Raw genomic sequence first — 72,089 nt, forward strand, 5'->3', positions numbered from 1 at the left:
TGTATATATTCTTGATGTTGATATTTGTAATTCCCTAGTTTGAAATGCAAGGAACCAAATTCATTAGTTGTGGGGCCTACAATTCCCTATTATGCTAGAAATGGGATTCCCTATTTACATGACCTACAAATACCTAGTTTAAGGTGTGGGGAATAAAATTCCCTAGTTATATATAAGGAAATCATAAATGCATGCCTAGGATTCCCTACCATGAGATGTGGGGAATGTAATTCCCTAGTTCTACATAAGGAATCCATGTATACATACCTAGGAAAAATGAGAGAATTTCCTACATTTCATGAGTTTTCCTACATAGGAATTATTCAAAAGCTTGTTATGTTTCCCTCTGTAAGCATCGACCTTGCTCTTAACCTCTAAGATCATCTAGTTTGGGCTTTGCCTCATAGAGATACCAACCCCCAAAGGGTATCCTAAGTACTTAAATAGTTGTCCCTACTTGATTATCTTGGAGCCAAGATCCAATATCCACTTGGGAGGCTCATCAAAGCTCAAGGGCACTATTTCTATTTTGGTAGTGTTTATAAAATACTTGGATAATTCACAAAAATTATCGTATACATTTAGGAATTCCTTCATTGACCAATCTTTTGTTTTCACCAAATTAGAATTGTCATCTGCAAAGAATTGAGTGATAAAATGATTCCTCCTATGGATAGGGAGGCCTTTGATAAGCCCTTGTCTAATCTTCAAGTTCAAATTCCTTAAGATCAGTGATAATTGCAAATAACAAGGGGCCAAGGGGACACCCTTGCCTACTAATAGATCTCCTTATTAGAAAGAGATTTGAGAAAACCCCACACCCGCAGAAGAATAGAAGCATTTGTAAATATACGTCTCACCATCTTTATGAATCCTAGACCAAATCCCAGATTCCATCACCTCCACAATGAACTATCATTTGATCCTATCATATGCTTTATAAAAGTCTATATTTATTTGGATGAGAACTCCAACTTGGATGACAGTGTAAAATCAATGGATGGCATCAAGTTTAGTACATCATCATGGATCTTGTGACCCTATGCAAAACTATGATGTTGAGCATGCAACACTATGCTATTGATCATGCAACACTCTAGAAAGATTGAACTTGATCCTCTTAGCAAGTGCCTTGACATTAATCTTATAAGCCACATTGAGCATAGTTAGGGATCTTGAGCTATCCAGCATGACTGTGTCAAGTAACTTGGAAATGAGTTTTAAAAGTCCCTAATTGAGCTCTATAGCACAAATTCACCAACCCTTGTAATATGATTGAAAGGAAAGTACATTCCATTTGCATATTCATTCCATAGAGCCTGAAAAACTTCAGCTTGTATTCCAAAAATCTCAAGCGACTTGGCTTTAGGCATTTTATTTAACGTGAACTTCAACTCCTCCTCTCAAAATGGAATACTCATAAGAGTAGCTTCAGGAATGCTAATTAAATTATCACTTTCCTTCAAAAACTCTCTTAGCTTTTCTTGATCATTCTTAGGCCACTCATGCTTTACACCAACAATAGCAAGACTATATCTGGTGAATAATCTTGCAATGCCCATGTCATCTTTCAGTCTTTGTCCTTTACCATCATCAATCCTAGTGGATCTCTCTTTATATTTCTTGACTCTCAAAGCCTAAGTTAGGAAACGCACTAGTTCATGCATCCCCAACAAGATATGAGGAGACCCTCAGCTAAAGCTTGGTAGCCTCTGCAAGTGATAGTGGAGGAGGCCTTCCAAGAAGGCTTCGACAACTTTAAGTAGCTACTGTGGTATGGTGTCTTAAGGGGCAACTTTGAGTGCCTATATAGGATTGCATCTTTAAGTGAATTTGAAGCATTACCATTACCCCTTATCTCTTGTGCTTGAGAGTGGTCAAAGATTTTTGCTACATCAATAATAGCATTCATGCAGTCAAGCCAATACCTAATTGGGTGAAGTGATGCTTTGTTTCACCTTGACCATGCCTCCTTCAATATTGAGCATAAGCTTTCTTTCCTCAAAGAGGAGAGATTAAATCTGAACAAAGGAGAGCCATTCCCAACAGCCAAAACAACATTAAGCCTAAAAGACCAAAGCACATGAACATGGCTAGAGATGGATACTCAAAAAGATGAGTGATTTTAGCATTAGAGAAAATCCACTAGCCTTCCTTGTTTAGATATATCCTCTCTAGAAGAGATGCTCTCTTGTAATTTTTGTTATTCCAAGTGAAGTTAAAGGAATTTCCACCATTAAATACCACTACTAAGTCTACCAACTCTTGGGTCCGTTGAAAGTCATGCCAATTTTATCTCTCCATGCGTAACATCAAGGTAGAACCATGTGATTTGTTAGAATTGTACAAAGTCATATTCCACTCACCCATAAATATAGCATTATCTTTAAACATGAGTTTTTTTATTTCAACTCAAAGACTTTCTCTATCTACAAGTGCACTTGGACCATAGACTAAAGCAATGAAGCATTTCTCAGTGCCAATCTCAATTGTGACAACAACAAGACTACCATCACCTTTGCAATAAATAAAGAAGGGCTCCAAGTTTCTTTAATGTACACCAACATGGTTCCTCTCTTGCCTTGCCTACACTAATCACTAAATGAGATATGTCCTTTGCACTTGATTTATCTATCCTCTTTTGCTCCAAGTTTTACCTCTTGAAGTGAAAGTGCATTACGCTTTATATTTCTTAGTAATCAGTGTCAAGAATCGCGTGGTGGGGGGACTTCCTTGAGCTGCAGTGCCAAACGCACACAATACACATAAGAGGAAACTCACTCAAGAACACGAGAAGAGAGATGGAGGCCAAAACGTTTTCTTGCTGGTTTCTTCTTCTTCTTCCACACACTATATAATGTACATAAAGTATAGATAAGATACAACATAAAGGAAAGTGGCCTACTAAGTCAACAGTGCATAACCGACTACACTAATCGACTGGCGTTATGTCTTTGCCAGCTGTAGATAGGTGTAACAAACTAAATATAATAAGTGATAAGTCAGTGGCCATGTGAGTATCATAATGACCACCAATGTGCTAAGTGTAGACTTGTGGACCCATCTAGCTAGGCGGTCCATCATCAATGTCTGCACGTGTTGAGCTTGCCATCTCAACACTCCCCCTTAAGCTCAACTCTATCTCTGTAGCTCCAAGTAAGCTTCTGAAATTTTAAAGCTTCTCTACATCTAATGCATTTGTGAAAATGTTAGCTATCTAATCCTGTGTGCTGACATATACCAAGTCAATCTCTCCTGCAAGTACCTTCTCTCTCACAAAGTGGTAGTGCACCTCAATGTGTTTTGTCCTAGCATGGAACACTGGATTCCTAGCTAGCTATATGCTGCTCATGTTGCCACAATGAATGATAGCTGGACCATCTCCCTGCACGTCCAAATCACCTAATAACTTTTGCAGCCATACCACCTCACATGCTGCCATAGCAGCACCTCTATACTCAGCCTCTGTACTTGATAAAGCAACTATAGGTTTCTTTTTGCTACTCCATGTAACTGCTGCACTACCAAGGGAAAGTATGAATTGTAATATTTCTATTTGAATAAAAATATTACTAGACCAACCTCTCATGCACCAACTCATGAAAATATTATCTCCAGTTCTAGCAGTTGATCTATAACCGTACACGAGAAATGGTGTACTCCGCATTGGTCAACTGGGACCCAAGATAAAAAAACCGCATCATCTATGGGAAAACATCCTCTTGGGAGGAGGTTAAGAGGGTAAAGAGGAAATTATTGCAAATTTATTTATTTATTTACCTTCCCCCAGCCGATGCGTGGCTGAGGGAATGGGATGAGCTATTATGGCAACTTGAGGAAGTGGAAGGAAAGAAGCCATGCGAGGGGCCACGTAGGGGGGAGGTCTCCTCTCCCCCAGACTATAAAAACCCCCCTTAGGGGGGGTAGGATAGACGTGAGAGGAGGAAGGCGACAGATTGTGGAGGCTATTGTGGAGTGAGTGGAGGAAGGTGTAGTGGAGTGATCTTAACAAGAAAAGTTAGGGTTTGTAAATCTAATCATACGTAGAGGCAATAAATTGTGTGCTTACGAGAATGGTATTGTAATGCAACTAGTTTTTCCCTCTTTGATCAAGACAATATCTTTAGGAATATTTGTCCTTGTCGTAAGACAAGTAAATTGGTTTACCCAAAACACCTAAACCGCAAAGGATTCATTTAGGATGGTTAAATCGATACAATATACTCCAAGTGCTAACTAGGGGTTAGCACGTTAAGGACGATCTAATCGCACTTATTGCCAAGTTGAAACTCTCATATCCTAAAGTTCCACCCACATTCATGGAATGTAGGGACAATTGGACGTACTTACAAGAAACGATCTAGGGTTTTTACCCTAAAGATCACTCGTTCAAAAGATGAAACTCGAATTGAGTTGGAACCCCTAGGACCAAACGATGTTGGCCTAGTGCAATTGGGAATGGATTGGATATGAAGACACCCTAAACCCTGTTTCTTATCTAATCATGATTCTGTGAATAGAAGACGTCGTTCGATGGGTGAAATAGTCCCATGGATTAGATGTAACTTGTGCAACAAGTTGCAACGTCGCATGATCTTGTGGTTTGATCACAAGAGAATGGCCAATTCCTTGGAATAAGATTGGCAGATTCTTGTGCAAGTTAAACTTGCAAGAGGATGAGTAGTCATCCTATTATAAAGTTTCCAAGATAAGGGAATTAGGTATTTGGTTGGAAGCAAAGGACCAAGTTAATAATTTGGAGCGACATGATGGCCATGATTTACTGTTAATAAAACCTAAGGTATTGGTTAAGTTGGGTTAATAGGGTATGGACCTAACCCAAGGACATAAGGGTTAATAAACAAACCCTTGGGGATCTGCCAAGTCACAATTGATCCCGAATCGAATGCTGGATGCATTCGGAGAGAAGGATTCACTCCTTAGCAGTTGGCCAAATAACGACCACTAGAAATGAATGTGCTTGTAACAGTTTAGAGAGCACTGTTTGCTTTGTTTGCTCAAGGAACTAAAGGATGAAAAGATATCTAATGCTTCAGGTTGAAGGCCTGAAGGGAGAGGCAGTCTCAGTTACCCCTGACTGTCTGCCTAACCCTAACCAAGGGGGTTGTTAGCCGCGCCAGGAAGGTGGACCGAACCCGCCACGTGAGGTCTCTCCGTTGAGCACTACTTGGAGCAGGAGGACGCTTGGGTGCCAGGAGGGCTCTGGCCGTAAATCCCTCGCCTTCCGGGCCCTGCGCAAGAGGCCAACATGACTCGAGATTGGATCTCGAGGCCCGCATACTAGTCTATGGGCGGAATCTTGGATTAGTAATCCCTGTGGATTGCTGGATAGCCTTTGAGCGGATTATGGATAAGCCTACGGGCTAGACTTTATGAATATATTCCAAAGATAAATATGATAACTTGTTGAAAAGGAACTTGTTTGACACTACTTTTCTATGTCAAGTGCTAAGATTACGTGAAGGAACCGGTGTCTAATGGGCTAATTAAGGAAGCTGCTGGATGCATGTCCAACTAAATGTGGTAGGTAATTAGACAACTAAAACAACCTGAGGAAAGTGTAGTGGATGTGGCCATGGGTCTGTCCTACGGATAGGTGGTCCTGGTTGGTCGGGAACTTTTCTCAATCATAAGGACAGCAAGGAGATCTTCTCAAAGGAAATGAATAGCAAGTGCGCTGACCTAGAGTCTAGGTTATAATAATCCCAGTTTACACTGTTTTAGGGGAATGGAATGGGACTATGCCTTTGGCAGAGAGATTGAGCCTTGCATCCCTCTCGTTTCCCATTCTCCTTGAACTAAGTGCAGCGTGAATCCGCTTCGGCCCTGGCGTTTCTGCGTAAAGTAGTTCGCTTGGGGTTCGATGCTAGTCACCATTTAGGAAATGACCATTAGGGGAAACCCTAATTCAAGTCGGTCCTAAGTGGGAATGGCCAGAATACTTCCGCTACGTGGCAGACGTGGAAAGTCCTAGATCGTAAACCCCATAACATTCCATGGGAGTGCCAGGTAGAGCTTTCTAGACCTCCTTTCTAATGGATTGCTAAGACGTGTCCTGAAGGGAATAGGTGGATACATTACATGAATGCACTTGTAGATCTTTTGTCTGACATGCTACTAGCCCAATCTGCATCTGTGTATCCAAAGACCTGTACGTCCTTACTTGCCTCATAAAAAAGTCCATAATGTAAAGTAGACTTCACATACCTCTAATTGCATCCAAATGAGGCTTTCTAGGCATCTGCATAAACTAAATGACGAGGCCAACAGCAAAGCTCAAATCTGGCCTTGTGATAGTCATGTAAATCAAACTCCCTACTATCCTCCTAAACATAGTAGGGTCTTCTATCTCATCCCCAACATCAGCACTCAACTTCACATTTTGCTCCAATGGTATTGAAAGAGGCTTACATGCTGTCATACCATACTTGGATAACATATCCAAGCCATACTACCTTTGGGACAACCATATACCATCATCACATCTGATCACCTCAATACCAAGAAAGTATCTCAGCTCACCTAAATCTTTCATCTCAAACTTCTTCTTCAAGAAGTCCTTAACTTTAGCAATCCCATTCTCACTGTCACCTGTAATAATCAAGTCATCCACATAGATGACTATGATGACCAAACCTGCATCTTCCTTTCTCACATAAAGTGAGTGATTAACATCAGAAATACAAAATCCAATATTGACAAGATACTCTCCAATCCGCTGCCTTCAACGTTGAATATTTTTCCCTTGATATTCATAATTTTTAGCTATTTTTAAGCACTTCTCGGCACCAAAATTCCACTCTCATTGGCGACCACGGGATAGGGTGACTCAGCCCGTCGAATCCACGAACATATCTACACATAAACAACCAAAGGAAGCATCAAGCTGATACAAAAGAGATACATATTAAACACATCACAATGCTCACCCTACCCCCTGACAAAACCAAGGCATGACATCCACAAGGAGTAGGCCAAGCATAATCTGATAGAAGATCCGAAGCTAGTCACTAACCAACTGCTCCAACACGGCCAAACTAAAAAGAACTATCAAAGAGGTCGTCCTAAGTGGTGGTCTGAACTGCCTACCTAACTAAGGACAACACAACTAGGAGCTCCTACTAGGCGAGGACTCCTATAGCCCAATCAAGAAGTATATATCTTGTAGCACATTTCTTCTTTTAGGGTTTTTTTTTTCATACTCGAGTATGTAAAAAGGAGGGAGTTGAGCGTAGTGACCCACGGAGAACAGGGCATCGGCCTCAGGACCTGTCTCGGTACCCAAGAACCTACCAAGCCCTCGCAAGGCGACACTTAATCGTTTTCTAACGCTCACTTTTATTTTTGCTCCAACCTTCCTTAATTCTTCTTTTCTAGCAAGATGCCACCCCTAGGAAGACAAGGCATCGGCCCCGGGTCTGATTCGTCCCCAGGAACCTACTAGGCCCTCACAAGGCAATGATCAACTGTGTATACATTTTCATTTCTTTTCTTTTCTTTACTAGGGGTTAGAACCCCTTTTTACACACCTTTGTGTATATATTTATTGGCTTTAAGTTATTCAGGGTTTTATCTTTATTTTTCTTTCTGCAGGCTTCGCTAACTGCCTCACAACTAACAAGAACTCCTAGAACGGCTGCCTAGCAGGCTAGCAGAACAGGGTCACTAGGACTTCCTTCTGAAACAGGTCTTTCGATGCCTGACAATGTCTTTGCAGGAGGCAACGACTACTCAGACCTCCCTCAAACATACTAAATCGAAACCTCGGGACTTTGTGCCTTGGACGCCGGTCCCCAACAAGAAACAGAAAAACCCCTTACAAGGACACAAACACATATAGCATAAAAACCACAGTACTCATAAATGATAGATATCACCTGGATAGGGCCACAAGAAGCTTTCGCACAAGAAAAGCCTCCTTCCAAGCTCTTCTTCAAACCTGTCTAGCACAGAACCCAAACAAGAAACCATTAACTGCACCCGCACTAAACAAACAACTGGCCCTCTTGGCCTAATGAAATAAAACACTTCGCTACAAAACTAAATCGGCCCTCTTGGCCTAATGAAATAAAACACTTCGCTACAAAACTAAATCGGCCCTCTTGGCCTAATGAAATAAAGCATTCAAAACCTCGCAACACTGGCCCTCTTGGCCTAATGAAATAAAACAAAGTAGCATCTACACATCCTTCTCTGGAAGAATCCAGATATACAATAATGGACTCCTTCCCAAGGAGGAGAAACAGGCTCGTAGCCCTAAACTAAATGCATAAGGTTATGACCCATCCCTCCTGCATAGATAGCAAGAGGTGTACGCATAAGATGTCGTCTAATCAACCTATGGGTCCCAGATAATAATGGTAAATTGGTCTCGGCTACTCATTGCATCACCCATATCAACCATCATCTGCCATATATTGCATGTTCTGATAACATACCCCACAAGCGACCGGGTCCTGTTTCATCATTGATCACAATATCCAAACTAGGACCACAATTAAAGAAGAGGTCTTCCTCATAAGCAATATTTGCTAATGAATCTGCAAATTGATTCTAGTAATGTGGAATGAGCTGAAAAGACACTCTCTCAAACTCCTCTAGTAGGGTCATAGCAGTCCGATGATACATACAAAGAATGGGACAACTGGGAATCCCCCTTCACTAACAATCGACAAATACCACCTTGTTTGGCAATATGCAGTCCCATAATCAAGGCTTTATACTCCGCCATATTGTTAGTGAATCCTACCCCGAAATAAGCAGCTAACTTCATTGTAACTCTTCGTCAGGGGTCGGGGGTTGCGGATTACTACTCCAACACTTCCTTTTCTATTAGGGCCCCTGGACGCTCCGTCAAAATATAGTGTATACGTCCATAATGGGTTTACACAACCGGCCATCACAAACTCCTCTATTCATAATTATGATAATCAAAGTTTAACATATTGAGAGGATGAACTGACGGCTCCATCCCACCTTCTTCATTAAACTCAACAGGGATACTTGTCAACAGTCGTAAACAGTGATGGCAGAAGACTTTGATCTCCCACACAAAGGTTCCGTCTTCTTGCTCAATCACTTTATATCCTTTGCTCCACCAGATGAGTTTCCCCTGATGGTATCTTTGCTCCAGATATGGGTGCTCCAAATAAGGGATTAACCGAAAAGCACCTCAGCCACGGCCGAAACGCACAATGAGAGCCAGGTCACGACACCATAATTGACGAGCTACTTCAGGCCAAATAGCGTGTGTGGGAAGGATGGGGTAATGTACTGGTGCGGCTCTACAGATGCCAGGCTTCTACAACTTTGAGAGCAAAGAGATGGGGGAGAAGCATGTACTCATGCTTGATAAATTCCCAGGTCCTTGTTGGAATCCTTTGAGAATGCCACAGAGGTGCAGAGAAAAGTAGTGCACAGTCGAAATCATTATCTTCCCCTCCTCTTATCTCCACGCGGCAGTTACATGCCTATCCTTTATCCACCTTAAGAAAACCATTAAAAAAAATTTAGGCCTTGATTATTCTACTTTTAGATAAATACCTTGTTTGGGGGTTCATATGCTTATCTTCGTCTCACCCTCAATTCAACCCTTCTTTTACCAAGACCATCATCCATTACACACATTGAATCTCCTTAGGTTTTCTTTTGGTTAATTTTTATTTTTTGTTTTTCATAAGACTTGCCTTCCTTTTCTATCTACAATATATTTTTCCAGGTGGAGTGCGTAATTGCCATATCTTTTGTGAGGGATGCTGGATGGTTATATCTTTTTGGGTTTTAATGAGCTTCATGGCGTGGTTGTGTTTCAACCTATCTTGGGTGTGATGTTAACTTTGTGTGCAAGTTGATTAAGAGCCCTATGTTTTGTGTGCTCGGTGAATTTTTCTTGTGGAGTGTTTGTTACCTATGCTCCCCGTCCTAGTTATGTGTGTATTTTTGTGTGCTTTTTCCTTTCCTATCCCATGGCAATTTTGTGATCCAATTCAAAGAAGATTGAAGAAAAGAAATGAGGATTGAAGATTGAAGATGAAGTTTGTCAAAGAGCTGATCGTGGTTCTTCTTCAAGTTTGTTCGCGGGGACGCTTCACACTTAAGCATGGGAGGAATGATGACCAGGAAATCAGTGCAAATAAAGGCACAAAAATGTGCTCACATGGAAACAACTTTTTGTAAATTGATACTTTGCAAATGTACCCCTTTTTATAAAATCAAATATGAAGCAATGTAAAATGTGTAGTCCAAAAGAGACACACTATAAAATATTCCTAGGAAAAGGAAAGGTCAAATCCTTTTGTTTCATGCTAAAAATTGAAAGGTCCTTAGACCTTAGTCCATGTATGCAAATTTGAATTTTATAATTCAAGAAAGGAAAAGGGTGGTTGCAGCCGTGGGATTTGGGGAGGTGGGAGGTTGAGGTGGTTACACCCTCTCTCTTCCTTTATCTTCTCCTCTCACGGTTCATTTCTCCCTCTCTCATTTTGGCACAACACTTGCCTTCTTGTTCTTGTTTCCCTCTCTTGTGCTTTCATTGCAAGTTCTCATGGAGAGTGAGGAAGAGGAAGAGGGTGAGGATGGAAGACTTTCTCTCAATTTCTTGTGTGCCTATCTCTTGTGTGTTTGGAGAGCATGGTTCTTGGTGAGAAGGAGAGTTTTCTTGCAGGTTTTCATTGAGAGCAATATATTTGCAGCCTCTACCTAGCCGGTTCGTGGTTCGATTTGTGCCGTGGCAGGGTGCTCTTCATTTGGTGAACTGGCCAAGAAAAGAGGTGGCTACAAAATCTGCAAGTGAAAGGGTTTGCAGTCTCATTTCTTAAGTTATGGTGTTTTCAAATTTGATAGAGCTTATGGATTGAAAGAGACTAGAAGAGAAAGGGTCATTCAAGGATTCTTGTGCTCAAAATGAGAAAAGGTCTGAAACAATGCTTGGAGATGGTGGGAAGATCAAGAAGTGTTGCAATTTTTATGGTTGAGCATCATTAATCCATCCGTCCATCAACCATTTGGCACCACACAAGCCTCACCATAATACTTACCTCCTTCCGCTTCCTTCCTAAGCACCACCCCTGCTGCTACTATGGGGGTGTCTTAGCACCCTCTATGAGCTTGGGGGCTGATTTCATGCCAGGCTGTGGAAAAGCGAAGGCTTTTTCTATCTCCTTCGTCATCTTCCTGCGTGTGCTCTCTTGCTACGGAGTTATGTAGGACTCTCCGAGGAGCTGGAACAAAGGATTAGACATAAACGTGGAGGCCTTAAATCTGGTGCTGCCGTCGAGCAGTTTGGTGGAGGAGAGGTCAAGGTCAAAGCAACAGGGAGCGAAGCTCCACAGGGAAAAGCACCTCAGCCACGGCCGAAATGCACAATGAGAGCCAGGTCACGACGCCATAATTGACGAGCTACTTCTGGCCAAATAGCGTGTGTGGGAAGGATGGGGTAATGTACTGGTGCGGCTCTACAGATGCCAGGCTTCTGCAACTTCGAGAGCAAAGAGATGGGGGAGAAGCATGTACTCATGCTTGATAAATTCCCAGGTCCTTGTTGGAATCCTTTGAGAATGCCACAGAGGTGCAGAGAAAAGCAGCGCGCAGTCGAAATCATTATCTTCCCCTCCTCTTATCTCCACGCGGCAGTTACATGCCTATCCTTTATCCACCTTAAGAAAACCATTAAAAAAAAATTTAGGCCTTGATTATTCTACTTTTAGATAAATGCCTTGTTTGGGGGTTCATATGCTTATCTTCGTCTCACCCTCAATTCAACCCTTCTTTTACCAAGACCGTCATCCATTACACACATTGAATCTCCTTAGGTTTTCTTTTGGTTAATTTTTATTTTTTGTTTTTCATAAGACTTGCCTTCCTTTTCTTTCTACAATATATTTTTCTGGGTGGAGTGCGTAATTGCCATATCTTTTGTGAGGGATGTTGGATGGTTATATCTTTTTGGGTTTTAATGAGTTTCATGGCGTGGTTGTGTTTCAACCTATCTTGGGTGTGATGTTAACTTTGTGTGCAAGTTGATTAAGAGCCCTATGTTTTGTGTGCTCGGTGAATTTTTCTTGTGGAGTGTTTGTTACCTAGGCTCCCCGTCCTAGCTATGTGTGTATTTTTGTGTGCTTTTTCCTTTCCTATCCCATGGCAATTTTGAGATCCAATTCAAAGAAGATTGAAGAAAAGAAATGAAGATTGAAGATTGAAGATGAAGTTTGTCAAAGAGCTGATTGTGGTTCTTCTTCAAGTTTGTTCGCGGGGACGCTTCACGCTTAAGCGTGGGAGGAATGATGACCAGGAAATCAGTGCAAATAAAGGCACAAAAATGTGCTCACATGGAAACAACTTTTTGTAAATTGATACTTTGCAAATGTACCCCTTTGTCAAAAATCAAATATGAAGCAATGTAAAATGTGTAGTCCAAAAGAGACACACTATAAAATATTCCTAGGAAAAGGAAAGGTCAAACCCTTTTGTTTCATGCTAAAAATTGAAAGGTCCTTAGACCTTAGTCCATGTATGTAAATTTGAATTTTATAATTCAAGAAAGGAAAAGGGTGGTTGCAGCGGTGGGATTTGGGGAGGTGGGAGGTTGAGGTGGTTACACCCTCTCTCTTCCTTTATCTTCTCCTCTCACGGTTCATTTCTCCCTCTCTCATTTTGGCACAACACTTGCCTTCTTGTTATTGTTTCCCTCTCTTGTGCTTTCATTGCAAGATCTCATGGAGAGTGAGGACGAGGAAGAGGGTGAGGATGGAAGACTTTCTCTCAATTTCTTGTGTGCCTATCTCTTGTGTGTTTGGAGAGCATGGTTCTTGGTGAGAAGGAGAGTTTTCTTGTAGGTTTTGATGGAGAGCAATGTGTTTGCAGCCTCTACCTAGCCGGTTCGTGGTTCGATTTGTGCCGTGGCAGGGTGCTCTTCATTTGGTGAACTGGCCGGGAGAAGAGGTGGCTACAAAATCTGCAAGTGAAAGGGTTTGCAGTCTCATTTCTTAAGTTATGGTGTTTTCAAATTTGATAGAGCTTATGGATTTAAAGAGACTAGAAGAGAAAGGGTCATTCAAGGATTCTTGTGCTCAAAATGAGAAAAGGTCTGAAACAATGCTTGGAGATGGTGGGAAGATCAAGAAGTGTTGCAATTTTTATGGTTGAGCATCATTAATCCATCCGTCCATCAACCATTTGGCACCACACAAGCCTCACCATAATACTTACCTCCTTCCGCTTCCTTCGTAAGCACCACCCCTGCTGCTACTATGGGGGTGTCTTAGCACCCTCTATGAGCTTGGGGGCTGATTTCATGCCAGGCTGTGGAAAAGCGAAGGCTTTTTCTATCTCCTTCGTCATCTTCCTGCGTGTGCTCTCTTGCTACGGAGTTATGTAGGACTCTCCGAGGAGCTGGAACAAAGGATTAGACATAAACGTGGAGGCCTTAAATCTGGTGCTGCCGTCGAGCAGTTTGGTGGAGGAGAGGTCAAGGTCAAAGCAACAGGGAGGGAAGCTCCACAGGGAAAAGCACCTCAGCCACGGTGGAAATGCACAATGAGAGCCAGGTCACGACGCCATAATTGACGAGCTACTTCTGGCCAAATAGCGTGTGTGGGAAGGATGGGGCAATGTACTGGTGCGGCTCTACAGATGCCAGGCTTCTGCAACTTCGAGAGCAAAGAGATGGGGGAGAAGCATGTACTCATGCTTGATAAATTCCCAAGTCCTTGTTGGAATCCTTTGAGAATGCCACAGAGGTGCAGAGAAAAGCAGCGCGCAGTCGAAATCATTATCTTCCCCTCCTCTTATCTCCACGCGGCAGTTACATGCCTATCCTTTATCCACCTTAAGAAAACCATTAAAAAAAAATTTAGGCCTTGATTATTCTACTTTTAGATAAATACCTTGTTTGGGGGTTCATATGCTTATCTTCGTCTCACCCTCAATTCAACCCTTCTTTTACCAAGACCGTCATCCATTACACACATTGAATCTCCTTAGGTTTTCTTTTGGTTAATTTTTATTTTTTGTTTTTCATAAGACTTGCCTTCCTTTTCTTTCTACAATATATTTTTCTGGGTGGAGTGCGTAATTGCCATATCTTTTGTGAGGGATGCTGGATGGTTATATCTTTTTGGGTTTTAATGAGCTTCATGGCATAGTTGTGTTTCAACCTATCTTGGGTGTGATGTTAACTTTGTGTGCAAGTTGATTAAGAGCCCTATGTTTTGTGTGCTCGGTGAATTTTTCTTGTGGAGCGTTTGTTACCTATGCTCCCCGTCCTAGTTATGTGTGTATTTTTGTGTGCTTTTTCCTTTCCTATCCCATGGCAATTTTGAGATCCAATTCAAAGAAGATTGAAGAAAAGAAATGAAGATTGAAGATTGAAGATGAAGTTTGTCAAAGAGCTGATTGTGGTTCTTCTTCAAGTTTGTTCGCGGGGACGCTTCACACTTAAGCGTGGGAGGAATGATGACCAGGAAATCAGTGCAAATAAAGGCACAAAAATGTGCTCACATGGAAACAACTTTTTGTAAATTGATACTTTGCAAATGTACCCCTTTGTCAAAAATCAAATATGAAGCAATGTAAAATGTGTAGTCCAAAAGAGACACACTATAAAATATTCCTAGGAAAAGGAAAGGTCAAATCCTTTTGTTTCATGCTAAAAATTGAAAGGTCCTTAGACCTTAGTCCATGTATGCAAATTTGAATTTTATAATTCAAGAAAGGAAAAGGGTGGTTGCAGCCATGGGATTTGGGGAGGTGGGAGGTTGAGGTGGTTACACCCTCTCTCTTCCTTTATCTTCTCCTCTCACGGTTCATTTCTCCCTCTCTCATTTTGGCACAACACTTGCCTTCTTGTTCTTGTTTCCCTCTCTTGTGCTTTCATTGCAAGATCTCATGGAGAGTGAGGAAGAGGAAGAGGGTGAGGATGGAAGACTTTCTCTCAATTTCTTGTGTGCCTATCTCTTGTGTGTTTGGAGAGCATGGTTCTTGGTGAGAAGGAGAGTTTTCTTGCAGGTTTTCATGGCAAGCAATGTATTTGCAGCCTCTACCTAGCCGGTTCGTGGTTCGATTTGTGTTGTGGCAGGGTGCTCTTCAGAGATGCCCCTCAAGCAAAGAAGACATAAGGAAAAAGAAAAAGCAAACATCCCAGTTACAAGTTGCAGTCTGACATAGAGACCGCAACAGATCTTAAACGGATCCTAGAAGAAAGGATTCTTGGAAGTAGAATTGAGTTTACATTAGGTGAAATTCTCGATATTGCAAAATGAGGATTTCATGATGTAATAATTGATGTAATTAAATGAAAAAGACAATATGTTGGTTAGGAAACTGAAGAATCTGTACATGCTTTTTTGCAAGTACTTCATGTGTATTTGCAGGATGAAGAGAAGCTAAAAACTCAAGGGATTCGATTGGAGGCAATCAAAGAATTGATTGCAGCCATAGAAGCCAAAGATGAAGACATTTATGAAGCAAAAACTAAAGAAGCCATTATGGTGGGGACTTCTCAATCTAAAGTGCAGCCCATGCGTAAGAAAGAGGCTCTTCTTCACAACATGCAAGAAGAAAGTAAAGCTCACTTTATTCCTAGTAATCACTACTCTTGTACCGATTGGGCGAGGGCGACTACTGAAACTGTTGTTAAAATCGGTGAAAAAGAAACCCCATGCATTGCCCTTATAGACCATGGTTTGGAAATTAATGTTATGTCAAGAAGTCTCTATGAGAATGGCGCATGGCCCATTGATGTGGACCCAGGATGCCGCATGAAGGCAGCCAATAACTCTTCTGGCGATCTTTATGCAGCATGTCCTTATGTACAAGTTACTATTAGTAATGTAAAAGATGAATTTCATTTCGTTGTTCAAGATTCCTACAGCTATCCTATCATTCTTGGACAACCATTTATTTCCAAGTCTCGTTTAGAGACAAAGGCTCTTGATGGTGGTTCATCCTATGCTCGGATAAGAAGTAAGGATAATGACAAAGCTATCCATTTCCTGACTGTCTGTGTTAATCACCACCGGAATAGGGATCGATTGAGACATCATCCTGTTCCTCCTAATGCCTGAGAATTTAAGGGTTTTCGGGTAGCACTGCTATAAGTGGAGGCTATGGCAGTGCATCATGTTACAAAAAATTGCCTCCACATATAAAGGAGGCAAGGCCAAAAGCTGATTTGCAGGTTTTTACAGCCAATAGTGTGGTCTATTATAAACAGTTTTCAGCCATGAACAGGGCTGAAAGAAAGTATTTGTATCATATGGAACAAGAGCTTAAGCAAATTGATGTTTTACCTAAAGATGAAGAAATTTCAGGACTATTTTACGGGCTGAATTATAATGATACAATGGCTGAAATTTATACAACGGTTCATACAGAAAATCAATTTGAAAATCAATCCATATAGGTATGTACATTGGATATGTATGACATAATTCAAGAATTTGCAGATTATGAAGCTTTTGGACAGCCAAACAAGGATGAAGTAAGAGTAGAAACAAAGTATAAAATAGTTGATAAAAAGGTCAAGCCGGTAGCTACTCCTCTACCGCGTGAAAGTGAAGGACTGGCAGAAAGGGTATCCAAACAGCCAAGCCTTTGTGATCCTAAAGATATTGGTCACCAATTTACAGCAGAAAGTCTACAAAAGCTGAAAATTGGTGAAGACTCTTTCCTCTTGCCGACTGAAAAGAAAATCTTCATGCAGATGTTAAAGAATCATGGCAAAGCCTTTTCATTTCAGCCACATGAAATTGGCTATGTGGATCCAAGCATTGTGGCACCAATGGTGATTTTTACGGTCCCACATGTTCCTTGGAATCTTAAACAAATTCCGGTTCCAAGGGCTCATTTGTCTAAGTTATTGGAACTTCTAAATGAAAAGATAAAAATGTGAATATTGGAGCCATCTTCAGCTCCATATTCCAACCGATGGTTTACCGTACCTAAGAAGAATGGATCTTTGCGATTCATTCAAGATTTACAACCCATCAATAAAGTCACTATTACAAATGTTGGATCAGGAGCAATTGTTGATGAGTTTGCTGAAGCTTTTGCAGGTAGGGCAATCTATTCCATGGGAGATTTATATTCAGGCTATGACCAATTTCAGCTCCGCATGTGTACTCTACCTCAAGGGGCTACGAATTCAGTAGCTCACATGATGAATGCTATGCATAAAGTATTGAGGGATTGTATTCCTCAATTAACTCATCCTTTTCTTGATGATGTTCCAATCAAAGGATTCAATGAACTTGGATGTCGAAAGTTTGTTTCTGATCATATTAATGATTGTGCTCAAATCTTGTCTAAATTAGAAGAAGTCCATCTAACTCTTTTAGGAGCTAAATCTGTTTTTGGAGTCGAAGAAGTCCTTGTGGTCGGACATATGTGTGGTCCATAAGGCCGAAAGCCTTCTCCATCCAAAATAGATGCTATCAGCAAAATGCAGGAAGAATATACAAATGTTTCAGAGGTGAGAAGATTTCTTGGTGCATGTATCTTCTACCTTATTTGGATACCACATTTTGTTCATGTTGCTGAAAGTCTTTATCAACTACTAAGAAAGGGACAAAGGTTTATATGGGAAAAAGAACATACTCAGGCTATTCGGAAACTCAAGAAAATGTTGATTTCATCCCCCACTTTAAAGAGGTCTAATTACTCTAATGTATAGCCCATTATACTCACAGTGGACACAAGTCATATTGGAACAGGATGGGCAGTTGGTCAAGACGACCTTGAAGGCAACAGATATGTAATCCGCTTTGGAGCAAAGGTTCTTAATGAACAACAAAGAAGGTATGCTCAAATGAAAAGAGAACTTTGGGGAGTAGTAACTGCATTAAAATGTGACAGGGAGTACTTCATGGGCGCACACGTTATAGTTGAAACAGATTGCCTTCCACTCTTGGGCATGATCGCCAACTGTTCCACTCCCGACATAGCCATGCTAAGATGGATAGCCTATATTAAATCCTTAAATTCTAATTTGAAACATATTGCAGGTAGAGATAATCCAGTTGCTGACATGCTTTCGCGTGCTAGATATAGGGATAAAGAAGAAATGATGGATGAAGAAGAATCAGAGTTTATAAATGATGCTGTAAATGCAGGTACAAATCTGAAAACAGCAAGTATAGCTGAATCTAATGTTGATTCAGCAGTCAAAAATGCAGGTACAACAAAAATTACAGCAAGTACAACAGGTTCAGCTGCTAAAACAAATTTTACATCAGCAAGGAAGGATGAAATAACCAGAGAAGGACAATGGACAGCTAGTAAACATCATGTTCAATGTTTTGCTATGGTTTGTTCACACTTTAAAGAAGAATATTATGCAGATGATTGGCTAAAAATTGGCCGATTTTTTAGCACTATGACAAAGAAGGAAGATTGGACTAATGAAGAGTTCAAGTGAATTAAGAGAAAAGCTTATGGTTTTTTTCTTAAAGATTGTTACCTTTGGAGGCATGCGAAAAAGAAAGGAAGGGCGCCTGTTCGTGTCTTAGGAGACAAAAAGACTCAAAGACAGGTCATGCAAGAATTTCATGAAAGCCTATTGGCTGGTCATTGAGGCATATGGGGCACTTTTGCCAAAATAAAAGAGAAATTTTGGTGGCAAAACATGTATAAAGACATTGAGCATTTTGTTGAATCTTGTCATGTTTGTCAAATGTACTCTATGGTAAAGCATAGAGATGGACTTCAGCCTACCTATCCTTTATCCATTCACTATAGATGGGTTATTGATTTAGTAACTATGCCTACAGGAATTTGGAACATGAGATATCTAGTACTTGCTAGAGAAGATCTCACAAATCAAGTGGAAGGAAAAGCCTTGACAACAAAGTCTACTCATGCTGTTTGTAGATTTTTACTTGAAGAAGTATTTTGTAGGTATGGATGTGTTGCTAAAGTAACTGCTGATAGAGGAGAATTGGATGCTGATGAGGCTCGCCATTTCTTTGCTCAATTGGGAATTAAGCTATCTTTTACTTCAGCCTACAACCTTGAAGGCAATGGTAAGACTGAAAGAGGTCATCAACCAATTCTTAAAGCTTTAGCAAAATCATGCAAAGGAAAGATGAGGGAATGGCCTAAAGTGCTACCATTCACATTATGGGCTGATAGAACTACCCATAGTGCAGTGACATGATATATGTCGGCTGAACTTATATATGGACAGCCACCTGTTATGCCTATTGAGGAATCCATTGTCACATGGAGTATCTTACCTTGGGATGAAGGCATGAATAGAGAGGAGTTGCTGTCTCTGCGCATAAGGCAACTCGAAAGAAGGCCAGAAGATGTCAAAACAGCCATTGAAAGGCTGAAAACAGTAAGATTAAAGAAAAAGAAGAGGTTTAACAAGCATCATCGACTCCGTCCAAGAACTATTCAAGAGAATGATTGGGTACTTGTCTATTATAGCAGCCTGGACAATCAATATAGTGCTCATAGGAAGTTAGCCAAGCGATGGTTTGGACCATATGTTGTAAAAGTAGTACATAATAATGCTACTTACTGTTTGGCTAAAATGGATGGGACCATGATTAAGATACCAATAGTCGGGAAACGAATCAAACTCTTTAAACAAAGAGAATCTTCAACTTATGAACTTGATGACTTAGATATGAGCCCTCTACTTGAAGACATGCAGGAAGAAAAAGACTTAGAGAATGAAGATGAAGATATATCAGAAGAAGACCCTCCTTGACCTGTAATCTTATGAAATGGCACATGTTGGAGGATGTGCAGGTTAGGAGGGGGTGAATGTCAAAGAGTTTACTATTCATAATATAAATCATGGGATTCTTATGAACACAGAAGAACTTCACTGGGAGTTATATGAGGAATTTGCATACAAAATTCAGACATTGTTATCCAATAACTAACTTAGTTACATAAGTTCTTTTGTATTTAGCATATAATTTTCAGTTATACCATGTATATTGATGAAAAATAAGTCTATGGGAACCTACAAGTTGGTCAACTGGAAGTAATTGACAGTCTGCAGGATAAATCACATTGATTCAGGTGCAAAAATATGGTACGACTCAAGAAAAATGCCAAAAGTTGCCAAAAGTCCACTAAGTTCATAGGGGACCTGAAGTAATAAACTTAAGTGACTAGCAAGTGACCTGGGTAGGTCAAAAAGTGACCTAGGCCTGAGCAGGGAGCAGCCCGTATTTTTCGGTGCAAAATGCAGGCTGCACAGTCTGAGCACAACTGGAGAAAGTTAAAGCTATGGTGCAAGCTTCGGAGCATGCAAACTGAAGATCAACAGGCCCACAAGCTGAAGATGTAAACACGCTGAGAGGTCCACTTCTTTGCCCATTTGGTCTGACAAAAATGCATGTTGAAACAGTCTATAAAATGGGAAAATCTGAGAGAAAAGTATTCAGCCTGCTCTTATGCACGACTTCTCTCATTTTGTCTACCTCATTCTTGGTCCAATGAAGCCCGACTTGTACCCAAGTACTTGAGTGACTTTGGGGCAAGCAAAGGGTGAGGATTTTGAAGGTATATGGGTTGTTATGGGCTGAAAAAACTAGTCATAAATAGGGCAGCCCACTGTTATTGTCCATTTTTATGAGCAAACAAGAGATTTATGTGGTTGTAATGGAAGGAAATGACCTCTTTTCATCAGGACTTTGTTCATTAATGATTAGAGGAGCTTCTTCATGAGTTTATGCACTCATTTTGAGCTTGATTATGGGCTAGAATTTTATGTTTTAAAATAGGGCTGAAGCTAAAATTATGCTTCTTCAATTCATTCATATATCATTGGCCCAAATCTTGAATGTATTTGAGTCTATCAACAAAATACTTGTTCCAAAGGGTTGAAATCCATCTATGTACTTGAAATAAAAGCCATTAGAACTTGCATTTGATATTCATAATTGAATTGAGAATCTAAAAATATCATTTATGATATGATGTATGTATCTAGAGGCATTTGATGTAATCAAGATAGAGTTATTTCTTACGTTCATGTATGCTAAATACATAAAGAAAAAGCTTGAATTCTTCTTCCATACCTAAAACATTTATAAATCCTGGATCTTATTAAACCCCAATCTATTTCCCCTTCCTGAACTTTGAATCCTAAACTTCTCTTCTACACTAAAGCCTTGGTGGTAGACCTTCAGCCCTTAACACGACGACAGCGCATCATGATCATTGTAAACAGGTTGAAAACTGCAGATTGAACTGAAAGAAGAAGAAGAAGTGATCTGGGAGATTCCTGACAGGTGTCTTGCTGTTTTACCCCCTTTTCGGACTCAACCGAGCCATCAGATTCGGGTTTCGGGCAGTAGAGAAAGAGCTGATTTTTCTTATCCACGTTTTTGGTGTACGAAGAAGCTCTAAGAGAACTAATGCTTGAAGATTGCTTCTAAGTAGAGCAAAGATTCTAGGTTCTTTCAATACCTATTGTTTCAACTCATTGTGATTTTTTTTTGTCATGTTTACCACTTGGGTATTCTCTATCTTCTCTTCCATCTCCTATCTCTGCTTCCTTCTACTTCTAATTCCCCGATGGATTCGATCTTTCGACAAAACCCCTCCGACAACGTGTTGATCTTGCTATCTCAACATACTAACCAATGCACTACTAAGCTTTAAGAAAACATTGCGGTTATGCATGATAGTTTCCTAATCCCATGCATTTGAGGTCATTAGAATGCTTGACATGAGAAAGAATATACAAACTGGTTGCTAACAAGAGATTCTTACTAAAAAAGGAGTAGTGGAAAAAGAGGACATCAGAGCCAAGTTTGGATCATGTACCAATGTCGATTAGGGGACATGGTCTAAAGTGGACTCAAGAGAAACACAAGATAGAGCATGGGATTTTTATTCCACAATAAAGAAAGGTGCAGCAAATTGAGATGAGTGATATGAATGGTCAGATTTTGGAGCATGATATTTGTAAATTTAAGATGGAGTTTGTAAGTATCTATATTTTGTCACAAGATCTTTTGTGCTTAAATTTTTTATTGATCTTATTGGTAATCATGGTATTCAATTTTGGAATTTAATATTGTGGGCCAAAATCTCACTCAGATCATCAGTGATAGAGCCTTATCTTCTTTGATAGTTCTTGCATTTGACACTACTCTATAATCCTTTGTTGATAGTAAATCTTCTTTGTACTATCAAGAACTATCCTTTGTATTTTAACATGAATGCATTTGACACTACTCTATCAACAAAGGATTAGTGTACTATCAAGAGCCTTATCTTCTTTGATAGTTCTTGCATTTGACACTACTCTATAATCGCCTTATATTTTTATTAATCTTCTTCAATTGGCTTCATAATCCTTTGTTGATAGTACACAAGCATTGATCTACATCTCTAGCCAACTAAAGTCTTCACTTGGGAGTTTAGATGGTCACCTATCCTTGGTTATTAGCCATAGTTGGAAAAAAAACAAGGTGTATCATTACAAAGGATTAGCCTTATAGATTGTAATTTATAAACTTCAGCAAAAAAGAAGAATATGTGCTTGATGAGCATGCTGCCCAGATTTTACAGAAATTACAGCAAGGGTGTGATGAAGAATTTCCGAATTTCAAAGTGCATAATGGGCTCTTATGGTTTAAGGATAAAGTGTACTTAGTTCCTAATAGTAAATTCAAGCTGAAAGTGCTCCATGAGATGCATTCATCGTCAATGGCTGGTCATTTGGGTATTTTCAAGACTTTTGATAAAGTTCATCAAAGCTTCTACTGGAAGGGTTTATGGAAAGACGACAAGGAGCATGTATCCAAGTGCTTAGAGTGCCAACAAAATAAGGACTCTACCTTATTACCAGCCAGCTTACTTCAGCCTTTACCCATCCCTACGGGTAAATGGACCGACATTTCCATGGATTTTATAACAGGACTATCTACCACTAGTCATGGATGGAATAGTATCTATGTGGTTGTTGATTGATTGACTAAATCAGCCCACTTTATTCCAACCAAGGTACAATATTCAGCCAAGCAAGTGGTTGAGCAGTTCATGGAAAGTGTGTTCAAATTGCATGGTATGCCAATGAGAATAGTATTGAATAGAGATACCAAGTTCATGGGCGACTTTTGGAGAAGTATTTTCTCTTCTATGGGTACTTCCCTCACTCCTAGTATAGCCTATCACCCCCAAACCGATGGGCAAATAGAAAGAGTCAATCATTGGGTGTAAGTTTACCTAAGACATTATTGCCATGACACACAAGCTTCATGGGATTGTTGGATCCACCTTGCTGAATTTTGCTACAACAACACACTTCATTTGAGCATAGGTATGTCCCCATTTGAAACACTTTATGGATACAAAGTTCAAATCCCATCAGCTTTCTTTCATGAAGATATCAATCCCTAAGCAAAGGAAGAATTGGAAAGAATGGAGATGCTCATGAGGCAATACAAGGAAAGCATAAAGAAAGCACAAGAAGTAATGAAAGTTTATGTCAATGAGAAGAGAAGGCATTTGGTTTTCAAAGTTGGAGATTGGGTGTTTCTCAAAATTCCCAAGACCCGTTATGCTTCATTAAAGGGTGGAAACAATAAGCTTGCTCATAGATTCTATGGACCATATTTGATTTTGGACAAAGTTGGAGAGCTCGCTTATAAGCTACAACTACCTTCTTCCACTAGAATACATGATGTATTCCATGTTTCATAGCTTAAGAAGTATGTTGGACCTAATGTGAAGGTATTGGAAGAGTTGCCAACTTTAGATGAGGCAGGACTTGTCATATATGAACCTGAAAGCATTATTGGGAAGAGAGAAAAAGTGCTTAGAAATCTTACTCTTACTGAGTACCTCATTAAGTGGAAGAGTCTACCTATAGAGGAATCTTCTTGGCAATCATCCACTTATGTGAATGATTTTCCTTGGTTATTATAGGATGATACATGACAGACTGTGCAGGGACTATAGGGATAACTTGTTGTGAGAAATTTCTGTCATAAATAAAATTGTCCTGACTTTATCAAAAATTGATTTTGATGTTATGGGATGATACTTGGGAGTGTATACTTCATTTCTCCACCTCATACGTATCATTTGGACCACTCTATCAAAAGTTATGACAGTTTTGCAAATCAGCCCTGTTTGGACAGCAGCCAATTTACTCACAGTTTGACATACATAAAGGTCTCTCTCACATGGAAAGTGCTTTCATATCATATCGGAGTTATATAGGCATGATTACTACCATCTTCCACTTGGATTTGGTCCATTTCTCCTTGGTTATGAGGACAAAACCATCTTAGGACATGATGGTTTGTCATGAAGGAAAATACATTGATATCTTTTGCACCTTGGAATCATGTTAGTTCTATAGCATGTAAATTCCAGCCCTTGTATTTTCAGCCTTTGCCTATGTGAGTAGCCCTTAACTTTGGAAATGCGGGTTAGAATAAAGAAGGCAATAGGCCAAGGGAAGACATATTTTGGCTCATTCACTAAATTTGGTTGTTTACTTTCTTGAAGTTAGCTTCCTTCTTGCTAATTGAAGCATCAACCATGGCTGTCATGTATCTTGGAATCATCAACATTAATACATGGCAAGATGTCTTGATGCTATAGATCTTTGTTATTTTCTTGTTGTTCTCATATCAATTACAGTTTTAGTTAGATTTCCTTTCATGGTTGAATGCTTCTTTACACAAATTGTCATGAAAGAGTGTGATACAAGGGCATCTTTCCAAATATTGATAGTGTATGTTTGTATCAAAGCTATAGTTGAGGGACAACAATTACATTTTGAGATTGGTAAAAAATGGTTTCTAAAAAAAGATATTCTAGCTAGCAATGCATTGTTAGACATGTATGAAAAAAGTAGGCTTCTTTCAAAAAGAGGCGTTTTGAGAAGCATAGTTTGGAGTCTAGTCTTGCATCTTGAAGACATATGGGTGCATAGAAGCAACATACAAGACCCAAGAAATACACATGATATAGTATTTGGCATTGTATTGGTACATATGTGTGCTAACTTGGCTTACTTGCAACAGCACAAGTGCTTGATAAGCCACTAGTTTCAAATCTAGTTTTGTGGAATGTGTTAATAGCAAGATCTATGCATGATGGTCATTGAGAGAAACCGAGGTATTTTGAACAAATGTATTGAAAGTTTGTGGTAGTTTAGAATCTGCAGTTAAGGGATAAGAAATAAGAAGTGTTGGATAAGCTTTCTACACATAACCTAGTTATTGAACATACTTGTCTTAGTATATGTCCAACATGGTCAAGGCAAGAGCTTTGACTTCTTTTGACCAAATGCAAGATGAGGGCCTTTCTCTAGATACAATTGTCTTTTCTTATGTCTTAAAATCCTAGGGCAATATTAGAGCTACAAACAAGTGACAACTAATAGACATTGAATTTCAAAAAGTAGGGATGCTAGAAAGTTGTCGGCCATGTAGTGGTATATGTATGCCAAAGGTTGCTTCTTGAAGATGCACAAGAATTTTATGATAGTATTTTGAGTAGGATGTGGTTATATATATTTAAATGTAGGGTTGTCATATATTGTTAAATAGTGTGCTTATAGTAGTAGAGTGTACTTGTAATGTTGTTGGAAATATAATATACCATCACTTTCACTATCTCATTGGTTGATACTATACAGATACAAAAAGTCGAACTCATGCTTGTTCCAAGTTAGAGAAAATTAGAATCACATATGAAATTTACTATATCTTTTCCTTTTCCTTGTCTAATTGTAAACGTTCAAGGTCTAGAACGCATTGTTTGATCTTCTCCTTAGATCCAATATTGTTTCTATCTAGCAGTCATAGGGTGGCCAGCTCTATCTCAATGGACAAGAGAGCCTCTTAGCCATAGTGGAGCCCCAAGAGGAACACCAAGGAAAAGGGGATTCTACTGCAAGAAAATCTATCTTGTAACATCAACAAACTTTTATTTCATTCTTTTGATGACCAAAACAAAGAAAACATCAAATCTTCACGCAGCATCATAGTAGATATCTCCCACGGATTTGATAGAATCAACCATAATCTTCAACTTCTTCATAAAATCCATCAATAGAACAAGGAACATAAAAGAATACACTATTTTTGAATGGAAATCAATCACACAATATTCATCTTCAATGTCTTCATAGTTTTCTCTCTCAATCTCTCATATACAGTTACACTGTTTTGATAGAATTGACTATCTCTGGCTCTCTCTCTCTCTCAATAGTACATCATCTCCTCACTACAATGCTCAATAATGGCTCTCAATAATCCTTCTTAGGTCGTGGATGCACCTCCCAAGAGGTATGTCTGATGTGAAGAGGCACCCGAGCCACTACAGTGTCTCTTCACAACTCACTACTATCACTATCACTCCAATCTTCTCTTTAGTCTTCAGCAGTTGCTTCTTCTATTGGTTTTAGCTCTTTTGAACTTAGATTCATCCTTTCCAAAAGTTAGAAAACTTTCCCAAAGTCACACATGTTGAACAGTGCGCGAGGGAGACGAGGAACGGAGGAAGAGAGAGGAAGCTTATCTACTAAGTGGCTCTCGTAAGCTACCAGGATTCTAAACAACCTCTCTGTATCATCTCCCACTCTTATTTTGGGCAAATAATTTGGGAGCCTTGAGTGGCAATGCCATACAGGCAATCCAGCAAGTGCTTTTGACTGTGTATGTTCTTAACGACAACGTGGAAGCTTTCCTCAGAGCTGAAAAGAACCTCACAAGCTACTTTGGTGACCAGTTTTCCCAATACTTTGAGTGCTTCTGCACTTGAGTCCTGCGCATTGTTGTCCTTTGTCATGCTTATTCTAATGACCTCTAGAAGCAAGAACATAGGGATCTAATTTTCCAATAGGACAAAGTCCTAAAGGATGGATTTTCACAAAGGGAGAGGGAGCCAAAGATTGTAATTTGACGCAAAACCAGACGGGATGGTGCTACCATTCTCCTAAGCAGAGGATTTCAAGACCTCCACCACAAAAGAGGCATCCAAGGCCAGCATGTAGGCCAGCTTGTCATCTGTCTAACAAGAGATCTCAGTGTCGTACTCGGCCCTGACCTTCTATATGATAGAAAGGAACCTGTTGGTAAGGAGGGAGAGAATTGGACCCCCTGAATGTTGTAGTCACAACCTAGGAGAAGTGCCAATGCAATTAGGTGCTCCTGGTAAAGTCCCAGAGTTGATTCAATGTCTTCAACTCTATACAACTCAATGTGCCAATCCCTTGGATCTGCCTGGAGTGTTTTGATAACCCATTTTGCACCATGAAGAAAAGCATCACTATCTGATGTTACACATGCATGCACAAGGCGTTGTCTATTTAGATCAGCACATAGAGCTTTTGCTTCATGTTTGGCCCTGAGTACCGGAAATCCAAGAAGTTCCAACAATTCCACACACTCTTGAATATTGACAGTAAAAAGGCTATTCCATGCAGTGGAACAATATCCTTCTCTCAATTGTACAGTATCCGTTGTCGTAGATTTCGTGTAAGGGCTGCTAAACACGGAGTTCAAGTTGCAACAAGGAAAGAGACTAACAAGAAGAAAACAAATTTTTGATGCCAAAGTTCACTATATTCCTTGTCAAGTAAATTACGTGAGGTCCATGTTCAGAAAAATCTGTAGTATCTCACAAACTGTTATGCATTCAGGTGTTTGAAGACAGTTATGCCTTTGGCACATAGGCTTGAAGAGACTTGAAGAGTTCTGCTGGAATGAGTTCTGATGGGCAGAAATTCTAAGCTTTTTCTCGATTTAATCATTGAGCAATCAACCCATAAATCTGCCCAACATTCAGCACCAGTTCAAGGCTGTTTTCAACATTCAAATTTCAGCAAGTCTGTGTGAAGGAAGGACACTGATGTCATTGTAATGACAAAACTCGGGATCATCAGCACAAACAGCTATGATTTTGTCATCTTTTTCACCCTGATCTCTTTATTGTTTAACCATTTGATTTGTTCACTACCAAATTAGTTGTACAAAAAGGTCACTCTTTTGAAACATAGAGGTTTCTTTTAAAGTAACTTTGAACAATGGCCTGCTTGCACCAAGTCCATGCTAACACCCAAGACACTGAACCGTTGTAGGATCTTTTGCTGTCTAAACTGACTTGACCATATGAAGATACTGCATCAGAAGTGTCCAAAATTTGAGCAGAAAACTCAGGATCTTCAGCACAAAAATTCTCTATTGATTTTCATGGAATTCAAAGGCCCTCTACAATCATGATGATTGGTTAACGTACTGAAGTTCCACAGATTGTGCCTTCCCTGGTTTGTAATTGCTGTTCAGCATAACTCTGAAGTGCTACCTTCTCTGTTATGTTGCAATCACACCTTAAAGTTCCACAATACTTGCAAACATTTGGTTCATCAGAATCAAGACAAATAAACTCCACCGGATGACCAAGAGCTGGATCTGGGCCCCCTATGCATGCCACAACCCGTCCTTCCACAGGTATGGGGGTACTTCACTGATATATTCCATCGGTGATTTTCTGTCTAGTTTCTGCATCCACTTGGCTGTGTGTTTTCCGATCAAAGGCAGAGGCTTCAGTGACGAAGACGATGAACTAGAAGTCGATGCGTTTCGTGTAATGATCATGTTCTCAGATAAGGCAGCAGACCGTTCCACAAAAATGCCATGAGAAGGGCTTGATGAAAGGTAAGCGTAGGCACAAACCCTTCGAAGGAAGCTTCGAGCCATAGTCCCTTCGCGCATCTATGTATTTAAATTCCACCATTATCCCGCCTTTCAAGCACAATTTATCATACACGGATACAGAGGATTATTGCATGATATGATCAGGATCATTCTGAGTTTGTTAACTGAGTATTCTCCGTGTCTCGCTCCGTCAACCAGCCATTAATCATTCCGAGTTTCAACTGCGTATTCCATTAACCTTCAACCTGCATATTCCATTCCTTCAACCTGCGTATTCCATTCGCTAATAAAAGTAGCCATACTACATGAAACTGAATGCTTGTGGCTATAATAAAACTACTTGGAATACCTAGTAAGTGGATAGTAATAGTTAGTTAAGGATTGAGGTCTAAGGATGGAGGATAGACTAGGGTGGATACAAGTATATGAATAGTGAACTAAGGACGTAGAGAATATATTTAGAGATATCATATAGGTCTAATATATCTCTTACATTTCACAAACAAATATGTAATGGTTAGTATGAAAGAGGTATTTTAAAATGTACAAACAAAGACCTCCAATAAAACATACATTTTTATACATTGTTGGTATAGTAGCTATCTTAAAGAAAGTCTTTAATTAATGAGAGAATTCCATTGAGATGTTATCTTTGATCATGTAATTGAAATTCATGACATTTTTCACGTAAAATATTTCTAACTAGTTGTGGCTCATTCTTTTTGACCTAAAGCTAGTAGAGGTTGAAATTTTTTATCTATGCGTCGGAATTAGTCTCTCTCTCCTCTGCTTTCGTCCTCCACTTCCCAGAGCTTCCATAGCTGTTTCCACTGCCTTTGTTGGTCTTGTAGAAGCAATTGCGATGGAGATACTATGTTTCCTCAGTGAGAGAAGAAACTCATTTGAGCCAGGCTTGAGTCTGTAAATTTCGCCCTGCAACTCTTGAAAGATCTCCTCTTTCCTCTGCGCAAGGCACCTGACTTCCCGTGGATGCCTAGACCAGCAAAAAACTTCTGAAATCGCATGTTCACCCTTTTATTCATGCTATTCCTTCCCGTTCCTTCATCTTCACTTCGTCTTTTGTAGGTCAATCCTTCTTGTCATCTTTGTCTTTTGCACTGTCATCGACTTCATCTTCAGCACGTTCATCGACTTCATTTTGTTCTTCCTCTGTAGCGTCTTCTCATTCCACTTTTGCAGCGTTTTCTTCGTCTTAGCTTGCCGTCGTCAACTTCACCGCTACCTCATCCTCGTCAAGTTCTAGCGTTGTCACTCCTCTCCTATGGCTTCTTTGTCATCTTCCGTCTGTCTTACACTTTGCTTCGTTCGTCTCCCCCTATTCACCAATCTGAAGCACGCTCCTCTATTACAGATAGAGTTTTTTTTTCCCTCCTTTTCTTAGCTTTCCCTTTTTGAATTTTGAGTGCCCCCCCCCCCCCCCATCTCAATTTAACATTAATAAAGCTATTTTGAGGATGCAAAACGGCACCTTTAAGTCAATAATCTAAAGATTCTCTGTGGGTATCAATACCATCTCATACCCAAATTTATAAAAACTTTCTAAGAGTCTTCTTGTAGACATCCAAGAGTCCCCTCCTTCCATTGCAGTCTTGACTTCATTGACATGGCAAATTCTAATATATTCAAGGGAATACACAAGAAGGAGGGAAGAATCAATCTTTATTCCTCCATTCAAAAAGTCTTCGGCAAATGCATATGAACCCTTCTTCTCCATGGTAGATAGTAAACTTCTTTATCCCGCATATTACGTTGACCATGTTCACGTGCAACCTTTATCTTCATAGCTTAAATGTCAGTTTCTACTTCGCCTCCTTTGATTCCACAATTTCTTGCACTTTTCTTGGAGATCATCATTGAAATTAACAGCTTGATAATGTCCTTTGGCATCAGTTTTTCATATTTTTTTCTAACACACACACATCATGCATACAAACAAAAACACACACACACACACTAGTGGAATATATACATTGGATACGGGTACTGAAAGGACGGATTATCGTAATGCATCAATCACACACAATGAATCACATGCGAAAAAATAACACAAATGCACAACAAAAATGGAGGTGTTTACGGCTTGGATGCGCAGCAGCACGACACCATATAGTTAGAACAATATCCTTCTAATCTCAATTGTAACTTGAGAATCCATCTTTTGAGGAGGTTTCAAGGGTCGAATCCTTGTTCTTCCAGAGTTTGAATAAGGTGATTGATGTCTCTTTAGAGTTCTTCTAGAGTTTGAATGATGTGATCGATGTCCTCTTCAGAGAGTTCACTTATAGAGCATGCATCTTTGTTGAATTGCTATCAGCTTGCACTTAATCAAGCAGATGACTTCATCCATGAGTAGCTCCTTCAATATATTTGGACATGTAAGGTAAGATAGCTTCACCCTCTTCTATGGATTTTTGATAGAGGGATTGCGAAGGTAGTAGATATAGCAATCATTGATTTTGTAGCTGAAAATGTGTCTCATGTCAATATAATATGATATGTGGCTTGCTTTGACAACACTTTAGAACGTTGCTCTCTGCACTTGCAAGACATGGGACTTGTCTAAGGACGGATCATCTTGTGGCCTTTCGCTGAGACATATTTTTCACAGCCCTCATCCCAACTCCCTTGTCATAGCTCCAAACAAAGAATTTGAGCAACTTGTTCTTTTGGGTGGAACATTCCTTGAAGTACTCGATTCTCACAAATGTCCTTATCCAAAAGGGTCATCATTACATTGGCCTTGATCATCTCTTGCATTGTAATTAGCATTTAGCATGATTCACCATCACATTTCCTTAGAGTATGTGCTGTCTCCCTCTCCATCATTTGGGTAGTTCTAGGGATGAAACCCACTATTCAGAGTGGACGAATCTCATTGCAATAACTAGTTTCTCACGGACAGAATGGATTGTCTTGTAAAATATCGAGCAAAGGAGCATGAACTACAGTATCTTCCATTTGAATATTTTTTCATTGAACGATACACATACTTGAGTGTTGTAATTGTACAAGCTTCATACTTCTCTCAAAGACTTGAGTGCTGTTGCTCAGTAGGTGTAATAGCTAGAGGGACAGCAATCATAGCATGGCGAGTCTCCACCATCTTCACACAGAATACAAGTGTCGAATGTAGCAATACTTGACTTAAAAGTCCATGATATGATTGGATAACTTTTAGTTTTTGTAGGGTGCTAAATGTTGAACCAATTTTGCATATGAAGAGACATATTATCTGCATTGGCAACATCTAAATTACAAGTCACATGGGGAAAGTCCAAACCGAAGGATCAACATTACGACCTTTTCCTTTAGTCCTTGAGTCTTCAAAATGGATTTTTTCATATGAAAGTGTTTTTCCATGCATTGTGTTCTAACAAAAAAAATGCTTTAAAAGAGAATTTTGTGCCCAACCATTCATAGAGTTTGCAAATTAAAACCATGTAATGCAATTATTCAAACAATGCTTCCACACAAAAATTTATGAATGCACTGAAGAAAATGTGCCTAGCCTAATTACTTGTGGTCCTGCATCATGCAGAATGACACACACAATAGAAAATAAATTCCTAACGACACTAACTAATGTGTTCTTGTAACCGTGCCTACAGGGATATGGAATATGCGGTATTTAGTGCCTGCAAGAGAGGATCTAACCAATCAAGTTGAAGGCAAAGCCTTAACAACCAAAACCACTCAAGATGTTTGTCGTTTTTTACTTGAAGAAGTGTTTTGTAGATATGGTTGTGTGGGTAAAGTAATTGCACATAGAGGAGAATTGGATGCTAATGAGGCACGCAACTTCTTTGCTCAATTGGGTATTAAGTTGGCTTTAACATCTGCCTACAACCCTGAAGGCAATGGGAAAAGTGAGAGAGGGCACGAGCCTATTCCCAAAGCCCTAGCAAAGTCTTGTAGAGGAAAGATCAAAGAATGGCCTAAACTGCTACATTTTGCATTATGGGTAACCGGACTACTCACAGTATAGTGACTGGCTATATGCTAACTGAACTTATGCATGGACAACAACCAATTATGCCAATTGAAGAATCTACTCTCATATGGAGTCTTCTACCTTGGGAGGAAGGCATCAGTAGAGAAGAGTTGCTGACTTTGCATATATGCTAGCTAGAAAGAAGGCCTGAAGATGTTCAAGTAGCTATTGAGAAGCTGAAGACAACAAGTCTAAAGAATAAAATGTGAAATACGTGGGATCTATAGCATGGCAGATGCGGAAGCTATGGAGGTTGAAAGAGGAAAAAGAAACTCATGAAGACATTGATTCGGACTAGGACAAATTGTTACACAAGTGAATTAGATTCCAAGATTGAGACTTGGACTCATAAACACAATCTTGTGTATTGACAGTGACATGACACTTTACTGGAAAGAAAAGAGTACTATCATTGCATTAGAAAAATAGTGCAAGTACAATGCTTTATAGGAATTGAGTGGTGGTACTTTCTCCTACTGTGCATATGGGATTCTGGTCCTGAGCCCTCACTACTTCTCACAAAGGGATTAAAGTAGGTGTGATTGCAAATATCTCAACACCCCTCCTCAATCAAAACCAAAAGTACAAAGTGTGTAGAGGCTTTAGTAAAAGCAACACTTGCAAAGTGTGGGCACACCATAAACATGGCAAAAACACCAGAGGTTGTCGCAGAAAAGGCTAAGTGTGGGTACCACAAACATGATGGACATCCAGAGGCTGTAGCAGGGACCTCACAAAGTGTACAGAGACTATAATACAAGGATAACTGAGGAGTTTACAAGTTTATGTTTGAGACATATGGGCTAGGAAATACAAAACTAAAAAAGTGTATCTGAATAGAAGGATTGATGAGGTTTGTCCTTCTCCTGGTGGTCTTCTTCTTCTTCTTCCTTTGCTCCATTTTCTTCTTCTTCTTTGACTGCAACTAGATAGGCCTTTTGGGACCTCTTTCTGGCATGGCAGAACTTCTCGATGTGTCCGGTCCTTTTGCAGAAGTCACAGAAGAGTTGATCCTTCTTACCTTTGTACCTGTTGCCAACATATAATGCATGCTCATCTCTAGAGGTACTTGGTTCTTCTTTAGTTTTTAGCTTCTTTTCCTCCTCTAACAGTAATGCCTGGATATCAACAAGTTCAGGATTTGGCATGTTGATTAAAGTTGTTGATATATTATTATATTCAGGAGGCAAACTCTTAAGTAGAACATCGATGCAAACATCTTGTTCCATTTTAATGTTGATTCCTGCAAGTTGGGTAAGAAGTCCTTCCGTGTAATTTAGATGTGTGGCAAGTGATGTGTTGGACTTCATTTCAAGCCTGAAAAACTAAATTAGGAGACCATACTTTGATGATTTAGACTGTGCACCGAACAAGGTGTCAAGTCTCTTCCATGTATCTTGTAAGGTCTCAAAGTTATCCACATGGTGGATATAGCTGTCGTCTAGCTCCAGTTTGATAATGGCCTGAGCCTTTTCATCGTTCTTTTGCCAAGTGACAGCAAGATCTGCATCACAAGGCTTCTTTTCTTTTCTAGTGGTAATGGCCCAAAGGCCCTTCTTCATCAGGATCAATTTGATGCGGGTCTACCATGTATGAAACCCGACTCCTTTGAAATGGGCAGTTGGAGAATCTTTTCCCATGTTTGACTTGAGAGACCAGCAGCAAATTAGCTTCAAATGACTAAGAATAACTAGGAATGAGTTGATCTTTGTATGTGTCAAAAGACACAAGCAATGGCAGTGAAGTATCAAAAGATACTAGTTTGAAATTTGATGTTTGTTACTTGAGTTTGACTTGATGATCTTAAAAAAATCTTCATAGCTTTTTCTCCTTGCTAATTTGAGGGTTGAATACTTGCTGAAAACTTCAGATGAGAGTGGCCTTGGCTTGGTTTAAGTGGCAGGAGAGAGAAAATGAAGGAAAAATGAGCTGAAAGGTAAGTGGCTATGGCTGTCCTATTAAGACAGGGACTAGCAATTGGTAAATGAGCTCCCACGCGCTGCACAGGTTGAATCTACTCAAATCCTTTGAGATGGAGGACCCTCACTAATGGATCTAACTCCCCCTAAGAGGGTTTGTACTCATTATGCTCTAGTTGAGAGATCCAAGCCTTCAAAGTGGTCACTATCAAAATTGCACCCAGATTTGGGAAAACGCAAATGCCGGGCATGGTGTGCATCAATCTCCTTGATTTTTGTGCCAAGAAGTTGTGTCTTGACCTGAAGAACAAATCTCGAGAAGAAAGATGGAAGAGATATGGCCTGATTGATGAGATATGGCTGCTCTAACAAAGGTAGGTAGGTGTTGTCCACAAAAACAGTTATGGCAACAACTCTAAAAGGAGGCAATGATGAAGCTATAGTTTCCCAATCTCAATGATTGAGGTGCCAAGAAGGATCTTTGGAAGTAGACAAACACTTCTCCAGAAGGAAGTTCAAAGAGATTTTGCCTGTGGAGAGAGATATGAAAGCTTCACATTAACAGGGTGCTGCTGTCTCTGGCTGCCATGGAAGCTTCATTGAAGGTAAGAATGCAAATGAAGTTGGAGATAGGATCCCGTACTCAAACTGAGCTGAGAAGAGATGCAAAAGAGCTGAGAGGAGTCAAAGAAGAGTTTGAGCATGCCCAACTAAGCTTTGATACCATGTGAAATACGCAGGATCTAGAGCATGGCAGATGCGGAAGCTATGGAGGTTGAAAGAGGAAAAATAAACTCATGAAGACATTGATTCGGACTAGGAAAAATTGTTACATAAGTGAATTAGGTTTCAAGATTGAGACTTGGACTCATAAACACAATCTTGTGTATTGACAGTGACATGAAACTTTACTGGAAAGAAAAGAGTACTATCATTGCATTAGAAAAAGAGTGCAAGTACAATGCTTTATAGGAATTGAGTGGTGGTACTTTCTCCTACTGTGCATATGGGATTCTAGTCCTGAGCCCTTACTGCTTCTCACAAAGGGACTAAAGTAGGTGTGATTGCAAATATCTCAACACCCCTCCTCAATCACAACCAAAAGTACAAAGTGTGTAGAGGCTTTAGTGAAAGCAACACCTGCAAAGTGTGGGCACACCATAAACATGGCAAAAACACCAGAGGTTGTCGCAGAAAAGGCTAAGTGTGGAAACCACAAACATGATGGACATCCAGAGGCTATAGCAAGGACTTCACAAAGTGTACAGAGGCTGTAGTACAAGGATAACTAAGGAGTTTACAATTTTATGTTTGAGGCATATAGGCTAGGAAATACAAAACTAAAAAAGTCTATTTGAATAGAAGGATTGATGAGGTTTGTTCTTCTTTTGGTGGTCTTCTTCTTCTTCTTCTTCCTTTGCTCCATTTTCTTCTTCTTCTTTGACTGCAACTAGATAGGCCTTTTGGGACCTCTTTCTGGCGTGGCAGAACTTCTCGGTGTGTCCGGTCCTTTTGTAGAAGTCACAGAAGAGCTGATCCTTCTTACCTTTGTACCTGTTGCCAACATATAATGCATGCTCATCTCTAGAGGTACTTGGTTCTTCCTTAGTTTTTAGCTTCTTTTCCTCCTCTAATAGTGATGCCTGGATATCAACAAGTTCAGGATTTGGCATGTTGATTAAAGTTGTTGATACATTATTATATTCAGGAGGCAAACTCTTAAGTAGAACACGGATGCAAACATCTTGTTCCATTTTAATGTTGATTCTTGCAAGTTGGGTTAGAAGTCCCTCCATGTAATTTAGATGTGTGGAAAGTGATGTGCTGGACTTCATTTCAAGCCTGAAAAACTAAATTAGGAGACCATACTTTGATGATTTAGACTATGCACCGAACAAGGTGTCAAGTCTCTTCCATGTATCCTGTGAGGTCTCAAAGTTATCCACATGGTGGATATAGCTGTCGTCTAGCTCCAGTTTGATAATGGCCTGAGCCTTTTCATCGTTCTTTTGCCTAGTGACAGCAAGATCTACATCACGAGGCTTCTTTTCTTTTCCAGTGGTAATGGCCAAGAGGCCCTTCTTCATTAGGATCAATTTGATGCGGGTCTACCATGTATGAAACCCGACTCCTTTGAAATGGGCAGTTGGAGAATCTTTTCCCATGTTCGACTTGAGAGACCAGCAGCAAATTAGCTTCAAATGACTAAGAATAACTAGGAATGAGTTGACCTTTGTATGTGTCAAAAGACACAAGCAATGGGAGTGAAGTATCCAAAGATACTAGTTTGAAATTTGATGTTTGTTACTTGAGTTTGACTTGATGATCTTCAAAAAATATTCATAGCTTTTTCTCCTTGCTAATTTGAGGGTTGAATACTTGCTGAAAACTTCAGATGAGAGTGGCCTTGGCTTGGTTTAAGTGGCAGGAGAGAGAAAATGAAGGAAAAATGAGCTGAAAGGTAAGTGGCTATGGCTGTCCTATTAAGACAGGGACTAGCAATTGGTAAATGAGCTCCCACGCGCTGCACAGGTTGAATCTACTCAAATCCTTTGAGATGGAGGACCCTCACTAATGGATCTAACTCCCCCTAAGAGGGTTTGTACTCATTATGCTCTAGTTGAGAGATCCAAGCCTTCAAAGTGGTCACTATCAAAATTGCACCCAGATTTGGGAAAATGCAAATGTCGGGCATGGTGTGCATCAATCTCCTTGATTTTTGTGCCAAGAAGTTGTGTCTTGACCTGAAGAACAAATCTCGAGAAGAAAGATGGAAGAGATATGGCCTGATTGATGAGATATGGCTGCTCTAACAAAGGTAGGTAGGTGTTGTCCACAAAAACAGTTATGGCAACAACTCTAAAAGGAGGCAATGATGAAGCTATAGTTTCCCAATCTCAATGATTGAGGTGCTAAGAAGGATCTTTGGAAGTAGACAAACACTTCTCCAGAAGGAAGTTCAGAGAGATTTGGCCTGTGGAGAGAGATATGAAAGCTTCAAACTAACAGGATGTTGCTGTCTCTGGCTGCCATGGAAGCTTCATTGAAGGTAAGAATGCAAATGAAGTTGGAGATAGGGTCCATTACTCAAACTGAGCTGAGAAGAGATGCAAAGGAGCTGAGAGGAGTCAAAGAAGAGTTTGACCATGCCCAACTAAGCTTTGATACCATGTGAAATACGCGGGATCTAGAGCATGGCAGATGCGGAAGCTATGGAGGTTGAAAGAGGAAAAATAAACTCATGAAGACATTGATTCGAACTAGGACAAATTGTTACACAAGTGAATTAGGTTTCAAGATTGAGACTTGGACTCATAAACACAATCTTGTGTATTGATAGTGACATGATACTATACTGGAAAGAAAAGAGTACTATCATTGCATTAGAAAAAGAGTGCAAGTACAATGCTTTATAGGAATTGAGTGGTGGTACTTTCTCCTACTGTGCATATGGGATTCTGGTCTTGAGCCCTCACTACTTCTCACAAAGGGACTAAAGTAGGTGTGATTGCAAATATCTCAACACTCCTCCTCAATCACAACCAAAAGTACAAAGTGTGTAGAGGCTTTAGTGAAAGCAACACGTGCAAAGTATGGGCACACCATAAACATGGCAAAAACACCAGAGGTTGTCGCAAAAAAGGCCAAGTGTGGGTACCACAAACATGATGGTCATCCAGAGGCTGTAGCAGGGACCTCACAAAGTGTACAGAGGCTGTAGTACAAGGATAACTGAGGAGTTTACAAGTTTATGTTTGAGGCATATGGGCTAGGAAATACAAAACTAAAAAAGTGTATCTGAATAGAAGGATTGATGAGGTTTGTCCTTCTCCTAGTGGTCTTCTTCTTCTTCTTCTTCTTCTTCTTCTTCTTCCTTTACTCCATTTTCTTTTTCTTCTTTGACTGCAACTAGATAGGCATTTTGGGACCTCTTTCTGGCATGGCACAACTTCTCGGTGTGTCCGGTCCTTTTGCAGAAGTCACAGAAGAGCTGATCCTTCTTACCTTTGTACGTGTTGCCAACATATAATGCATGCTCATCTCTAGAGGTACTTGGTTCTTCCTTAGTTTTTAGCTTCTTTTCCTCCTCTAACAGTGATGCCTAGATATCAACAAGTTCAGGATTTGGCATGTTTATTAAAGTTGATATATTATTATATTCAGGAGGCAAACTCTTAAGTAGAACATTGATGCAAACATCTTCTTCCATTTTAATGTTGATTCCTGCAAGTTGGGTTAGAAGTTCTTCCATGTAATTTAGATGTGTAGCAAGTGATGTGCTCGACTTCATTTCAAGCCTGAAAAACTAAATTAGGAGACCATACTTTGATGATTTAGATTGTGAACCGAACAAGGTGTCAAGTCTCTTCCATGTATCCTGTGAGGTCTCACAGTTATCCACATGGTGGATATAGCTGTCATCTAGCTCCAGTTTGATAATGGCTTGAGCCTTTTCATCGTTCTTTTGCCAAGTGACAGTAAGATCTGCATCACGAGGCTTCTTTTCTTTTCCAGTGGTAATGGCCCAGAGGCCCTTCTTCATCAGGATCAATTTGATGCGGGTGTGCCATGTATGAAACCCGACTCCTTTGAAATGGGCAGTTGGAGAATCTTTTTCCATGTTTGACTTGAGAGACCAACAGCAAATTAGCTTCAAATGACTGAGAATAACCAGGAATGAGTTGATCTTTGTATGTGTCAAAAAACACAAGCAATGGCAGTGAAGTATCAAAAGATACTAGTTTGAAATTTGATGTTTGTTATTTGAGTTTGACTTGATGATCTTCAAAAAATCTTTGTAACTTTTCCTCCTTGTTGATTTGATGGTTGAATACTTGCTAAAAACTTCATATTAGAGTGGCTTGGCTTGGTTTAAGTGGCAGGAGAGAGAAAATGAAGGAAAAATGAGCTTAAAGGTAAGTGGCTATGGTTGTCCTGTCAAAACAGGGATTAGCAAAACTGGTAAATGAGCTCCCACGCGCTCCACAAGTAGATTGTCATGAGGTCTTGTCTTAAGAAATGTTGTAAAATATACGAATAACCTATAAATTTGACCCACCCGATTCGGCCCCATCTCACTCAACCCTCAGCCATTCGGCTCAACCAATTTAGATGATCAGCCATTTGGTCCACCTTGCCATGTGGCATTCGGATGACCTTGCATTCGGCCCTTAAACACTCTACCCTCAGATTTAGCCCTAATATCATTAGGCCCTAGGCCACTCAGATGGTAGGCCGAATCTGACATTCTCACCCTGCAATTTGAACCAATTGGGTGAATCTAGAATTTGTCGAATTTGACATCTGTAGACCCTCATTGACCTTAACCATAGCTAGACAAACCCTCAGGAGAAATATAGATGAATAAAAACCTTTCTGATGTTAGAAACGAGACAAGCAGTGAATTGCAGATCTAGCAACGACGCTAGTCAACATGCTAGTTGTCCACCCCGCTGCTAAAAGTGCCAAACTGAGTCGTAGACCCTTAATCAGACGTTGACTAAGTGGAAAGACACAATGGAAATCCTAGAGACCAGCCAAAGCGGCCAACGACACTGACCTTAAAGCCCTATCATGCTAAGAACGTAGATGGGAGTGCTAAAGCTGCATTTACCATTCTGCATGGCACCCCACATTGTTTTTCAACACTTGAAGTGTGCCTAAAGAAAAGCTAAAATCTTGATTTTGTATAGTGCATGGAAAAGAGCACATGCACACCCACACTCACTGACAGTAAATTGAGGATTTTCTGCAAATAATAAGGAACTCAATAGGACTTAAGAAACTGAATGAACCTACGATAGAAGAAGACCCTGAAACTTAGACGGGTAGTTGAGAACCCCAAGTGGTACGACCAAGAGGAAGACGCGAAACAAGAGCTACATGAATTGAAGGCCCAACATCATTGCATGAGTGAATCTACCCAATTTACTCAACCTCATCGACACCCTAGTGGAACAAAAGACCGTAGACATGGCAAATACTAGCACCAAAACAACAGATACAACAAAGAGCTCAATCCGGGGGATTTCGCGAATGAAATCCAATAGATGGTGAGCAAGTACGACTTGCAAACCTGGATGGACCACCACGATAGGCCATCCAAGGATATCATAGTGGACCTCGAAGAGGAGAGGAGACTAGCGCGGGAAGCTTTGCAAGGTATAATGGCCTACAATCAAGAACATCAAGCTAGAAGCTTGCAATGACAGAATGTAGAAATGTAGGAGATCCAGCGAATGTTAGCCTTAGCAATGACAGAATGTAGGAGATCCAGCGAATGTTAGCCTTAGCAATGACAGAATCTAGAAATGTAGGAGATCCAACGAATGTAGAAATGTAGGAGATCGAGCGAATGTTAGCCTTAGCAAGTAGAAATAGATCATCAAGACTTTACATGGAGAGAGAGAGAGTGCACTAGAAGGAGACCTTATGCTAAGCAAGCTTCTTATGAAGTGACTATTAGACAACACATCTGTAGAGCAGAGCGCAATAGTACTTGCGACCTTGTTGCTCATAGGGCTATGAGTCAACCATGACTTGAAGAGCCAATCCAAAATCCCTATTGTTGCTAAGAAATTAGACAATGAATGATGATCCCTATAGCTTTGTAGAGTAGTTCGAGCAGGTTTGTGAGGCCAACAACCTCACCGATCTCACACAGTGCTCACAAGCCTTGGGCCTATGCCTAGGTGATAAGGGAAGGACTTCGTACACCAGATTAGATGTTGCATAACGTAACAACTTCAACCATCTCAAGAACCTCTTCAATAAGAGATTCTTGAAGGCTAGGTACTCAGACAATTTGATCGTATGACTCATGAACATGAAGCAAAGAGATAAGAAAGATATCATGAATTATATCACCCATGTGAGGAGTCTTTTTAAGAGAATCCCGACAAATGAATGAATTATGGAAAGGTGGTGTCCACAGTCTTCATTCGGAAAGGGAGCCCTATTGGCTCTCCCAGTGCCTAATGATGCTAAACTAGCCATTCCTAGGATGGAGATAAATCCCACAGGTATAGCTAGGCCACTTGCACCTTTCATAACCCATCCATCTAGTGACACTTGAGTCCACTATGTTTTCTTGTACAACAAAGAGGGCGATCTAATCCTTATGGATTATAGACCAATACCGATGATGGCGCTAGGTAGAGGTAGAGACAAAGGCTTAGGGGGCATCTCGAAGAACCGATTTCTTATTGGATTTGCGGTCACCCAGGACACATCTCCTCACATTTCCCCGAACAAGAGCAAGCTAATCGAGAAAAGGTTGATCTTACGTGCCCAGAGTGTGGAATTACTCACTTATTTTCCCAATTCCCTAGACAAAAGCCACCCTCTAGTGCAGCAAATGAGCCATCAGTACCATTGGGGCTGTTTAGAGTTGAGACATTTGATGGAGAGGACACACCTATCCCATTACATGTCATGATTCAGGCACAGATGAAGCAAGCTGACATATCACTACCTAGACCCAGTAATCTAGACATAGCCTCAATAGGGAAAAATAGCCATAGACGAAGGAAGAAGAGGATAGAGGCCAAGGTCACGCTTAAAAATAGAGGATGCTACGATACTACCCATAAGAAAGAAAGTCACCAATGCAGAGGGAGAGACATCTGCTCCAAGGACTGTTGAGAAGGGGAGTGGTAGGGTCGGGGAGTACCCCAACCCAAAACACCAGCTCAAAGGCATAGAGAAGGTCAAGGACTAGGTGAAAGAGGCCCAAGAGCACCTTAAGCAAATGTTGAGTCCATCTTGGAGGATGAGATTGATGATCTCTCAAGTGTAAGCACATTAGATTTGCGTCCATGACCAAAGTCGAAAGACGCATGTGCACCACAAGCAGTGCCACTTAGATGGAGTTTCAAAACTATGGGCCAACAAACCTATCAAGGCCATTAGCCAAGGAATGCAGGACTAGAAGAAAATCAAGAAACTAGCAATATTCTTACAATGCTATTGACCACCCGAGTGACTTTAAGCTTAGGAGATCTGCGTAGGCAACATTTGACGCTATGGCAAGAACTGAAGTAGTGACTTGAAGGACCAATGGAGCAAGGGGTAGCTGACCTACATGATCATGACACGATAACTCAGATACCCAGTCTGATGTTGCACTCAATGCCCAAGTGCTTGCACGTCAATGATTTTTGGAAGGGCACAAAGATGCATGTAGCCGAGCTGGTCCTAACATTAGGAGATGCCATACAAAAAGGAATCATGGACACAGGGGTAGGAGTTAATGTGCTTAGCCATGCAATACTTCAAGATTGGGGCAACCCACCTATTGAAAATGCTAGGTTTAATATTATAGTGGCCAATGGAATGAAAGTTAGGCCATTCAAATTGTTGAAGAATTTAAGATCACAACCAACTATCCACTTTTCTGTGAACTTCATTGTCATGAAGGGAATGGACTACAACATCCTGTTAGGCCGACCATGGATGCGTAATGCATGAGTCATAGAAGACTGGGGCAATGGTATGATCTTCTTAGGTAACCAAATGGAAGTGATAAGGGTAGCGATATATACTTGGAAGACTATGCTAGTTGACTTAGATGCCATTTGACCCATGCTGAAGGGTGATGCGCAAGTTAGAAAATCATATGGGCCACTCACCAAGTACGTCCCTTGTCTTGAGGATGAGCGAGATTAGATGCATGTGCTAGCCACAATTGATCTACCATTCTCAGATAATGAGGAGTATGAGCAAGTGACTAAGGCAATTGGTAAGCCTAGTGACATGCCCTAAGTACCAGTCTGCATGATGGCAAGGAGCTCGTACAGACAACCCAACCCTGTCAAGGTACGAATGGTCACTATCACAAAAATTGAAGATGAAGATGAGGAAGCCATAGCTCTGGCCTACATGCACATGACTATCACTGCCCAACAAACACATACATTTGATGCATTGATCAATGAGGGAGTTGACTTTAATATCTTGCCTCATGATCATTGGATTCAAATTGACAGACTAGAATTGTAGCCCACTAATGCTAAACTCAGCCCATTTGGGGGCAATCATATGCACTTTTGGGAAAGGGAAAGGTTGCAACCTCTATCAAGTTAGAAAGCGTACCAATGATCTTTTATGTGTTGTTGAATGCAAAGGATGTAGCTATGGAGTTGCTGTTAGGACATATGTTTGAAAAGTAGACACTTTGTAGCATCAACTAATCTAGCCATCGACAATGTACATATAGTCATGGCTTTTAGCAACGGCAGTGCGGCTCCATCAAAGCCTACAAAGCCACTAGTAGATTGACCCACTACCAAGCCTAAGGAGGGGGTCATCACTTGTCACAACCCACCAAACCTCAAAGCCGGCAAAACATTGAAATCAAAGCTCAGACCCATGCACCATAGCTCAAATGGATGCCTAAACATCAAGGGCTACTATCTAGAAGCAGACAATCATGACCTTGCAAGGCTAGGAACTTATATTCCAAATCTAGGAAGCATAGAAGAAACTATAGGCAAAGACGAATGGTCAAGCCGCAATGGGTTCCCAAAACCTTATTGCAAGCAGAAGGCTACTATGAAGGTAACACATGGATTTGGGTACCTGAATAAAAGATGGCCAAGGACCCTACTCAAACGTCACCCTCAAAGTCGACCACACAAAGCCTTGTGGCAGAAAAAGCACCAATTCCACAAACAATTCAAGCTACAAAACACATCCATTCTCAAATGCGTAAGCCAACAAAGCCTAAATAGATCCATTGACCAAAACCACAGCCTAGTACTGACAAATCGCCTCAATCCAATCCTATTAGTGCCCCTAAGACCTCAAAGCCTCTAGTAGCATGGCACTTGCAATTCCAACCAAGCACATTGCACAAGAAGCCCAACCACATCCTCAAGAGCAATTATAGCTGCAACCATCAACTGCCAAATTATCTAGTTCCAGTCAAACCCCAACCACTTGCATGCCTTAGACCCTCTTACGAATGAATATCAATTCTCACTTTGGGCATGGACTTTGTTGCAAATATGTGGGATGACTTTGTCACCTTCCTTTGATGGTTGGACGCCACATTTACCACACTTGCTAAAAGCTATGATTGACTAGACCTAGGTCTTTTGGATGAGCCTTTAGCAACACAAGTATGTACACTACTTTGCTCATGGGGGGAGTTTGAATTCATATTTATTAAGGATCCCTAGGCAACCAAGGAATTAATTGCCACCAAGATATCCCAAGAACATACACAAAAAAAATGCCTCATCATGTCTTATGACAAGAGCACAATCCTTGCCACCACTGACCAAGAAATTGATGAGTTGAAACGGCTTGCTAACAACGACTCCTCTTTCTTGAGGAAATGGTATTCTCTCTAACTTCAATGGAAGTAAGAGAATTACCAAATCATGACCAATGCGGAGCAAAGACGTGCAATCAAACCTTAGAGTATGACCCCACATATGTAGCTCCAACCTTCTATAGGGTGTTGACCACCATTTGTAACGAACCCCTAGAAGAGCACCTCCTGACCCACCTGTATTTAGATCGAATTCTGATTGAGGAGGAGTTATACATTGCTAGTCAAATCAACTTCAGTTACCTCCTCACAGATGTTCTCACCTACATCACTCAAGTAGGTATCTATCCATTCAACATGGACCGCTATGGTAATCTAGATTACAATTCAAAATTCTATGATTGGCTCATGCGAAAGTAAAACACCACAAGCACATGATGGATTCCCTTAACCTCTCAAACCTTGATCCTAGGAAGGATTCTTCTCAATTCCAAATGGGAGGGGTAAAGGTAAATCGAACATGTAAGGTGAATGAAACATGCAAGGAAAAAAGCCTCAATCAATGCCCAAAAGCAAAAAAGAATGGATGAAAATAAAATTGTGATTGAGGAAAAATGTCATAAAGTTTTTGGAATGAATGGACTACTTGAAGGGAATTTCTCTTTTTGTGCAGAAGCATTTTATTCTTTTCATAAAAGCATAATTAATTCCTACTTACACTTTAGCAAGAAATTATCTTAAGGAAACTAATGGTGAACTATGGTATCACGGCAGGAACTCAAAATGGGAATACAACAAGATTGGGCCCATCAGATTCCATTTATATAAGAAGAATGGGAAAAGTACCACATCTCCCTCGATAACCATGCCTACAATAAGCTAAAGTTCAGAACTATCCACAACATTGATAAGTTGTGGCCAAGGAGGAGGTTGCCAAAAGAGTTGTGGAACAATGCAATCTACATATGTCATGAAATTTGGGCAGGAGACTGACCACACTAAGTGTGTAGAGTTCTTGAGAACCTACAATCCTAACAAAGAATGTGGCATTGTGACAATTGGAAGAGGAGAAGGAGCCAAGCAGGTACATGTCTAGTTGAGTAAAGTCTTAGTTGAGAAGGCACTAGGACTGGAGCACAAAGTGGAAAGGAGCCCCAAAAGGGATGTCTATGCCATGTGGAACATGAAGAAGGAGTAGGTTCTTACCAATGATGGCATCAGTATATCCAAGATATCTAGGATCCAAAAGTAAGAAATCATCCACTCCCTATTCTCTAGCCAAAGGTATAATTCACCTATGCACACAATCAATGTGCTCATGTTGAAGAGCTTAGAAGCCCATTCATTGGATGAGATTGATTGGAATGGGTATGTGAGAAAGACGATTGACCAATTAGCCAAGGCATTCATCCTAGGGAGAAAACCGGCTGGTAGGGAATCCCCAACATCAAAGGTAGGAGTTGAAAGAAAGAAACCATCATCAAAAGCCTCGTTCATTGGATATGATGGCGTGTTGATTGCTCTTATCCAAGAGGAGTGAAAGAGGAGCAGAATGAAGAAGGAGAAGGAGTCGATGAAATGTTGGAGAGGTCACCTCCCCACCATGAATGAGAGCAATCTAGTAAAAGAACAAAAAGTGACAAAGAGGAGGAAAAGGAAACACAATCTAGCCATGGAAGGGCTAAGAAAGTAAAGAAAAAGACTCCATATGTGAAGAAGAAGAATAAAGTAGGAAAAAGGAGAAGACCAACTTAGAAAAGGCTAAGAAAGAATCTAAGAAAGTAGAGGAAGAAGGAAAAGGAGTCAGAGAGGTTAAAAGGAGAATCAAAGAGAGATGAACAAGAGAGAAGGAGGAAGGTAGAGCTGAAAGAGAGGAAGAATTGAGAAGGAAGGAAGAAGAGGACATCGCGCTAGCAATGCACATGCCAATAGAACATCAATGCAAGCAAGACGAGTTGGGTGCCATAAGCCCACCACAAGAAGAAGGGCAAATCTTAAGTGCCCAAGTTCTAGATATCATGCCACCTTTGGTGAAAGAAGGCAAGGGCAAGGGCCTAATGGATCCCATCGCTACTCTCCTAGCGCCCACCACCCCAGTCATTGCACCCACTCAAGGCTCTTCTATCACGGTGGATGCTAGCAATCTTGTGGCTTGGGTGCTATTTGTGGTCAATAAAGAGACATGCAACTCCAGATGTGAAATCCAAACGGGACCCCAAAAGGCATAAGATAGAAGCATCTACAACCACTGGTCCCACCACACTTCCCTTGTCTACAAACTATGATGACTATATATATGAACTCTTGTCGCAACTAGTGGTTCGGGTGAAAGATGACAAGAAAATACTTGTCGTCGCTGAGAGGCCAAAAGGGAGAAAATGGCAGTCTCTCAATTAGAAAGAACCCATCAAGTGGTCATGTATCAAAAAGAGATCAAGGAGCTAAATGAGAAGCTTGAGGCCAAGGGAGGAGAAGAAGAGAGGTGGCAAGAAAATCTTGCCATGGAAACAAAAAGCCTCATGGGCCTACAATGCCATTATGATGAGGTGATAGTGCTATATAAAGACTTGCAAAAGGAAAATGAAAAGAAACAAAATGTTGCGGAGCAGCTAGTAGCACTAGAAGAAGAGAGAAGCTGACGGCACCAAGAGCACATAGAAGATCTGGAAAAGAGGATGGCCTCAAAGCTTGAGGAGAAACATCGCTTGGAAAGAGAAATCAAGGAACAGAAGAGGAGGCCACATTAGCCTACATGCAAAATGAAATCAGAGAAGAAATGAAGAAAAAAGAAGATGAATGGGTGGACAAGAAAGAAGGAAGGGTGAGAGACTTAATGTGTTGGCTAGCCCTTGTAGAAGACGACAGGGTGTTAGTAGACAGTAGAGTAGAGGCCGCACAAGTGACATTGGAAGCCCAACAACATGCCTTTCTCAACACTCTCTTGGATGCCATGCAATCTAAGGAGGAAGAGGAGGCTGTTAAATAATTAAGGAGAATGCTGGTGATCACCCGAAGGGCTCTAAGACATGGGCTGCATGCTGAACTGCAAACCGCACGGCCCAAAGAAGCAGAGCCACTAGAGCACAACATGGGAGAAGAGAGGCAAAGACTAATTGAAAACATAGGGCCAAGTTTTGAAAGGGCATAATAAGATGCAACTTCTTAGTAGAAAGTCATTAGGACAAGATTCCACTTTGTAAGAATACTGCCTCCCGCCACACTTTCTTGATCTTAGCACCAGCAAAAGATAGCTATATAGTAGCTAGGTCCAAGATGTGCATGACCCTTTTACCATATTTTTTGTAGGGCCCTTAAAAAAAAGAGATCTCACTCCATGTAGACCACAGTCACTACACCTAGGGGTTCTCAAGTTAGCAACATTCGACAGCTTCGATTGACGGGCTCCCTCCCTAACCCCCTAGCCCAATTAGATTTCCCACTTCATGGTTAGGAAACCTTAAGGGCAGGACTTACAAACCTGTCTCCCTAAGCTGTGTAGCACACCTAAAATGATGCATGAACTAGGTCCTCAAGTGTGGGACAACATCAAGGCTTGCTTGAGGTGTCGATCCAACTCCCAGTTCTACTGGCAGCTACACCATGCACTACACCGAGAGGTAGATACACCCCTTAGAAAGTGCATAACTTTTTTTTGCAAGTTAAGATCGTGTTGTATTGACCTCAGAGTTTACGAGGAGGGATCCGTCCAACACCATATTCAATTTCCAGGACCGATCCATCCATTCACCATTCTCCAAGGAGGATTTGTCCAACACCATATTCAATTTCAAGGATAGATCTGTCCATCCACCATTCTCTCCAAGAAGGATCCATTGAACACCATCTTCAATTTCAAAGGATAGATCCACCCATCATCAACATCAGCAGGGAGGAGGGACCCACCCTAACACCATCTTCAATTTCAAAGGGCAGATCCATACAACACCATCCTCAGTAAGGGCATGTATACAAACTCAAAAATCCATGTTGCTATAACCACTCCACTTTCCAACTACTACCTATCAGTGCCATGGGACTGGCACTTGGCTACTAGGAGGGCGGTAATGCTAACCTCTCCACAACAAAAAGTGGAAAAAGTGGAAAAAGTTGAAAAGGGCAAGTCGGGAGCTGAAAGAGGTGGCCCATAAGGATATCGGACCTAGAAATTCCCAAGAGCATAGGCATCGCCACAAGAACTCCAAGGCATAGCCAACGAAGCCTAGAAAGTGATAAAAAAGAGAAGGCACACCTTCGAATGTAAAAGCGTAGCCAAAATCCTTGTAAAAGAGCGCTAGGCTCCCTCTTGTGTGTAAATTGTAATGGTAGATGGGCGGTAGGAAGGAAGCTAGGACGATAGAAGGACAATACAAAAGAGGACCTAGGCCATGCTGGGTCGTGGGTTGTGTAAAAAAGGGGATGGCCACCAAAAAGGGATTGGGATTTTGTATATAAACTCAAAAAGTGAATGAGAAGCTCATTATTTTGTGTGTGGAAAAAGTGATCTCTTCTTCTTCTCTTCTTCTCTCCTTCTTACTTGCTTGTGTGTGCTTGAGAGAGGGAGTGTGAGGGAATGAGGCAATGAGTGTGTGAGGGTGAGGGATCATGGAGAAGAAGCTCTCCATCATCTCCTCTCTTCTTTTTTTCTTCTCTTCTCTTCTTTTGTCTCATCCGCGGCTATGGAGGATGGCGGTTGAAGGTGGAGGCTTGAGGATGCTTGAGCTTGCATCATGAATCTGGAGCTACCGAGTTGCTTGAGGAAGGAGACTACTCGTTCAAGCATGAAGGTAAGCTCACTACACCCCCATAAGATCAAAGGCGTATCAGCTAGGTGAGAGATAGCCATTTGTGCTTGCTTCAAATACTTTAAATAATAAGATGTCCGTAGGTCTTGGCAGTTGAGTGTGAGCTCCCACCATAATGCCCTCAACACCAAAAGAGATGGTGGGCCTTCCGAACCTTCCTTCAATCTTGGACCCCAAGATGGAGGCAATGATCAATGCATCACTACCTATAGATTTCAATCATTTGATCCACTAAGAGCGGAGGCGTCCATACCATTATATGAGGTATGTTGCTTAAAGATGCTATTTGCACTCCTAAGTGTATAGGCAAAGTAGAGATGGAGCGAAATGAGTGTGATCAAGTTGTTTAGATATATACTACACTCCTTTATCTTTGACTCTATTATAAAAATTGTTTTTATGGTCTTCAAAGGTACTTGGATTTTTTTTTAAATTTTGACAAAATATCACACCTAAAAATACGATGCTTGAGTCTCATGATGATACACAAATAGTGTTACAAAAGCTTGGCATGGACTATAATAGCATTCATGCATGTATTAACGATTATGTGATTTTTCAAGAATTCTACGAGACTATGGAGACATGTTTGAAGTGTGGTGCTCACAAGTATTGATAGGACTTGCAAGGGAAAAAAGTCCATCAGAAGGTTCTCAAACACTTTACACTTATACTATATATAAGCCACATATTTTTCACATCATGCATGGCGAGCTTGATAATATGGCATGTGCAAAATAGATCCATACATGGAGTCCACAACGAATACCAATAGATCCGTGTGCATGGAGTCACATTGACTCCACCTTCCAGGCTTTGCACAAGAGCCAAGGAATCTTTGGCTCCATCTTGCTATCGTTGATGGTGTGAATCCATTCAGTCCTTCACTCAACTTCTGATAGTGTGTGGCTTGTAGTCCTTTTAAACTACAACATCCAACCATGACTTTCTACGAAGAAGGGAAATTTGATCCTTAGATTTCTCATTCCTAAAAGATATAAAGTTAAGAAAATGGATGTCTATCTCTATCCATTAGTTGGTAAGCTTAAGATTTAATTGGAGGAGAGGGTCATTGTGGAAGACATGAGCAAGCATGTTGGTCAACAGTCTACTAATATACGAGCCATTCTTACATGAATCATGCATGAATTTATTGTTGAGAAACACACATCCTTAAGCAAGGTTAAGCTATGGTGGTTAGAATTCATGGACAAGAATTATGATGACTTAGAGTATTACTCAAGGGATTTAGGTTCTAAGATAGATTAGCTTGGAGTGATAAACACAATCTTGAGTAGACATGGACAAGAATTAAAGTACAAAGTAGAATAGCATTCTATCAAATGATTGTCAAGTATATTGCTTTATAGTTGCAAGATAGTTTCACTTTTCCCTACTATGCATATGGGATGCATGATACTTCTTCTAGGCTGTTGCATGTTCCTTTCCTTACTACTCCATACAAAGAGGCTATCATGGGAGTATGATTATATATTTCTTAATACCCCTTCTCAATCACAACCATAAAAATATTGAGCATACATAGCCTGTTAGGGGTTTTTTTTTTTTGCAAGATTTCCTTTTCGTTCTTTTGCAATCAATCCTTTTTCTTCGAGCTTCTTTATGCAACATACTAGGGACTTAATATTTGAAAGCTTCTAGTTTCATGCTTTTGTAAATGTTGATTTTTTAATCTTTAAAAATTTAAAATTTTCACATGTAAACCTTTTGGTATAGCTTGTGTCAAAGAAATATATATTGAACATTAGAAACACTCGTTACGTGAAGAAGTAGGATTAATTGATCATGTAAATTTCTTGATCTTTTTGCAAATCGTAAGTTTGGTGACATAGCAAGAGAGTTTTTTGAATTTACAAAACAAGTGGTGTTTTTTAAAGCATACTAAGAGCTTGCCATGCATAATAAGTAAAACTACATGGCGACAGAGAATGACTAAGACTATTTATTGTCTTTTAGAGTGTCCATACTAAAAAAGAGAGATACATATGTACAAAACCGTAGCTGAAGTAAAATTACTATGACAAGAGAAATGTCTACAATATAGTGAAAGGCCTCAAATAACATATCCAAAGATAATAACATTATTCTAAAACTAGAGAACCTCGATGTAAGGACTTAGTCCAATGCAATGTTTGAGAGGCACAATTGGTGCAACAAGTCATAAATCTCTGTGCAAAAGGCAATGGTGACCATCCTTGGCACCGCCGACCTACCCAAGGCCACCACATCCTTCCTTGCAACTCGGCATTTGTACAATGAACTCTCCAATGTGCTCTGTTAAGCACATAGTAATTAAGAATCCCTCATTTATGAATCACTCACATGCCAGGTCCATGGTACCGATCACCAAGTTCTTTGTAAAGACATTCCACTTTGGTATAGACATACTGTCTACACATATTTAAAAAAACAGTCTTACCTGTGTTTCCCTCGCGCCCGTGTCCCGTTCCTTCCTCGCCCTCCTCCTCGTTCTCCCTCACACAGCCCTTCTCCACGACCTCCATCGTCCTTGCCTTACCTCGCCTTATACCCTCCTTGCCTCCCACCTCCTCCTTCGACCCTCCGCGGCCTTCCCACCTCCTCCTTCAGCCCTCCTTGCCTCCCACCTCCTCCTTCGACCCTCCTCGCTTCCCACCTCCTCCTTCGGCCCTCGTCGCCTTCCACCCTCCTTGCCTTCCACCTCCTCCTTCGACCTTCCACCCTCCCACCTCCTCCTTCGACCCTCCTCGCCTCCCACATCCTCGCCTCCTCGGCCCTCCTCCCTTGTGGCATCCCTTCCACCCTCCCACCTCCTTAGGGCCTCCACGCCCTCCTTCCTTGGGCCCCCCCCACCTTCCACCCACTCATCTCCTTCCTTGGGCCCCTCCCCACCTTCCACCCGCCCACCTCCTTCTTGGGCCCCCCCACCTTCCACCCGCCCACCTCCTTCCTTGGGTCCCCTCCACCTTCCACCCGCCCGTCTCCTTCCTTGGGCCCCCCCACCCTTCTTGCCTGCCCGTCCCCTTTTTTTGCCCGCCCTACCCACCTCTTTCACCCTACCCCCCCCCCCCCCCTTTAACCCTTCCCCAAACCCATTTAACCCTACCCCCCATTCTTAACCCCCCTCACCTTTTTTTTTTTACCCCCCCCTCCATTTCCCCCACTGCTACTTTCACCCCCCTTCCCTCTATTTTTCCCACCCCCACCCCCACCTAACCCCTAGCCCCCCTTCCCACCCACCACCCTCTCCACCCGCCAAACAAACTCCCCTCTCCCTCCCCTGTTCCCACGCGGCCTCTCTCGGTGTGCGTGTGTGTACGGGCGTGGCTAGCAGACGTTCATGCGCAAGGACATGCCTCTGACTTGTCCATGCAGTGGTGAGTTGCAGTCCGCCGTTCACACGTAGTCATCCTCAGCTATTCACACGCAGCTCGGGTACCAACTTTTAATTTCAAACCCCAAAAAACGCATAAAAATAAACATAAAACACAAAAAAAACTTCAAAAATTCATTAGAATTTATTTATAATTCGAATAAATTTAAAAAAATTCTAAAATTTTTCCAACATTGCTGAAATCCTTTACACTATTTTCTAAAGTGGGAATTCACAAAAATAAATTGCAAAAAATTCAAAACTTCAAATTTTCTTCAAAAATACATGCAAAATGAGCAAAATTCATTAAAATATATTGAAAATTTAGAAATAATTCCAATTTTTTTAATAAAAAAATCATAAATTTCCTTGCTCCTTTTGCAAATAATTTCTTAATTAAAAATACTTCCAAAATTTTCCAAAGTATTATTTGAAGCCAAAACCCTAAATTTAATACCTCATCTCATGAAAATTCATTTTAAATTCCAAAAATTAGTTGAAAAATCATGGAAAAATTCAAACACATTGTTGACACTTATTGGATTGTTGAAATTCCACCCTTACACTTAACAACATATTCATGTGTCTTATATCATGTTTTAATCATTTAAAAAAAGGAAGAAAAAGAACGACAAGAAAAAAAAACACAAAATATACAAAATACAAACACACCTAAATTACAATTTAAAAAAATAAAAAAAGAAAAGAAAAAATGCAATAATAAAAAATAAAACTAAAACAAACACACTAAGGTGGTTTTTTTGCTTTTTTGACTGCATTCCTTGCATTTGGGACTACTCAGTGCACCTTCAGTCTCTTGCATACACACCCCTACCAGGTATCTATTTTTTGTGCTTTATTTATTTTGGTCATCCCTTAACCACAGTTCATTGTTAAAATGAACTATATTCACCCACTTTTTAGCGCACGCTCGTGCTAAACACATATTTTTCTAATAACTTAACATTAACCCGCCTTTCACTTTGTACGCGCTATGTGCGCTTCAGAGGTACTTTAATTTTTAATTAAAAAAATGTACCAACCCTCACAAAAAAGCACGCACTAGCAAAAAAACACTCCACATCAACATTAATTTCTAATTAATGAATTTACATTTAGAGACCCCAGGCTGGGTATCGCAGTTCGAGTTTTGTTTAAGCACCGCTTCACCTTAATAAATTGTAATTAAAAATTTAAGAATGAATCACCCTTTTTTTATTAAGGTTTATAACCTAATAAAATTTCACCCATTGTTAATAATTTCTTAAAATGAACCCTTTATTAAAATCATTCCTCTCACTATACTTTTTTCCCTTTTTAATAAACACGCTTCGTGGGATGGGCACATATAGTCCTTTAAGTTAAAATTGTTGGTCAAAGTTATAGTTAGGTCATAATTAGGTTTTTTATGGTATAATGGTTTGCTTGTGTGATACGATTACGGGTGCGGTTTGTCGTTTTTTTTAAAAAAAACTCATCATTAGAGAATAATTGTCTAGCTGTAACAGAGGGTTCTTCTTTGTAGAGAAGAGACAAAGCCTTCCCTAACCCTCGGGGTGTCAATACCATGGAAGTTCCATGGACCAGGCATGATTTCTTACTGTATGATGCAAGAAACTCATCACACATGGAGGGATCGTCTAGAATCAATGGGAGTGAAGCAGCCACGAAAGTTGCAAGTCCTGCTTTCGCTATAGGCTCAAAAGCCAGTAGGGATGAATAATCCCTACTGATCAACGGGACATACTGGATAGGAGGAGGAGTGTGAGGCACCATTCACATGGAAAAAACACACACACCACAAACACAGACAATCATAAAGAATGCCTACAAAACAATCAAATAGCTATAAAAAAGAAATTGATCAAAAGAAGTACACACACAGACGTAACTAACAAATTGACCACCCCAAACAACCCATATCCTAGAAAAAATTCGGCATGACCTCTACATATATGTGACTGAAAACTTTATGTGATACAGCAAGCAGACACCCAAGACCCCGTATTAGGTTTTTTTTTTAAAAAAAAAACTACAAATCGCACCCGTATACGTATCACACAAGCAAACCATTATACCCGCCCTTTCTTTGCCCGCCCTACCCACCTCTTTCACCCTACCCCCCCCCCCCCCCCCCCCCCTCCCCCCCTCCATTAACCCTTCCCCAAACCCATTTAACCCTACCCCCCATTCTTACCCCCCCCACCTTTTTTTTAAACCTCCCCACCCATATTTTACTCCCCCCTCCATTTCCCCCACTGCTACTTTCACCCCCCTTCCCTCTATTTTCCCCACCTCCACCCCCACCCCCACCCCCACCTAACCCCTAGCTCCCCTTCCCACCCACCAAACAAGCTCCCCTCTCCCTCCCCTGTTCCCACGCGGTCTCTCTCGGTGTGCGTGTGTATACGAGCGTGGCTAGTAGACGTTCATGCACAAGGACACGCCTCTAACTTGTCCGTGTGGTGGCGAGTTGCAGTCCGTCGTTCACACGCAGTCATCCTCAGCTATTCACACACAGCTCGAGTACCAACTTTTAATTTCAAACCCCGAAAACACATAAAAACACATAAAAATAAACATAAAACACCAAAAAAACTTCAAAAATTCATTAAAATTTATTTATAATTTGAATAAATTATTTAAAAAAATTCTAAAAATTTTCCAACAGTGCTGAAATCCTTTACATTATTTTCTAAAGTGGGAATTCAAAAAAATAAATTGTAAAAATTCAAAACTTTAAATTTTCTTCAAAAATACATGCAAAATGAGCAAAATTCATTAAAAATTAGTGAAAATTTAGAAATATTTTTTATTTTTCTTTAAAAAAATCATAAATTTCCTTGCTCCTTTTGCCAATAATTTCTTAATTGAAAATACTTCCAAAATTTTCCAAAGTATTATTTGAAGCCAAAACCCTAAATCTAATACCTCACCTCATTAAAATTCATTTTAAATTCCAAAAATTAGTTGAAAAATCATGGAAAAATTCAAACACATTGTTGACACTTCTTGGATTACTGAAATTCCACCCTTACACTTAACAACATATTCATGTGTCTTATATCATGTTTTAATTATTTAAAAAAAGGAAGAAAAAGAACGGCAAGAAAAAAAAACACAAAATATACAAAATACAAACACACCTAAATTACAATTTAAAAAAACATTAAAAAAATAAAAAATGCAATAAGAAAAAATAAAACTAAAACAAATACACTAAGGTAGTTTTTTTTTTCCAGTGAGTGGTTTTTTTGCTTTTTTGACTGCATTCCTTGCATTTGGGACTACTTAGTGCACCTTCAGTCTCTTGCATACACACCCCTACCAGGTATCTATTTTTTGTGCTTTATTTATTTTGGTCATCCCTTAACCAGAGTTAATTGTTAAAATGAACTATATTCACCCACTTTTTCACGCACCCTTGCGCTAAACACACATTTTTCTAATAACTTAACATCAACCCGTCTTTCACTTTGTACGCGATATGTGCGCTTCAGAGGTACTTTAATTTTTAATAAAAAATGAACCAACCGTCACAAAAAAGCACGCACTGGCAAAAAAACACTCCACATCAACATTAATTTCTAATTAATGAATTTACATTTAGAGACCCCAGGCTGGGTATCGCAGTCCGAGTTTTGTTTAAGCACCGCTTCACCTTAATAAATTGTAATTAAAAATTTAAGAATGAATCGCCCTTTTTTTATTAAGGTTTATAACCTAATAAAATTTCACCCATTGTTAATAATTTCTTAAAATGAACCCTTTATTAAAATCATTCCTCTCACTATACTTTTTTTCCTTTTTAATAAACACGCTTCGTGGGATGAGCACATATAGTCCTTTAAGTTAAAATTTTTGGTCAAAGTTATAGTTAGGTCCTAATTAGGTTTTTTATGGTATAATGGTTTGCTTGTGTGAAACGATTACGGGTGCGGTTTGTAGTTTTTTTTTATTTTTTAAACTCATCATTAGAGAATAATTGTCTAGCTGTAACAAAGGGTTCTTCTTTGTAGAGAAGAGACAAAGCCTTCCCTAACCCTCGGGGTGTCAATACCATGGAAGTTCCATGGACCAGGCCTAATTTCTTACTGTATGATGCAAGAAACTCATCACACATGAAGGGATCGTCTAGAATCAATGGGAGTGAAGCAGCCACGAAAGTTGCAAGTCCTGCTTTCGCTATAGGCTCAAAAGCCAGTAGAGATGAATAATCCCTACTGATCAATGGGTCATACTGGATAGGAGGAGGAGTGTGAGGCACCATTCACATGGAAAACACACACACACCACAAACACAGACAATCATAAAGAATGCCTACAAAACAACCAAATAGCTAAAAAAAAGAAATCAATCAAAAGAAGTACACACACAGACGTAACTAACAAATTGACCATCCCAAACAACCCACATCCTAGAAAAAAATCGGCATGACCTCTACACATATGTGACTAAAAACTTTATGCGATGCAGCAAGCAGGCACCCAAGACCCCGTATTAGGTTTTTTTTTTTTTAAACTACAAACCGCACCCGTAATCGTATCACACAAGCAAACCATTATACCCGCCCTTTCTTTGCCCGCCCTACCCACCTCTTTCACCCTACCCCCCCTCCATTAACCCTTCCCCAAACCCATTTAACCCTACCCCCCATTCTTACCCACCCTCACCTTTTTTTTAAACCCCCCCACCCATATTTTACCCTCCCCCCCTCCATTTCCCCCACTACTACTTTCACCCCCCTTCCCTCTATTTTCCTCACCTCCACCCCCACCCCCACCCCCACCTAACCCCTAGCCCCCCTTCCCACCCACCACCCTCTCCACTCGCGAAACAAACTCCCCTGTCCCTCCCCTGTTCCCACGCGGCCTCTCTCGGTGTGCGTGTGTGTACACGCGTGGCTAGCAGACGTTCACGCACAAGGACACGCCTCTGACTTGTCCGTGCGGTGGTGAGTTGCAGTCCGCCGTTCACACGCACTTATCCTCATCTATTCACACGCAGCTCGAGTACCAACTTTTAATTTCAAACCTCGAAAAACACAAAAACACATAAAAATAAACATAAAACACTAAAAAAACTTCAAAAATTCATTAAAATTAATTTATAATTCCAATAAATTATTAAAAAAATCTAAAAAATTTTCAACATTGCTGAAATCCTTTACATTATTTTCTAAAGTGGGAATTCACAAAAATAATTTCAAAAAATTCAAAACTTCAAATTTTCTTCAAAAATATATGCAAAATGAGCAAAATTCATTAAAAATTAGTGAAAATTTAGAAATATTTTCAATTTTTTTAAAAAAAATTCATAAATTCCCTTGTTTCTTTTGCCAATCATTTCTTAATTGAAAATACTTCCAAAATTTTTCAAAGTATTATTTGAAGCCAAAACTCTAAATCTAATACCTCACCTCATTAAAACTCATTTTAAATTCCAAAAATTAGTTGAAAAATCATGGAAAAATTCAAACACATTGTTGACACTTCCTGGATTGCTGAAATTCCATCCTTACACTTAACAACATATTCATGTGTCTTATATCATGTTTTAATCATTTAAAAAAAGGAAGAAAAAGAACGACAAGAAAAAAAAAACACAAAATACAAACACACCTAAATTATAATTTTAGAAAAACATTACAAAAAAATAAAAAATGCATTAATAAAAAATAAAACTAAAACAAACACACTAAGGTAGTTTTTTTTTTCTAGTGAGTGGTTTTTTTGCTTTTTTGAGTGCATTCCTTGTACTTGGGACTACTCAGTGCACCTTCAGTCTCTTGCATACACACCCCTACCAGGTATCTATTTTTTGTGCTTTATTTATTTTGGTAATCCCTTAACCATAGTTAATTGTTAAAATGAACTATATTCATCCACTTTTTCACGCACCCTTGCGCTAAACACACATTTTTCTAATAACTTAACATCAACCCGCCTTTCACTTTGTACGCGCTATGTGCGCTTCAGAGGTACTTTAATTTTTAATAAAAAATGAACCAACCGTCACAAAAAAGCACGCACTGGCAAAAAAACACTCCACATCAACATTAATTTCTAATTAATGAATTTGCATTTAGAGACCCCAAGTTGGGTATCGCAGTCCGAGTTTTGTTTAAGCACCGCTTCACCTTAATAAATTGTAATTAAAATTTTAAAAATGAATCACCATTTTTTTATTAAGGCTTATAACCTAATAAAATTTCACCCATTGTTAATAATTTCTTAAAATGAACCCTTTATTAAAATCATTCCTCTCACTATACTTTTTTCCCTTTTTAATAAACACGCTTCGTGGGATGGACACATATAGTCCTTTAAGTTAAAATTGTTGGTCAAAGTTATAGTTAGGTCCTAATTAGGTTTTTAATGGTATAATGGTTTGCTTGTGTGTTATGATTACGGGTGCGGTTTGTAGTTAAAAAAAAAAAAACTCATCATTAGATAATAATTGTCTAGCTGTAACAAAGGGTTCTTCTTTGTAGAGAAGAGACAAAGCCTTCCCTAACCCTCGGGGTGTCAATACCATGGAAGTTCCATGGACCAGGCCTGATTTCTTACTGTATGATGCAAGAAACTCATCACACATGAAGGGATCGTCTAGAATCAATGGAAGTGAAGCAGCCACGAAAGTTGCAAGTCCTGCTTTCGCTATAGGCTCAAAAGCCAGTAGGGATGAATAATCCCTACTGATCAATGGGACATACTGGATAGGAGGAGGTGTGTGAGGCACCATTCACATGGAAAACACACACACACCACAAACACAGACAATCATAAAGAATGCCTACAAAATAACCAAATAGCTATAAAAAAGAAATCGATTAAAAGAAGCACACACAGACGTAACTAACAAATTGACCATTCCAAACAACCCACATCCTAGAAAAAATTCGGCATGACCTCTATACATATGTGACTGAAAACTTTATGCGATGCAGCAAGCAGGCACCCAAGACCCCGTATTAGGTTTTTTGTTTAAAAAAAAAACTACAAATCGCACCCGTAATCGTATCACACAAGCAAACCATTATATCCGCCCTTTCTTTGCCCGCCCTACCCACCTCTTTCACCCTACCCCCCCTCCTTTAACCCTTCCCCAAACCCATTTAACCCTACCCCCCATTCTTACCCCCCTCACCTTTTTTTTTTTACCCCCCACCCATATTTTACCCCCCCTCTATTTCCCCCACTGCTACTTTCACCCCCCTTCTCTCTATTTTCCCCACCCCCACCCCCACCCCCACCCCCACCCCCAACCCCACCTAACCCCTAGCCCCCCTTCCCACCCACCACCCGCCAAACAAACTTCCCTCTCCCTCCCCTGTTCCCACACGGCCTCTCTCGGTATGCGTGTGTGTATGGGCGTGGCTAGCAGATGTTCACGCGCAAAGACACATCTCTGACTTGTCCATGCGGTGGTGAGTTGCAGTCCGCCGTTCCACGCAGTCATCCTCAGCTATTCACACGCAGCTCGGGTACCAACTTTTAATTTCAAACCCCGAAAAACACATAAAAATAAACATAAAACACCAAAAAAACTTCAAAAATTCATTAAAATTTATTTATAATTCGAATAAATTACAAAAAAATTCTAAAAAATTTCAAACATTGCTAAAATCCTTTACACTATTTTCTAAAGTGGGAATTCACAAAAATAAATTGTAAAAAATTCAAAACTTCAAATTTTCTTCAAAAATACATGCAAAATGAGCAAAATTCATTAAAAATTAGTGAAAATTTAGAAATATTTCCATTTTTTTTAAAAAATTCATAAATTCCCTTGCTTATTTTGCCAATAATTTCTTAATTGAAAATACTTCCAAAATTTTCCAAAGGATTATTTGAAGCCAAAACCCTAAATTTAATACCTCACCTCATGAAAATTCATTTTAAATTCAAAAAATTAGTTTAAAAATCATGGAAAAATTCAAACACATTGTTGACACTTATTGGATTGCTGAAATTCCACCCTTACACTTAACAACATATTCATGTGTCTTATATCATGTTTTAATCATTAAAAAAAGGAAGAAAAAGAACGACAAGAAAAAAACACACCTAAATTACAATTTAAAGAAAATATATAAAAAAAAGAAAAAATGCAATAATAAAAAATAAAATTAAAATAAACACACTAAGGTGGTTTTTTTTTTCCAGTCAGTGGTTTTTTTACTTTTTTGACTGGATTCCTTGCATTTGGGATGTTAAAATGAACTATATTCACCCACTTTTTCACTCACGCTCGCGCTAAACACATATTTTTCTAATAACTTAACGTCAACCCGCCTTTCACTTTGTACGCGCTATGTGCGCTTCAGAGGTACTTTAATTTTTAATAAAAAAATGAACCAACCGTCACAAAAAAGCACGCACTGGCAAAAAAGCACTCCACATCAACATTAATTTCTAATTAATGAATTTGCATTTAGAAACCCCAGGCTGGGTATCGCAGTCCGAGTTTTGTTTAAGCACCGCTTCACCTTAATAAATTGTAATTAAAATTTTAAGAATGAATCACCCTTTTCTTATTAAGGTTTATAACCTAATAAAATTTCGCCCATTGTTAATAATTTCTTAAAATGAACCCTTTATTAAAATCATTCCTCTCACTATATTTTTTTCATTTTTAATAAACACGCTTCGTAGGATGGGCACATATAGTCCTTTAAGTTAAAATTGTTGGTCAAAGTTATAGTTAGGTCCTAATTAGGTTTTTTATGGTATAATGGTTTGCTTGTGTGATACAATTACGGGTGCATTTTGTAGTTAAAAAAAAAAAACCTAATACGGGGTCTTGGGTGCGTGCTTGCTGCATCGCATGAAGTTTTCAGTCACATATGTGTAGAGGTCATGTCGAATTTTTTCTAGGATGTGGGTTGTTTAGGGTGGTCAATTTGTTAGTTACGTCTATGTGTGTACTTCTTTTGATCGATTTCTTTTTTATAGCTATTTGGTTGTTTTGTAGGCATTCTTTATGATTGTCTGTGTTTGTGATGTGTGTGTGTTTTCCATGTGAATGGTGCCTCACACTCCTCCTATCTAGTATGTCCTGTTGATCAGTAGGGATTATTCATCCCTACTGGATTTTGAGCCTATAGCGAAAGTAGGACTTGCAACTTTCGTGGCTGCTTCACTCCCATTGATTCTAGACGATCCCTCCATGTGTAATGAGTTTCTTGCATCATACAGTAAGAAATCAGGCTTGGTCCATGGAACTTCCATGGTATTGACACCCCGAGGGTTAGGGAAGGCTTTGTCTCTTCTCTACAAAGGAGAACCCTTTGTTACAGCTAGACAATAATTCTCTAATGAAGTGTTGGATATCAAGAAAGTGATTAATACTTCAGGAGTATCTAATGTTCCTATGATTCCTTTTATCTTTCAGCAGGACTTGGCCGTTCTCCAGAGGCAAGCCACATTATGTCTTTTGTTTCAAGATAAAGTGGAAAGATTGCAGTCCAGGATGGATTTGTTATAGTCTACATTTGAGCACTTTCAAGAGTATGTTCTTCCGGACCATTCCTTTTTTGTCCACTATCAGTTGATTGCAGAAGTTGGCCTTCTATATAAAGCTTTCAACGACGGATCTCCCTCTTCTAGAGGATGGTTGGAGTGGGGCTTGGTCTTGTGATTTGCTGACAGAAGTTGTCTGTATGGTCTTTGAAGATTCTGTGACAATGGATACCATGTTGCTGTCTTACATGTATCTACGAGGTGATCTGTTAATTTCAGATGATGTAGGTGGGGGGGGTAAGAATGGGGGGTAGGGTTAAATGGGTTTGGGGAAGGGTTAATGGAGGGGGGGGGGGGGGGTAGGGTGAAAGAGGTGGGTAGGGCGGGCAAAGAAAGGGCGGGTATAATGGTTTGCTTGTGTGATACGATTACGAGTGCGGTTTGTAGTTTAAAAAAAAAAAACCTAATACGGGGTCTTGGGTGCCTGTTTGCCGCATCGCATAAAGTTTTCAGTCACATATGTGTAGAGGTCATGCCGAATTTTTTCTAGGATGTGGGTTGTTTGGGGTGGTCAATTTGTTAGTTACGTCTGTGTGTGTACTTCTTTTGATCGATTTCTTTTTTATAGCTATTTGGTTGTTTTGTAGGCATTCTTTATGATTGTCTGTGTTTGTGGTGTGTGTGTGTTTTCCATGTGAATGGTGCCTCACACTTCTCCTATCCAGTATGTCCCGTTGATCAGTAGGGATTATTAATCCCTAGTGGCTTTTGAGCCTATAGCGAAAGCAGGACTTGCAACTTTCATGGCTGCTTCACTCCCATTGATTCTAGACGATCTCTCCATGTGTGATGAGTTTCTTACATCATACAGTAAGAAATCAGGCCTGGTCCATGGAACTTCCATGGTATTGACACCCCGAGGGTTAGGGAAGGCTTTGTCTCTTCTCTACAAAGGAGAACCCTTTGTTACAGCTAGACAATTATTCTCTAATGAAGTGTTGGATATCAAGAAAGTGATTAACACTTCAGGAGTATCTTTTTCCATGATCACTGATCCTCTTTGGAAGTTATTGGAGTACTAACCTACTTACGAAGATGGACCAACATTTTGTCAAAGTGACCATCTCATTATTTGTCCAAAGAACTCTTCACAGCTTCTAGGATGGTGTTAAAAGGGGTTGTCATTGATTGGAGTACTTACCTGCTTACGAAGATGGACCAACATTTTGTCAAAGTGACCATCTCATTATTTGTCCAAAGAACTCTTCAGAGCTTCCAGGATGGTGTTAAAAGGGGTTGTCATTATTTAAACTATGGGGGTGGCCAGAGATGGGGACGACAGAGTGCTGCCACCTATCACAAAGAAGGAGGAGGGGCTGCCATTATTAGTGTTGCCGCCTACTGTTGCAAGAGGGGAGAGGCTAAGAAGGAGTGGAGGCGCCGAGTGTCGCCAGGCCATCATCGACCTCTGCCATCGCAATCCGCGCCCCACTTCGTCAGCACGCCGTCGAATTTGTCTGTTTTTTTTCCTCCCTGCCCACGTGTAAAAGCTTCTAGAAGCTTCTAAAGGGCTTCATAAGCCCCCTTTCATCCCCCCCAAGGTCCTTGTTATTCTCCTGTTTTTAAAACCCCCCTAAGGACCCCTTAGACCCCCTTTTTCATAGCCTTTAAGGCTACCCCTTTTCCCCCTGGCAAACTTTCCCTTTAGGCCTCTATAAGCTTTTTTTTTTCCTCCCCCCAAAAGTTTCTCCCTTAGGATTCTATAAGGCCCTTTTTCCCCCAAGAAAATTTTACCTTAGCCTTTTTTTTCTACCCCCCTCAAATTTCCCCTTGAAGCTATAAGCCTTTTTTTTCCACCAAAGGGATGTTACCGTAAAGTCTCTTCCTTCCCAGATCTTAAATCCCTTTAAGGCCCCCCTTAAGCCATGCAAAAATAACCCATCTAGCTCTCCCATACCTTGTTTTTTTTTTCCCACACGTAAAGGAAAGGAGAATGTTGAGGGTCATTTGACACCTTCCTTTCCCACTCAAAAGCCCTCGTAAGGGATTCCACACCTTTTATTCCCCGTTCGTGCGAGTCTTTACAAAGGCCATTAAGCCTTCCCCATGGCTTTAATGGGTCTTAGTCGTGAAAGATTTTGAAACACCCCCTTTCGAATTCCCCACTTCAAGGAGGAAGCCTTTTAAAACTGCTTTCGACGGATGGTTCAAGTTATTGCAAAAGGAAGCCACGGTGGAATTTCAAAAAGGAGTTGTAAAGCTGCTTCCACAGCGGAAAGACTACAATTGCAATGCCTCCTAAGAAAGTCCAAGGCGCAGTTGCGGGAGGGTCGTCTCTTGGCATCCACGTGGACATCTCACCCCAAGTCCAGGTTTTCATTCCTAATTTTTATTTGGTATTGTTATAATTCAATCGTGAAAAGGATAATTGTTGGAAATATGATGCATTCTTTGTCTTAAATGCTTTAGAAAAATTAGCTCACGACGGAGGACTTTAGTCATTAATATTTTCAATAGAACAAGAAAAATAAAGGGAGCATAAATGCATTTCTAGTAAATAGCCTTATGCAGTGCAATGAATTAAAATTAGATTAATGTCCATTGCTAAAGAACGGAGTTAAAATAGTATACCTCATTTAAACATGGAAGTATAAACTGCATATCACATTATTAACCCATATCCTCTTCGCAATGAATCATCATGGAAAGTGCAAGGCATGAAATGATTCTTACGATGCATAACTCTAGGAAATTATCGTTTCTCAACTCCATAAATTATCAAGAAAAATGTTGCTTGTTTAGCATGAGTTTTGTTCGCAAAGTTATAGGAAGATTAGTTGGAATTAACCTAACCTATGCCTGACCTTAATCGATAAGTTAAGGTTGAAAAATCAATTTACGCGTAGACAACGAGTCATGTGATAATGAAATGTTAACGTAACTATCTCCAAGAGATAAACAAATTGGCACAAACCTAAACACCTAAACCCGGAGTTCTCGTTTAGAATGAGTTAAATTCCATGAAATTCACTAGGAATTAATACGTAACCTAATCGTTACGTATTGCTAAAATTGAAACTCCTATACCCTAAATACTTGCCCACTTTCACTGAAATGTAGGGACAGTGAAATGTAATTGGAAAGTAAACTATGGTTTGTCCCTAAGAATCTTATGAGATGGATCTTGGAACTCTAGGATGGATGACGTCAGCCTAATGTAATCAGGAACAGATTGTTTCGTGACTCCGTTCAATGAGTAGAATAAGTCTCATAGTTTGATGTGATACTTGTGCAGCAAGTGCGGAGTCATATGATCTTGTGATTGAATCACAAGGGAATGGCCAAATTCTCGCAGTGAGGTTGGCAAGTCCTTACGCAAGTTATTTTGCAAGAGGATGAGTAATCATCCTAATTTTAGTATCTTTCTTGAGTAAAGATAATTGCTTGGAACAAAGGACAAACCAACAAATTGGTATAACATATGAACTTAAGGTATTGACCAAGTTGGGTCAATAGGGTACAGCCCTAACCCAGGATATAGGGAATCTTGCCAAGTCGCAAGTTATCCCGGATTGAGTGCTGGACGCATTCAAAAGGAAGGATTCATTCCTTAGCAGTTTGCCAACAAAAATAACCAAGGGATATGTTTGTGCTTGTTACATATTTTAGAGCACTGTTTGGCTTTGTTTGATCAATGAATTAAAAGATAAATGGATATCTATACTTCAGGTTGAAGGCGTGAAGGGAGAGGCAGCTTCAGTTACCCCCAACTGCCTGCCTGACCCTAATCAAGGGGGTTGTAATCGCGCTGGGAAAGTGGACCGAACCTGCTGCGAGAGGTCTCTTCGTTGAGCGCTACTTGGAGCAGGAGGACGCTTGTGTGCCAGAGGGGGCTCTGGCCGTCAATCCCTCACCTTTCGGGCCCTGCACAAGAGGCTAACATGACTCGGGATTGGATCTTGAGGCTCGCATACTAGTCTATGGGCGGAATCTTGGATTAGTGATCCTTGTGGATTGCTAGATAGCCTTCAGGTGGATTGTGTATAGGCCTACGGGCTGGACTTTTGTATTTCAAAGATAAATATGATAACCTGTTAATAAGGAACTTGTTTGACATTGTCTTTCTATGTCAAGTGGTATGATTACGTGAAAGAACCAGTGCCTAATGGGCTAATTAAAGAAGCTGATTGATACATGTCCAACTAAATGTGTTAGGTAATTAGATAATTAAAACAACCTGAGGAAAGTGTGGTGGATGTGGCTATAGGTCCGTCCTACGGATGGGTGGTTCCGATTGGCCGTGAACTTTCCTAAAATCATGATGGACAGCAAGAAGATCGTCAAAGAATACGAACAACAAAAGCTTTGACCTAGAATTAACTAATTCCGATTTACGCTGTTTTAGGGGAAGGGAATGGGACTATGCCTTGGTAGAGAGGTTGAGCTTCGCACCCCTCTCGTTTTCCATTCTCCTTGAACCAAGTGCAACGTGAATCCGATTCGGACCTGACGTTTCTGCATAAAGTAATTCGCTTAGTTCCGACGCTAGTTGCCGTTAGGAAATGACCAATAAGAAAAAACCGTAATTCAGGTCGATCCTAAGAGGGAACGGCGCCCGAAATATTTCCGCTACGTGGCAGATGTAGAAAGCCCTAGATCGCAAACCCCGTAACATTCATGGGAGTGCCGTGCAGAGCTTTCTAGATATCCTTTCCGATGGACTGCTAAGACGTGTCCTGAAGATACAAGTGGACACGTTACAGTTGGTATCCGAGTCAACCAACGAACGAAATTGTTTTTATGAAATCTTAATACGATGAAGTAAAGCAAATGTTGTTGTTCCAAACATTTCCTTACTTCCAAATGCTGTCTTGCAGAATTACGAAGCGTGGAACAAGTTCTTAGTATTCCAAGTCATGTTTATGACTGCAATGCATTCTCTACATTATCGACAAAGGGTTGAGATGATGAACATCCTAGAGAAAATCTATAATCCATCACCTTTGTACATGAAATGAAGATGGACAGGTGCCTCACGAATCTACTATATAGCCGCCCACCGGTTTGCTTACCTACAAACCAACCTAAAAAGGATCAAGTGGTTGGAAGACTTGAAAGTCGTGAAGCTGTTCATTTTTGTGAAAGCTCATGTAAACTAAACTTTACATATTCGAGGTCGAAGGGTTGAGATGAACTCATATGTATATGAGGAAGTAACCCGTGTAATCCCCGCCGACAGGATTAAAGTGTTGGGGACCCATGAAAAGAATGGGTTCCAAAGGAAAGGAAACCCTGAACTTCCAATGACTTACCAATTCCTGAAGATCCATGACCCGAAATCATACTATTATACAGTTCCTGTAGGTAAATGTAATACGACGTTATTCTCCCCAAACTAAATATAACAGTTGGTTTCTCATCGCAAGAAATCTTGTATTTTGAAAGGGCTATGCCCATATAAATACAAATAAGACTTCCTTTTATCAATGTCTGATTGTGCATGAGAATTGATAAAAAAGTTAAGTAGCTACATTCATTGCGTGATAGAAGAATTGAAGATGTAATATAAATCAATAATGATTATCGTATAATAATGTTAAGAAACATTTATCCAAGCACAACTCCAAGTACAGGTTCCTAGTTCGCCTCCTACATTAAGTACTGCTGTAATCTAGGAGAATAAGTTTCTTCTCAAGCAGATTAAGCCGCTCGAGTTTGACGGGAGAGGCAGGTCCATTCAAGCAGATGCTAAAATTTGGATTGAATCCATGGAGGATTACTTCAAAGCAACCGGTACTGCACCCGCCAATCAAGCTATGCTCGCCAAGCTGAAGGTCACCGGCGAAGCCAAGCTTTGGTGGAAGCAATGGTGCAGGGATCAAGGGATCGTGGAAGGATCCATTACTTGGGAGAAGCTGAAAAAAGCCGTGCAGGGAAGATACTTACCACCTATTTATGGCACATAGAAAATGAATGAGTTCTACGAGCTAAAACAGCTGGGACTCACTCTTGACGCATACTACTCTAAATTCTCTTACTTTTAAAGTATGCGCCACAGATGGACATGACACAGCAGGTGTCCAAATTTTGTGCTGATTTAAATCCACTAGTAAACAACCGTCTCCAATCTATGCGTCCATCAGATCTTCAGGATGCACTCATTCGAGCTGCGCCTATAATTCAGGAGCTGCAGTCTAGACCAAGGGGTAACAAAACTTGGTCTTATAATGACCTGAACAGAGGAGCATTCAGACCTCAAATGAAGAGAGTTCAAGGTCATAATCAGGGACAAAGAAAGAAAGCAAGGACTAATAATGTCAACAACTTTATTCCTACTCAAAGCAATGGCTGAAACCTCTGTTGTTTCCACTGCAACGAGCCCGGTCACTTCAAGAGGCAATGTCCCAAACTTGGAGGGGGACATGCCAAGCACCTTTCCAAGGAACGGGCTATGGTCAAGGAGCTGCTACTCGAGGCAGAGGAAGAACCGCCTGCATTGCCAATAGGCAAATGTGCGAAGAAGAAGACGAAGAAGATCCGACCATGGAAGCAGCGTTTGAAAGGGCGACAATCCATGCCGCTCTATACAAGAAAGGGCCGAATCGCCAGTTCTCGGTGATTTAAACACCATCGGACTATCAAGGTAAAAGTTTCAAGACCTTGATTGATTGTGGCAGTACAGTTTTTTTAATCTCACCAGCTTGTGCAAAAAGATTAGGAATAGCCACAGTAGAAGCACATATCTTGCTTGTGGAATTGGCAAATGGTCATAAGGTTACTTGTACCAGGCAAACTGCTAAGGTGGAATTCTTTCTGGGAGGAAAAATGACTTTGGTCAAGTTCAGAGTCATGAATTTAGGTATCCATGAGTGTCTACTCGGAATGGATTGGCTTAAGCCTAACGATGCCCACATTCATTGTGGAAAGGGCCAAGTTTCCTTTTGAAACTCTGAAAGGGAATTAGTCACAACTCAAGGTGAGGTTGGAGTGCCAAGAATCCAATTGGCCAAAGTATCTCGGATCATAAAAGGAGTTAGAAAAGGATTACTTGTCTACTTAATTAAACTCAACAAGTTAGATCAGAAGGAAGAGTCTAGTGAAGGACCTTCTTGGCTAAAGGAATACGCGGACGTATTCCCTGAAGAGTTGATAGAACTCCTGCCTCAAAGAGAAGTGGATCCTGAGATTAAGTTAGTACCAAGAGCTGCGCCAATTGCAAAGAGACCTTATAGGATGTCCATACTAGAGGAAATTAAGCTGAAGGAACAACTCAAGCAACTGCTAGATCAGGGCTACATCCAGCCTAGCAGTTCACCATGGGGAGCTCTAGTACTGTTCCAGAAAAAGAAAGATGGAACACTTCGACTATGTATTTATTACCGAGGGTTGAATCAATCAACGATCAAGAACAAGTACCCTATTCCTAGAATAGATGAGCTTCTTGATCTTCTTCAAGGTGCAAAGATCTTCTCTAAGATTGATCTCAGGTCAGGTTACTATCAGATAAGGATCAAGGAAGAAGATATCCCCAAGACGGCCTTCAATACAAGATATGGACACTTTGAGTTACTAGTTATGTCATTCGGACTTACAAATGCACCTACCACCTTCAACATGCTAATGCAGGATATCTTTAGGCCATATCTAGATGATTTTGTGCTTGTCTTCTTCGATGACATTTTAGTCTATTCTAAATAGGAAGAAGATCATGAACCCCAACTTTGGATTGTCCTTGAGACAATGAGGTCACATAAGCTATATGCTAAGATGAAGAAGTGTGCATTCTTCAAACGTTAGATTGAATATCTGGGATTCATAGTATTAGCGGAAGGAATCTCAGTGGACCCAACCAAGGTCAGAGATGTGCTAGAATGGCCAATATCAACATCTGTCAAAGAAATATGCAGCTTTCTTGGATTGACAGGATGATACAGGGTCTTCATAAAAAACTATGCTTTGATTGCAGCACCTCTGACGGACTTACTGAAGAAGCAAAACTCCATTGCATGGTCAACTCCCGAACAAAATAGCTTCGACAGATTGAAGCAAAGTTTGGTATCAACACCTATTCTAAAACTTCCAGACCTCAATATGGAGTTCAAGGTAGTAACTGATGCTAGCACACTTGCCTTGGGATGTGTGCTCATGTAGGAAGGTTATCCTGTAGCATACTCTTCAAGGAAATTGAAGAGTCATGAGAAGAATTATGCTACGCATGATCTGGAATTGCTAGCTGTCATCCATGCTCTAAAGCTTTGGAGACACTACCTATTGGGTAACAAGTTTACTCTAGTAACTGATCATAAGAGTCTCAAATGGATCTTTATCTAGAACGAGCTCAACATGAGGCAATGTCGATGGATTGAAGTGCTGGAGGAATATGACTTTGAAATCAAGTACCGACCAGGGAAAGAAAATGTAGTTGCCGATGTACTTAGTCGCAAGGCATTCCTTAATTCTCTAATCTTGTAGAATCCATCAACAGCTAGATCTCTAGCTACAAAAGTATCTATGCCAAATAATCCAATACTTGAGTTAGCTAGAGAGGATGCATGCCATGACCCGGCCTACCAAACAATGGTAAGGGAGATCTCGATCAAGGATCAGTACCAAAAGTTGCAGGCTAAGTATCATGAGTTTTCTATCAATAGTGGACTTGTCTACTATAGAACAAGGCTGTGTATACCGGCAAGTCAGTCACTTAAGCAGAAGATATTGTGGGAAGCTCATGATTCCCCTTTCGCAGATCATCCTGGCTATGCCAAGACTCTCAATGCAGTTAGGAAGAGCTACCATTGGGAGAGGCTCAAAGGTGACATCCTCAAATATGTCACCAAGTGTTTGTCTTGTCAACGTATCAAAGCCAAACATGGCAAGATGCCAGGGAAGTTGCAACCGCTTGACATTCCCCAAATGAAATGGGAATTCATCAGTATGGATTTTATTGTAGGCCTACCCCAAGTTCAAGGAGGATACAACTCCATCATGGTTGTGGTTGACACGCTTACTAAGGTTGCATACCTTATTCCAGTAAAGACAAACTAGAAAGCCTCAGACATTGCAAGATTGTTTATCAAGGAGATATTCAAGCTACATGGGTTACCCAAAAGAATCATTAGTGATCGTGATTCTCTATTCACATCACACTTCTGGAGAGCTATCTTTGAAGCTATTGGGACACAACTCTGCTTTAGCACCGCTTACCATCCCCAAACGGATGGCCAAATAGAGCGAGTAAATCAAGTCATCGAGGATATGCTTAGGGCATACTGCTATCGTGAGCCGAAGAGGTGGATTCAATACTTGCCTTTGGTTGAATTTGCCTACAATGCTTCTTACCAACAAAGCATTCAGATGACCCCTTTCCAAGCATTGTATGGTCATGACTGTTGAAGTCCCCTAAAATTCTCAGATCCAACCTTAATGGTTGAAGCTTCAAGGCATATGTTGGAAGAGATGGATGACCAAATAAAGTCAATAAGACAGGACATCCAAGCGGCCAAGGATAGACAGAAGGCATACATGGATTTGAACCATCAAGATAGAATCTTCGAAGAAGGAGACAAGGTCTTCATTCG

The sequence above is a fragment of the Lygodium microphyllum genome, chromosome 27, assembly GCF_053477565.2.
Source record: "Lygodium microphyllum isolate KBCC chromosome 27, Lygodium_microphyllum_v1.1.10, whole genome shotgun sequence".
Taxonomy (NCBI): domain Eukaryota; kingdom Viridiplantae; phylum Streptophyta; class Polypodiopsida; order Schizaeales; family Lygodiaceae; genus Lygodium; species Lygodium microphyllum.